The sequence below is a fragment of the Pseudophryne corroboree genome, chromosome 11 (assembly GCF_028390025.1).
Source record: "Pseudophryne corroboree isolate aPseCor3 chromosome 11, aPseCor3.hap2, whole genome shotgun sequence".
NCBI lineage: Eukaryota > Metazoa > Chordata > Amphibia > Anura > Myobatrachidae > Pseudophryne > Pseudophryne corroboree.
Genome location: NC_086454.1, coordinates 122,082,030 through 122,154,118, shown reverse-complemented (window position 1 = coordinate 122,154,118; position 72,089 = coordinate 122,082,030). Strand labels below are relative to the sequence as shown.

The following is a 72,089-nucleotide window of genomic DNA, read 5'->3' as shown; positions in this document are numbered from 1 at the left end:
CGCAGCACTTTCTGTGTCATCCTGACATGCTGTGCTGCGGCTCCATCACCTCCCTCAGCGGCGCTGCATACTCCCGCGGCCTGGTTCCCGGGTACTTGCAGCGGAGACGCACCGGTTTTTAGGCACACCGCTGCTGCCACTCTCCTGGATTGCGTGGCTGCATGACAGGGAGGAGGTAAGAGGGTCCCACAGGTGGGACCTGCCGGTATATCGCGGTCTAAGGAAACGGACCGCGACGCTGGCGTGGACACTGTGGCCGTGCAGGGACCCCACTATATCCACCAAGGCATGGGAACACAGGTCAGATACCTATATATCCATTTTAATAAGGCTCCATAGTACCAGGTGGTGAGGACCAGCATAGGGGAGAAGGCGCTTGACCTGTAGCCCCTCCCCCAGCTCCGGGCGCCATCTACTGCTGGTGTTCCCGCTCTGGAGCTGCCTCACACTCTTCCTCACTCTCTGACTGAGACGCTGGGCGCCATTTTCTAAAATAGATGTGCCTGGTCTCTGGGACTGCAGCGCAAGGTCTCCTTTCTAAACCCGCCTGTACATTAGCGTCGTAGTTTTACAAACACTTAAGTATTCTTCATGTCACTATTAAGACAGCGTTCGTTAAGAATAAGTGTACCTGTGCCAGAATATATTGTACGAGTATTCTGATATATACATCCGGTCTCAGCCCGCGCATTGTTTATATATATATATATATATATATATATATATATATATATATATATATATATATATATATACCAATACAACCCGGCACTCAAATGGACAGCGACACCTATAAATAACTTGCTGGGGTGCCCTCCATGAGAAAATGAATCCCAATATAACCAGAAGAGTGCCGCCTCTTTTTTCTGGATATATATATATATATATATATATATATATATATATATATATATATATATATATATATATATATATATATATATATATAGGACAAATAGATGCGGGGGCGCACAGGTAACGTTCGGTGAGCACTGGGGGTGCACGTGAATCTGTGATCTTTAAAAGAATAAATATATATATATATATAACGTAAAAATAATTATATAACACTATCCCAATTAATGGGTGGCAGCAACCTCAAACAATATGATATGTGCTTGGATGGCACATAAAGGGTATATAAAGCTAGTGAAGAAAAGGGCGCCTATTTTGTGTTTCTTTAAAAAAATTGATATAAAGTGAATTGGGTGATAATGTATGGACATCACTTATCTGATATATACACTTTCTTCGGTCTCATGACCAATGCACATATGTGAAAAGAAGATAAAACAGAAATAACATAGCGCGTACAGTTTTTTTTTTTTTTTTTTTTTAAAGAAATTTTTGTCTGTACAGTTTTTAAGACATATTTCACCATAAAAATAAAAGTAGTTGTATCTAAAAAACCTCCTAAGGATAAGCAAATCCTCAATGATAAAAATCCACCAGCAGGGATTATTGGGGTTTTTCACAAATTTTAATACAACATAAAACATAGAAGGTGTATAATAGTAAAAATGCAAGCGTACAGAATATAACAAGGTTCGAGCTTATCAATCTGTTTGTACAATCGGATACATCCTGTTTTTCATAAAAATCCAATATCGGTAAAAATGCAAACGTACAGGATATTAAAGTTAAAAAAGCTTATCTGTCCATATGGAGGTCTCAGGTACAGCAGTCCTGCTGTACGTTTGCATTTTTACCGATATTGGATTAGTTGTTGTCGGGGGAGAGGGTGCTCTGCCTGCAGGGTCTGAACGGAACCTGCGGGATCCTCTTTCTGCCAGTCCGTCTGTGCGGCTTACCGGTGATAGCGTATGTTAACCTATTCAGGTCTGATTATGAATTCTCTTCAGTCATCAGTCAGAATGCTGTTTCCCTTAGCAACCGGTTGGAGATCAGTGAATGAATAAGTGACACAGGATCATTGTGTAACCTAAGCAGTTCATAGTTGATCTGTTAGGGGGCCATCATGGCTTTATTTTTATAGCAGAAGAACAAAGGATTCATGTGTGCCAATACAATTAGCCAATCAGCATACACCATGTATGTCTTGAAAACTGAAACGCGTCATCTGTCAAACAATATTATAAATTGCAATTAAAACATATTTATTGCTTTGCGATTATCAGCTTTCCCGGAACATCCCTTCTGGAGGTCAGGACAGGTCAAAATCCTCCCCAATGTGTAGAACTTTTGGCGATATGTTTGACTGGCCTTGGAATACATCTGGCGTTATAACAATGAGTAATTCATACTTTGAAATACAATGTTGCTTATAATATATCTGTGAAGCTTCTTAAGGAAACACTAACCTAAAGAAGTGAGGAGCAGTAAATATCTTTGTTAAATGGGAAAAAGCTTGAATCAATATATATTTGCCATTTAAAGGAAGCTCATACACTATCATTTCCCCTCTTTTTGATTCCACTTTTTCTCCCTAATATCTACCTACACTATCTAGGCCTGAACTATTTTCTTTCAGTAAACCAGTCCCCTGGACTTATAGTCCAAACCTTGGGGATTACCCCTAACAACAATCAAAGGATAAGCAACTTCATTCTTCTGGCTGGAGAGTCACTGTCAACTTCTTCAAGTGGGATGCATGTAATCAAGTATCACGACCTTTCACCTTAATTTAAGGTAGACATGGTTAGCAGCACTTGATGTGGACCATCATATCTTGGTTTAAAGGTCTTTCTCACATGTCTCTTTAAATAGACCCAATCTCCTGGATTTAGCTTATGCGTAGCTGATCCTTCTGGGTCTGGAATGGAAGAAAACACTCGGCAATGGAGGTTAGTCAATGTTTTACAGACCTCCTGTACATAACCTGTAAAAATCATCATGATTATGTTGTAATTGTTGTGGATAATAACAACCTGTTCTTAGAGCTGACCCAAACACTATTTCATATGGAGTCAGTTTACTAGGTTTCATGGGTGTGGTCCTAATATTAAACAAGACTATAGGTAGGCATTCTGGACAAGTTCTTTTGGTTTCTGTCATTTTCTGTAGTTTTAGCTTAAGGTCAAAGTTCAGATGTCCCCCCTCCCACTCGCCTGGGGCTGGTAAGGCACATGGAAGGCCTGCTGTACCCCCAAATCTTTCATTATATGCTGCATGACTTCTCTTGTGAAATGTGTACCTCTATCTGATTCTATAACCTCAGGTATCCCAAATCTACATACTACTTCTGCTATCAGTTTCTTTGCAGTGGTTTTTGCTTACTGGCCAGGCTTCGGCCCAGTGACTAAACATGTCCGTTGCTACTAGTACATATTCATATGGACTGCTTCGTCGCCACTGTATATAGTCAATTTGTAGTCTTTCAAATGGGTAAGAGGCTTTGGGTATAGTTCCTAGAGGTGTCTTGGTTCTTTTTCCTGGATTGCTGATTCCACAGATCCAGCATCCTGCTACAAAGTTTGTTGCAGCTTTATTGAAGCCTGGAGCTATCCAATGCTCTTGTAATATAGGTGGAAATAGAGCTGCTGGTAGACAGTACTTCAATTCTCTTGACTTCCAAAGTCCATGTTCATCTTCTTCTGTCCCCAATCGTCTCCATTTCTCCTTTTCTCCTTGTGATGCTTGTTGTTGAATTTTGATCAGCTCCTGTTCACTAGGCATTTGCTTCACGTCTTGAGCTACTAAGACTTGCTCAAGTTCTTTTGATTGTAAGGCAATTCTCTTGGCTTCTGCATCTGCAAATGCATTTCCTTTAGCTTCCATGGTTTGGCTCCTAGTATGTGCTTGTACCTTGATTATTCCAATTCTTTTAGGTAGTTCCAATGCTCTGAAGAGTTCCATAATCAAACTGGCATGTTTGATGGGTTTTCCGTTTGCACTTTTGAAGTCCCTACTTTTCCATATAACAGCGTAGTCTTGGGACACCCCCCAAGCATAGCGTGAATCCGTATAGATGTTGGCTGTCATATTCTCAGCATGTATGCAGGCTTTGGTCATTGCTATGAGTTCTGCTTCTTGTGCTGACATACTTGGTAGCAATGCTCCAGAGTCTATGACTTCAGTTTCAGTTGTTACTGCATATCCTGTCTTTGGGGATCCATTATCATAATATCTTGATCCATCGACGAACAGGTTCATGTCTGGATTGTCCAATGGTGTATCTTGGACATTAGGGAGAGGTAAAGTCTCTAATTCCATGAGGGCTAGGCAATCATGTGGAGATGATTGTGTTGTATTTTCTGCGTCTGTAGCAGCAATTTCCTCCTCATCTGACGATTCACCTTCATTACCATCTTCTCCTCTTTTCCCCTCTTTTGAATCGTTGATGGGAAGGAGTGTAGCTGGGTTTAGTACAGTGCATCTTGTGATGGTGACATGGGAGGCACCTAACAGTGCTACTTCATATTTGGTAAGTCTGGCTGCAGAAATATGTTTAGTTTTTGCTTGACTTAGTATTTCTGTTACAGCGTGAGGTACTTGTATACACAGTGGATGATCAAACACAATGATGTCTGTCACCTTTTCCTTCATTATTGCTGCTGCTGCCACTGCTCGGACACAGGATGGTGCTCCTCTGATAATCGGATCCAGCTGGGCTGAATAGTATGCCACCGGTCTTTGTTTTGGTCCGTATTTCTGGGTGAGCACCCCTAAAGAATGCCCTCTGTTTTCATGGCAGAATAGGTTAAAAGGCTTTTTGTAATCAAGCAATCCCAATGCTGGGGCTGTGATTATGGCTTGCTTTAGTTGTCTTACTGCTTCTTCAATGGTGTCCCTGTTTTCTGCTGACGCCTCCTTTTTTATTAATTCATATAGGGGCTGCATCAGTAATGAGGCCGAGGGAATCCATTCTCTGCAATAACCAATAAGGCCCAGAAAAGCTCTGATTTCATTTAATGTTCTTGGGGTTTTTGCTTGAGTTATTGCCTTTGTTCTTTCATCAGTAAGATGCCTTGTTCCTTGAGATATGCAGTGTCCTAAGAAGACAACTTTTTTCTGTACTAGCTGAAGCTTGTCTTTTGACACTCTGCAATCTTCTTCTGCCAAAAAGATGAGTAGTGATACTGTTTCCTTTTTGCACTTCTCTTCTGTCTGTGCAGCAATAAGCATATCATCGACATATTGAACTAACTGGGTGTCTGTAAAGTGTGGTCTCCATTTCTGCAGGATTAATGCCATTGCCTCTGAGAAATCTGATAGACTAGTGGCTCCTGCCTTGGGGTAATTGTCCCTCCTTTTGAATCTTGAGATTCAACACCTTTATTGATTAATGTTGGAAAAGGGTTGCTGCGTTGAGGGTAATACATCTTCTGATGGTTACTTGTCGCATTTTTGGCAGTGCTACTTCATACATGGTCAGCCTTGCCACTGACAGGTGTTTGGTTCTTGCTTGTTGAAGCTTCTCTGTACCTGCATGTGGACCCTGGATGATAAGTTCATGATTCAGCACTATGCCTGTGCTCTTGTCCTCTTCTAGGACTTCTGATTCATCACTGTGTCCGTGCTCTTATACTCTTCTAGGGCTGTTGCTGCTATCACTGCTCTGATGCCGGTAGGTGCTCTTTGATTACCGCTGTCAAGTTTGCTTAAGTTGTAGGCCACTGGTCTTCACCTCAGTCCATGATTTTGCATAAGGACTTCTATGTATGGCCTCCTTCTTTAATAGTCAGGTAGTTCTAGGGCTTGAGATGAGGCAACTGCTGTTTCCAACTATTCAATAGCTTAATTCATCTGTTGCTGTATGTAGGATGCGGACCCTCCTCCCTTTCAGTGTTGTCATACAATGCTTGCATGTAGACTGGTGCTAGAGGTATCCGTGTTCTGTAGTGTCCTACTAGGCCCAGGAATGATCATCTGACTTGCTTGACACTAGTTGGCATCTTAGCTTGCAGTCTGAATCTTTTCCTTTTCACTTTTGTTAGATGTCTGGTACCTTGAGTGTCCTAGGAAGATTAACTCTTGCTTGACTAGCTGCAATTTCTCCTTCTGAGGCTCTGCAGTCTTGTTCTTCCAGAAACTTCACTAAGGACACTGCCCCTTCTTGGTGCTTCTTTTAGTAGTGGTGGCAATCAGCAGTTCATTCACATCCTGTATTTAGCTGTGTGTTTTGTGGATATATCACTTGGTGATATAGCCCCTCCACAGGGCTATTCTGGTCCAGTAGTATTGCTTCCTTTCTTCTACAACTGGTACTGCGGGAATGAGCCAATACTGAACTTCTGTTTTAACTTGCTTCTAAATGGCTTTTTTGTTCTTTCCTTTGATAAGTTGCTGGAAAGTTAAACTTCTGCTGGTGTGTACTGTATTCTCCTTAGATAAGCTTTAGTACATTGTGCTTCAGCAAAGTCACTGGACATGTACTCCAAGGTCAAGAATTGGGCTGGTATTGGTGACTGCATTTCTCTCATCTCCTGTCCCTTTAAGAATTTCTGATATCATCAGTTCTTGTGGTATCTCCCTCTGCTGTCTTCTGCGTGTGCTGGCTCCAGTATTCATTAGGCACAAACGTATTTCTCCAGTGGGCAAGGTGACTGTAATCATACCTTCTGCTGTTTCTTCTGGAGACATTCTGTTCACTGGGGAGTACCTGAAGAAGCTTGTACTTCATATTGGCAGAAGAAGCATCATTCATTTGTTTTCTGGAACTTTTTTCTGTCTTGTTCCTTATTATTTGCTTTAAACCCCGGAGCTTCTGTTGCTTTAAATCATGGCATTATCTCTGTAATCTTGCCAGGTAGTACTGACCACTTGTCAGATGTCTTTCTTTGTCCTTCTTAACTTGCATATTCTTTCTCACTGCTGCTGGCATGTCATTTTCTTAGTCCAAGTCCACCCAGGCTGATGTTTAACATAATGATGTTTATGCTGGGAGTTGTTGTTCCTCTTTGTCTTACTTTTCCAGTGAGAGATAGTCTTGTATAGCAGCTTGTATTTCAGGTTACATCTTTGCTTTCTTGCAGGGGTAGGGCTTAACCTCCCAATCCAGTCATTGCAATGGCTTGATCTGTACTTAAACGTAGAGGAATCTGGTTGTGCATAAAAACAGCTCTTGAAACCCTTGGGTCTCCTGTGGGTAAAAGTCACTTTTATCGAACTGCCAGTGGTGACTGAGTACACTGTTGTCGACACAGGAGTTGCACACCTTCATATTCTATCATCTTGTGTGTCGTATAGTGACTTTATCATAGTAAGTTCTGATGGACTCAGTCTTTTCCTGTTTCAAATCTGGGGCTGCTGGTGCCCTGAGTGTCTGTGCATGACACCATCTCTTAAGTCTTGTCATGTACATCTTTCCACTTTCAAACGTTGTTCTATTTTTCTCTGTCGGAACGTCCGTTATGGCTGGGCAATCATCGACTGCATCTGCTTTTAACATGGTGCTTACTGTTTGGGCAGTTGCTGGTCCTAGTATAGCCTCACACAACTGGTGGTAGTTGACCCATGCCGGTGTCCATATGGTTTGAATTCTTTCCATATAGGCATAAACTGCTATTGGGTTTTATCTAGGATCTGGGGACTCTGCAACTATATTTGCGAGGTCATTGCCATACCATGGTTTGTGGTGTTGGCTCTGTACGATGTATGGTTCGTTCGTCCTGGCTGCATTATCTGGGTTGCGTATTTTCTGTACTTGTGCTGGATACAGAGAAACAGGCAATGATGACCGTCTTTCCGTATTTCTAGTCGCATAGATATCTTGGCATGGTGGTTCATGGTGTGAAATCCAGTTTCCACAATTTGGGCAATGTTCATATCCTTCTGGAACGCAAAACTGACATACCGGACACAATCTTTCTGGAAAATATGTCAGTTTATTCTGTACATTATGCACCTGGGCATTAAAAGCTGTAGAGGCTGTGTCTTGATCCCTTGTTTCTCCTCTCTGCCTGAATTGCACCCTGCTGCCTATAGTCCCTGATTGTGGACAATTGTTTACTGGACTCAGCTTGATTGCAGGTGTCTACCACTCGTTTAAACATGAGGGAAGCATTAGGTAGAAAATTTCTTCGCTTTAACCTTGTTGGGGTTTCTTGTGATGAAGTATCAGGACACTGGGGCATACTCTGTACACATAGCTCAGGTAAATCATTCGGATTTTCAACCACAGATCCTTCTAAGATAGGGCTGATTATTCGTCACTCTTTTAACCTTGCTCGTATCTTTTTAATTTCACTGTTAGTGAGCTTGTAGGTAATTGCATTCTGTTCATACTAGGGGTACCTTGGTGTGCATGCATGTCTGGGTATAGGGGTGGGGTATAGTGTGCAGGTGCTGTTGCTGCAATTACAGGCAGTGAGTTTAACGCTGGTTGTGGTGCTATTGAGTACTCTGGTACAATGGGGAAATCATTTTCCTCATCTCTTCTTCTATTCTCTGCTCCTAATTCTTTTGCTACAGTGATCCAGATGGATGCTTGATCTCTACTATTATGCTTAATTATCCAACTCTTGTTACAGGAGGCAAATTTTTCCCATTTCTCTAGTTCAAGTGTCCCCTCTGACGGAAAACCTGCTCTTTTGAAAATTTTACTTATTCCTTTCAGAGCTTTTTTTGCCCTCCCTGTCACTAACAATATCCACGGGTTTGTCGGGCCCTGACATCTTTACAGACCGCGCTCCCATGCCTGGGTGAACGTGCACGGAACCCCTCCTGATGTGGTATTTTAGTAACTCCTTATGAGGGACTTAAAATCTCCTTTTAAAGCTTTTTCTTCCCTCCTTGTTATTAACAATATCCACGGGTTTGAACCCATCCTGATGTGGTATTTTAATAACTCCTTATGAGGGAATTAAAATCTCCTGTTAAAGAATCTCTAAAAGAGCTTCTTCAATCCGTCTGTGGACAAATGACTGGGGTTGTAGTGTTGCCTGTGTTGGTGGAGACTGCTCCCCAAGTGAGACCTGCATAATAGATTATTTCTTCTGGATCACTGAGATGCGTCCCTAATATTATTGTTAAGTTACTCCAAGGGTCTATCCCCCTGCCTATATGGACTCCTGCTTGTATCAGTATCCCTGTTGTAGTTTAATGCTTGTTTCTCTTCAGAAAGTAACAGCTAACACCGGGAATGCTTGGATGTGAGAAATACCTATCAGTGTGTGTAGGAGAATCTAGTTTCATTATTCAGCAGACAACCCGACTCCCCCCCACCTTTTCAAAAGCATATTGACAGAGTACATATAACAGTGCAAGGATACAAAAACAAAGATGACAGTAAATCCTATATCTGTTATCTGCGTGCACGGCAGCTGTTTGAGACTGCACGGCACATGGGTCTTAGACCTGGAATTATGTGGTTCCTAGGCCAATAGGTTATGATGTTAAATCAATCATTCTTAATGTAATGTTCCAACAATTCTCTTTTTAAAATGACACCCTTTTGTACAATAAAATTCATCATTTTCCACATAACCAAATGAGACTTCAGTGCTTGTAATTGCCAGCAATCTTGGTGCTACAGACCCTTCGTATTTTCTTAACACAACACAGGTACAAGATTTGCATATACCTCTTTGGTTATTTATCAATTCAAACTGGTTATCAGCATTAGAACATATCTTGGCCATGCGCCACTTTTATAAAACGGCTCTATTTTCTCAACAAACACACATCAGTACAATTTAAAAGTTTTCTGCATACTTGATTAATTCCCCCTGTGCACTTGTGACAAATTATCTGAAATTATTTACCCACAATTCAACAATATAACATAATTCAACTATATAACATACTTCAACAATATAACATACATGTATGGTACCTTAAAAAAAATTTCTTCTGACTGACGCTGGGCTCTTTAAGATATTCTCTGACCTTCCCGACTGGTCTTCCTCTTGATTTACACAGGAAGCGCTGAGTTCAAGTGAGCAGGTAGAAATCTACACAATAAATCTCACTTACCGGTTTTTTTTTGTTATCAGCGGTTCCTGAAAGATCAGAGGATTTATTGCCAGTGGAGGAGATGCTGGAATACCCCGGACGATGCCCCCAAAATGATAGCGTATGTTAACCTATTCAGGTCTGATTATGAATTCTCTTCAGTCATCAGTCAGAATGCTGTTTCCCTTAGCAACCGGTTGGAGATCAGTGAATGAATAAGTGACACAGGATCATTGTGTAACCTAAGCAGTTCATAGTTGATCTGTTAGGGGGCCATCATGGCTTTATTTTTATAGCAGAAGAACAAAGGATTCATGTGTGCCAATACAATTAGCCAATCAGCATACACCATGTATGTCTTGAAAACTGAAACACGTCATCTGTCAAACAATATTATAAATTGCAATTAAAACATATTTATTGCTTTGCGATTATCAGCTTTCCCGGAACATCCCTTCTGGAGGTCAGGACAGGTCAAAATCCTCCCCAATGTTCAGAACTTTTGGCGATATGCTTGACTGGCCTTGGAATACATCTGGCGTTATAACAATGAGTAATTCATGCTTTGAAATACAATGTTGCTTATAATATATCTGTGAAGCTTCTTAAGGAAACAATAACCTAAAGAAGTGAGGAGCAGTAAATATCTTTGTTAAATGGGAAAAAGCTTGAATCAATATATATTTGCCATTTAAAGGAAGCTCATACACTATCACCGGTGACTTGTCAGCGCCGTTGCTCTCGATCTTTTCTTGCACTTTGCCGCTGTCTGTTGATGTGGATTGGGTGTCCTATATTCTCCAACGCGTTTCAACCGATTTGGACCAGCTGAGAGTGTGGACCTATGTGAACATACTACATAGGTATGAACTAAGTACTTTTTTAAGGATTTTTGTATATGAATTTTACTGCTTTTTTTGGATTTATTTTTATGCTTTTGGGTCTTGCTGCTAGAACCTCTTTTTGGACTTTGTTTTTAAAGAATTGTTTCTGTCAGCTGTAAATATTTACCCTATTGTGTGGGTTTTTTTTTAACAATAAAAATCGTCTTTTTCATGTGGATCCATTGTGATTGGAAAATATATTTTTTCTGAGCAACCTGCCATCATGGTGGAGATATCACATACGGAGACAGGAACTTTCTTCTTTTTACCTCAGTCAGTCTCCTAAAGAAACCCAGATGAGCTTGCACATAACCATCTCTCCTGTGAGTAGGGTACGCCTGGTTTTCATCCACCAAATATAAAAAGAAACCTTTATGTGCTTTTATTAGGTTTACCTCACTCACACAAGACAATGCTATCTCCCTTTTGGCAAAGTGGGCTCACTACTGGATGGAAATTGTTTAAAACACAGTGGTGGATTAAAAAAGATACCTTTTAAGGGTGTTTCCCCTCCATATAAAGAGTGAGTTAAGGTACACCCCTTCTGGAGAGCGATTATTATCCCCTCATGTACGAATGTATATAGGAATGAGAGATAATAAGGTGTAATCAGAAAGAAACAGTACCACACATATATATATATATATATATATATATATATATATATATATATATATATATATATTTATTTATTTTTTCCCCATGGTGATACTTACACGAGAGGAAAAAGCACCCTGATTGAAGGAAATGGAGAAACTCCTGAAAAGAGACCGCTACATGTTTGAACCCACCTCCTTCTTTCTAAGTGAGGTAGGCATATGCTTTTTTGCTAGAAAGAGTTCATCAGATTGTGTGGTTGGATATAGTGGAGGATAAAAGATACCTTTATAGGTTTATACCGTTCATGTGAAAAGTGAGTCAGGGTACGCTTTCCCAGTGAAAGAGATATAATTGATGTAGGTGCGAATGTCCTAGTAATTAAGAAGAGTGGAAGAGTGATACGTGTTTTAAAACGATATTACACACATATATATATATATATATATATATATACATATATATATACATATTTCTCTTCCACGGTGAAACCCATACGAGAGGAAAAAACATCGGGTTAAAAGGAATAAGGAACCATCAGCGAAAGAAATCTTGATATGTTCGAGGCAGCCTCCCTTGATTGTGAGTGAGGTATGCTCATCTTTCCTGGTTAAAAGGGTTCACCACGAGAGTGATTTTGTCTAACACAGTGGTGGATAAAAGTTACCTTTATGAGCTTTACCTTTTCTTTGGAAAAGTGAGTTGGGGTACGCTTCTTCGGTGAAATAATCACCCTCTTCACCACTCGAAAGTGTTTAACAACAAGAGAAACTTATGTACTGTCAAAAAACTTTATTACACATCTATACAATCCTCTCTTTTCATGGTAACATCGATACGAGTGGAAAGAAGGCCTGTTTGAAGAAGATCAGAAGTCTGTCGATCCAGTAGAATGGAATGTATCTAAGGAACGTATTGTGAAGTATAAATTATGCTAATGTTATAGCGCCTGTATTTGTTTGAGTCCCACACATCCTTTGTGTTAAATCTGTATACATTTTTGAATCTTGGGTGAGATTCAATTGTGGTGAATGAGAGTACGGGCAGCTTCCAAGGCGCCATTTACAGGGGTTCACATATCTACATTTCTCTGACTACAGATGCTAGTTTGCGGGGTTGGGGTGCGGTGCTAGAGCAACACTCTCTCTCCAGGGCCGGTGGACCAAGGAGGAATCTCTCCTCCCAATAAACATTCTGGAATTGTGGGCAGTGTTCAATGCGTTGACACTGGCCCTGCCTCTAGTACAGAACAGGCCTGTACAAGTACAATCGGACAACGTTAGACACGTTTTCCGCCCAATGCGGATTAACCATACGGATGATTTGAGGCTGTAATGGTACAGGTGGATCCATAGGAGGCGTCATGCATTCCAATAGAGTACCCAGTAGGCTTGAGAACGCGAGGGGCTACAGGTAAAACGCCGACTCCCCTATGCTGGTCTTCCACCCCAGGTACTCGTGGCTCACAGGTCGGGTGTACTAATGCCCCATTTAATAAGGCTCTTATTAAATGGGGTGTTAGTACACCCGACCTGTGCTCTGGTGGTCTAGTGGGGTCCCTGCTCTGTGACAGTGTCCACGCCAGCGTTGCGGTCCGTCTCCCTAGACTGCAACAGGAACACGATTTAATGGTTGGTCCCGCCTGGGGGACCCTCTTACCTCCTCCCTGTAGCAGCCACCGAACCAGGAGAGCATCTGTGACGTGTGCCTAAAGCCGTAGCGTCTCTGCCGCAAGTACTCAGGAACAGGCCGCGGGAGTATGCGATGCCGCTTGGGAGGTGATGGAGACAGAGCGTTGAATGTCACCCTGACATGTAACATGCTGCGGCCCTTGAAGTCTTCTTAATAAGCTTTTTCAGGGCTGCCCAGTGCAGCCCCCCTGTTAGGTGACCTGCTACTACAGACACCAACTCGAAACTGTGCTCACAGTGCCTGGAGGCGGGGTTATAGAGGAGGCCCCAATGCATCCTGGAACAGTCTAAAGCTTTAGCTTGTTGGTGCCTCTGGATCAAGATGCACTCTACACCCCAATGTTTGCAAAATAAATAAAATCCAAATAGCCCGGCACTCGCTTACTTAGACTCACTTTACTTGCTCAGGGTGCCCTCTATGAGAAGATATCTCTAATATATATGGCGTGGTGGCGGCACTCCCAGACTTTCATTCTCGTAGTTAAAGTGCTTTATTCCAAATAAAGCACTTTAACTACATGAATGAAAGTCTGGGATTGCCGCCGCCACCACGTATGTGTGTGTGTGTATATATATATATATATATATATATATATATATATATATATAAAAGATGTCGCGCAATCTCACACAGAGTCTTTGAAATATATATCAGTCCAAATGTACTTTTGCAGCAGTCCTCCTCTAGGAGTAAACCCGTACTCCTCAGCACATGTGAAAAAAAGAAATAATGGAGGGCGCAATGGTGAGTATAGAATTACAAGTTTTTACTAGCATCAGTATCACTCACGTACATTTAAGATAAAAGTTAACCAGCGCGATGTAGATCATCAGTGGAGCCTCCGGAAAACCGCACCAACGAACCCCGTCGCTCACAGTATAACAGCAGCCGCTAAATCCTTCTAGCCGCACGGACTTGAATAACGGACCACACGCGCTGACACTTCAGACAATGGATCCTTGAACCTCGTCCTGCTGGCCACGCCCAACGCGTTTCGTCGTAAGACTTCGTCAGGGGGTGTGGCTAACATCAATGTCCCATACAATTTATAGCAGACCAGCATAATTGACTTTGAGCAGCATCAATAATTAAATTACATCATATAAAATGCAAATAACATCAACAAACATACAATATTCTTAAAACATATATGTTATCCATAGTAACAACACTGGCAGTTTTTATATAGTTTAAAATACATAAAAGATAAAATACACAATAATAATAAAAACAAAATAACACTAATTATGTCAATTAAACATTTAGTATCACCTGAAAAAGTAAAACCTCCGTTTCTATGTGGTTTTTAACTCCATCTATACTGATTAGACACTATTATAAACAGGAACACAATGGAGCCAATGGCCCTACTACTATGCGTAAGAGTTAATAGCGTCTAAACAGCAAGTTTATAGTGCAGAAAATAGGTATTTAATGTAGAAAAGGGGTAATGTCATAATTTTAATTGAGTGTATGTATCCAATACATTTCTCTCTTTCCCAATAATTTAGAGACATCACCTCCCCTATCATCTAATTCTACATGCTCAATAGCTTTAAAAGAAAAATTGCTGAGCGAACCCCCATTACAATTAAAAAAATGTCTAGGTACACTGTGATCTTTCAATTTATTAGTGATACTCCTAGTATGCTCAAGTATACGAATTTTTAAATGTCTTTTGGTTTTTCCCACGTATCTTCTTGCACCGCAAGAACACTCTAAAAGATAAATTACGGAAGTGGTCAGGCAATTCATAAAACTTTTTATTTCAAAAGATTTTGATTTGGCACTATTCCAAATTCTCTTCCTATCTTTATCCATCAAAGGACATACCTTGCAATGATTGCATGGGAAACATCCTGTAATTTTGGTTTTGCCTAACCATGTCTCACCTGGTGTATAACTTAAATTACTTGGAGCTAATGAGTTTTTTAAGGATCTCGCTTTTTTAAATACTACTTGTGGGTCTTTAGGTAACAGGTCTTTAAGAACAGGATCAAGTGCTAAAATACCCCAGTGTTTTTGCAGAATCTTTTTAATATCATTACTTCTGGTATTATAAGTGGTAATAAAAGGCATAAAAGAGGAATCTCGTATATCACTTTTCTCTTTATACACCAATAATTGTTTCCTATCTAGGCCATCAGCTTTTTCTTTACATTTAGTAACCAGTCCAGCTGGATATTGTTTCTCTAAAAACCTTTTTTCATAAAGTGCGGCTTGCTCATTAAATTTAACTTGCTCCCCACAATTCCTCTTTAACCTCAAGAATTGCGAGTAAGGTATATTCGTTACCCACTTTTTCAAGTGACAGCTCTTAAAGTGCACATAATTGTTGCTATCAACCTTTTTAACATATGTATAGGTATTGATGCTTTTCCCAGGGGTCCAGTCTGTTGAATCAATCACCAGATCTAAAAACTCAATTTTGTTTTTCTGATAGTTTGCTGTAAATTTCAAATTGTAACGATTAATATTAAGAAAAACCATAAATTTATTAAAATCATTCTCAGTCCCCTTCCAGATAATTAGTATATCATCTATATACCTATAAAAACTATGTATAAAATCTGAAAATGGATTATTATTAAAAATCACTTCTGACTCCCATTTTCCTAAATAAAGATTGGCGAAGCTCGGGGCGTAAGGGGTCCCCATCGCACAGCCGCACAGCTGGTTAAAAAAATGGCCCTGAAATTTAAAATAATTATTGTTAAGTACGAAACGTATGCATTCAATTAGAAAGAGTCTCTGATCTTCACTTAGGGTTTCATCATTGCTCAAATAAAAGTAGATAGCTTCCAGTCCCTCTTTATGAGGAATACACGTATAGAGGGATTCTACATCAATAGTACACCAGCTATACGTGGGGTCCCAAACAATTGAATCAAGATTTCTTAAAACATGAGTAGAATCTTTGATAAAGGATTTTAAACCAAGTACATAATTTTTGATGTAAACATCAATGAATTGAGATAATTTGGATGTTGCCGAGTCAATCCCAGCAATTATAGGTCGACCAGGGGGTTTCATCAGCCGTTTATGGATCTTTTGGCAAGTGGCAAAAAATCGCAAGTCTAGGATGTGGATTATATATATAATTAATCTCTTCTCTGCTTAAACAACCCTTCTTAAAACCATCTTCCAATAGTAGTCTAATATCTTCAACAATTCTCTGAGTAGGATCAGAGGTTAATTTAGCATAAGTAATCTCATCACCTAATAATCTAAAGGACTCTTCCAAATAATCAGTTCTATTCAAAATAACCACACCTCCACCCTTATCGGCCATCTTAATTATAATATTATTATTTTCCTCAAGTTCCATAATGGCTTTTCTTTCTTCTTTATCCAAATTATCTTTACACCTTTTATCACTCTGACATAATGTATCCAAATCTTTTAAAATGATCTTAGAGAAAGTCTCAATATAGCTACCACGAGATTCTAGTGGGTAATAGTTAGAGCCTCTTTTCAAACCTGTAAAATTCTGGATATCCTCATTATACACCTTCTTTTTATCCACACTGTAATTTTTAACAAAATGCCTCTTTAAGGTCAAAGTTCTAACGAATTTATTGGCATCTATAAACAGCTCAAAATTATTGGGACCTACATTAGGAGCAAATGATAAACCTTTCTGCAATAATCTAATTTCACTCTGTTTTAATTCATAATCTGACAGATTAAAAATCCCAGTTAATAATTCTGCTTTCTCTGTTTGTTTGTTTTGTTTGTTTGTTTGTTCTTTCCTCCTCTTTTTCCTCTCTTATTTCTTCTTGTATTTTTCGTTTTAGTCCTGATCTTGGGCTGAATGACCCTGCTGTCACATTGGTTTCTATCCGATTCCTCCAGTTTTGATCTCTCCTCACAAAATCCTTCTTAAACCCTTCCCTTCTATTAGGAGTACTCAAGGGAGCATATTTATTAGTTAAAGGGATATCCACTCTATCATCATAAATTGGCTTTCTATATTTCCTAGACGGAATCTGCTGCCAGCCATTATCTCTGTAATTATTCCTATTTTGTCCCCTGTTGCTATATGCAGAATCATTATGTATATATATATATATATATTTATTAATAAATGGGACAACATACTACATGAATGTTCAATTAGCTTAATGAAGCTGATTATTGACGAGAAAAAGAAAACCCTGATCAAAATAGAAGAGGAGCTTAAATTAAAAGAGCAGATCCTCGTACTACATAAAGACAAAGAAAGTTTTAAAGCTAATGATTTAACTCTTACCAAAAAACTGGAGAGAATTGAAGAAGAGGTGATAAAGGGTAAGGAGAAGAAATTTCTAAGAGACAAACAAGACTACCTCAACAATAAAGTTAAAAATTGGAGTAGAAACAACGTTAGACCAGTAGTGAAACCCACTAGATATGGGGAACAGAAAAGATGGATTCCAACACCACGTCAACATAAAGAAAAGTTTACATACGTGAGACCACAAAGAGACATTTATAATCCATCTCCAAAAAACAGGCTCTTGACAAGAAACAGGTTTTCCGCTCTACAAAGAGCAGATTCGAATAGCGACTCTGATTTTTTATCGCCGGACCCAGTGATCGAGACAGCAAAATCCCAGAGAACATCCTTCTTCAGGGAGAGATTCAAACAGACTTCACCTCAAAAAAGAAGCCACCCAGACGAAGAGGCACTCGAGGCAGTGGGAGGAGCAATCCCCAAAAAACGATTCCTGAACAATTAGAACTCACTCAATCTGGAATATTCAAGTTATCGAAGCAGCAGCTGACGGCGGCGGAGGCATCACTACTTAGAAAAGGTTTCAAATTTGCCCCTTCTAACAACACGAATAGGTTTGAGCTATTCATCGACCTAAATAAATTCATAAGATCCTAGACGCTAAAGAGACACTTCAATAAGAAAGAAAAGACGACTGAAGTTCACCAAGATCTACCATCAAAATCTGGCCTAAAAAAGAAATCCAGCTATTATCCATTAGAGTCAAAAGGCAACCACATTAATGTGTTTTATGACCTCGTAAAAAAAGACCTTTGCGACCATGAGTTGAACCATACTGGAAAAGCCAATCTAAAAAATGCTGAAAAGGAAGCCCTTAAAAATCTCCAACAGAATGTTGATATAGTATTCAAACAAGCTGACAAGGGAGGAGGAGTAGTGATTTTGGATCAAGAAGCGTATGAAGAAGAAGCCCATAGACTCCTGAGTGATGACACCTCCTACAAGAGAATGGCAAAGGACCCCACGAATCCATTCATTGATGAACTAAGGACGTTATTACTACATTATCTTCACAATAAGGTACTAAGTAAAGACGAATTCAATTCCTGATGGTGTCTACTCCAACTATCCCTGTGTTTTACTTTTTGCCTAAGATACACAAGTCCTTAACAAAACCTCCAGGACGACCCATTATAGCAGGGATTGGGTCGCTAACATCCAACTTGTCTGAGTACATCAACATTTTTTGAGCAGGTATGTGAGAAACTTACCCTCATACCTAATGGACACAAGCAGTATCTTAGCACTTGTGACACAGATTGAATGGAAGGGCACTTACTTATGGGTGACGATCGACGTCCAAAGCCTATACACCTGCATTGAACATGATAAAGGCATTGAAGCTTGTCGGAATTTTCTAGATAGAGATAATAAGATGTCGCTTTTACATAAAAATGGAATCTGATTTTATAAGATTTATTTTAAGTCACAACTATTTTAAATTTTTAGAGTCTTTTTTCTTACAAATATGCGGGACTGCTATGGGGACGATATTCGCCCCAAGTTTCGCAAACTTGCTGATGGGTAATTGGGAAGAGGATTGTATTTATGCCAACAATCCATTCTGGAAAAACCTGAAGTTGTACAAGAGAGATATATAGACGACATCATAATCACTTGGGAAGGTGACGAAGCATCTTTTCTGGAGTTTTTTAAATTGATTTCAAACAACAGTTTTAATTTAAAATTTACGTACAAGATTGACCGCGAGAAGGTGGAATATCTCGACTTGGTGTTGAGAGGAGAAGGAAACAAGATAACTACCTCAAATTATATCAAGACAGTAGACACTAATAGTTACTTGCACTTTAACAGTTGCCATGCCAAACATTGGAAAAGCAATATACCTTTTTCACAATTTTCAAGGATCAAAAGGAATTGCAGTATGAAAGAAGATGGAGACCAGCAAATACTAAGATATGCCGAGAGATTCAGGGAAAGGAATTACCCGGATAAGACTATCAGTGATGCCATCGCCAAAGTGGACGTGTGGGAAAAAGACAAAGAAGTAGATGCTACAAAGAAACACAATCCAGGAAATACATTTGTTCTTTTTGTCACCACCTTCAGTTGTCAGGAGAACATTATTAGAAATTCATTAAAGAGAAACTGGAATATTCTTTTAATGGATCCCATACTCAAGGATCTTCTTCCACCCCAACCAAAGATCGTATATAGGAAGACCAAAAGTCTGAAGGATATTTTAGCACCCAGCCTATTCAGAGAAAAACTAAACCCACAAACACAATTAAGTGTCAAGGATGCTATAAATGTGGTGGATGTAATATCTGCAAGTTCGTATATGCAAAAAGGAAACTATTTGATAACCACGACCATTCTAAAGAATATAAGATAAAAGACTTTATAAACTGCAACTCAAATATGGTCATATATATATATATATACTGGAATGCACATGTAGGATGAAATATGTGGGGAAGACCAAAAGGACCCTCAAATTGCGCATCCAGGAGCATGTGCGAAACATTAAAAATAAAATTACCACACATGCCATATATAGACACTTCATTGAAAGCCATAACTGCAACCTGGACGATTTTTCATTTAAAGCTATAGAGTTAGTAAAATTAGGAGAGAGGGGAGGAGACATCCTTAAGAAACTTTCTAAAAGAGAGAGGTTTTGGATTTTTCAGTTGGGTACCCTATCCCCCTTGGGCTTTAATTAATCTTTTGAGATTGCACCTTTTCTTATGAATTTCCTACAAAACTTTTTTATGAATTAGAATGGCCGTCTAAATGCATTTTATTTATCCTTGTTTACTTGTATTTTACTTTTTGCACTAATGTCACTTTATTCACACAGTCACTTTATATATTCCTATATATTTCTTATATATTTTACCTTTTTTATGATTGTCACATATGTATGAAATAATACTCATTGAGATTTCCATATTAGCACAGATCACGGAATCAATTGGAATCATCACTTCAGCTGCTTATATCACTTATATAGGACTACCTCAATTAATGGACCACCAAAGGATTTATAATATCAATGAATATTATTTAAGATTGGACCAGTACTTTTCTGACATCCTAACAGATGAACTTTGCATACAAAATAATACAAAATAATATTGAATTAATTTGCTACACATCCCGCAACAACGACTAACTCTTCGTGACTGGAAGTGCTCTTGCGCTCCACGGCCCCACTTCCGTGTTCCACGACCTACAGGAAGTGCATTCCATTGAGCTGACAGGAAGCACGGTGTGCGGGTCAGCAGTGTATAGCGCACAGGAGCGCTCGGAAATGTGATCCCTGGCTGACTTCCTTTTAGCTAAAGCCTGTTTATATGTTAAGACACTAGTAGCCATATACTTATATGTTACTCTATTGTTGCACTTATATTGGTTTTAACACATTCGCCGCTTCCGGGGCCGGAAGTGACGTCAACTACATATCACAAATGCGTTTTAAGAAAGTTGCTCTAGTTTTTAACATTAGATTGACATTTTGCAATTAAGCTATAACCCCCCTGTTTTCTATCTTTCTCTTCTCTCCATTACAAATTAAAGAGTTTTTGTATGTATTGCTAATCACTTTCTGTCAGCTGATGACAGGACGTGAGGTCATGTTGTTTTTTCCACATTACTAATCACTTCCTGTCAGCTGATGACAAGAAGTGAGGTCATGTTGTTCCACATTGCTAATCACTTCCTGTCAGCTGATGACAGGAGGTGAGGTCATGTTGTTTGTTTCATATTCCTAATCACTTCCTGTCAGCTGATGACAGGAAGTGAGGTCATGTTGTTTGTTCCACATGTCTCCACCATCTTAAGTGCCCGAGGTATAAATACATCTAAATGCCTCTGGGACATTATCCCCTTGATGAAGTCCTTTGCATTTGGACGAAACGCGTCGGAAGTTACCCTGGAACCTCTTTTGATGGACAGATAAGCTTTTATATCTATTGTTTCTTGTACGTGTGATACCTGCTCGTTTTAAACCGTGGTTTAATTTATGTACTAAAGTAAATGTGAAGGGAGATATCCTGGACCCTATTTTTATGGACAGATAAGCTTCTATATTTGTTTCTTGTACGTGCGATACCTGCTCGTTTTAAACCGTGGATATATTTTATGTACTTAATTAAATGTGAAAAATTATCTTTCTGCTATGCTATTGTGTAGTGTGATATTCTGGGAGCATTTCCAATTAACACTCACTAAGTAGAAAAATGCTATAAGTACATATAGGTTTAAACGGTACACACTATTGGTTGTTTCTTTTTCTCTTTTGCATATTACTGTGATGATATTGGTCTGAGGACCGAAGATTCCTATCTGAGATAAGTGCTTCTCCCATTTTTTTCACTAAATATCATTCTATGTCCCCACCGTCATTTTCTAGGCATTATTAGGCGCTGATTACTTCTATTTTTTACACATTCTAATCGCCATAATTTGTTATCAGCTACCACCCACGTTTGTGAGGAATGCATGTGAAAATATTTTAATTATAAGAAAATATTTTAATATTTTACTACAGATTATATTTGATCCACATGAGCACACACTTATACATTTTGACTATATATATATATATAATATTGGAGTAGGTGGGGCAATGACCAGGAAGTCTCACTGGGCGAGGTGGGAGTGTCACTGGCCGAGGTGCTTGTGTCACCTGCCTAGGTGAGGCATCACCATCCGAAGTGTGGGCATCAATGGCAATGGCAGGGGCCTCAATGGATGAGGTGTGGGCACAATTGCCTTGTTGGAGAGCACTAAAGCTCGAGTTGGGAGAGCCACAGCCAGAGTTGGACATGCCTCAGCCTTAGGATGGTTGCCATAGTCTGGGGTGGGGACACGACAGCCCAGGTTGGGTTTGTCACAGGCCAAGGTGTGGTCACAACAACAAGACTTGGGTATACCACAGCCAAAGTTGGGCATGCAACTGCCCAATGTAGGGTCATCACAGCTCAGGTGGAAGTGTCACAGCCTGGAGTTGGGGGTGTCAATGTGTAGTCATAGCAGGCCAAGTTGCGCATGACAGAGCCTTGGGTATGATCACAGCCCAGGGTTGGAGCAATAGTCCGAGTTGGGGGCACAGCAGCCTGGGGTTGACATGCCACTGGTTAAGGTGGGGATGCCACATTTTATTATTTTGCTGGTGACTCTATGACTCTGTGGGCTGTTTCAGCTCCTGTAGCACTGCGGGCAGATGTTAGCGCACTGCTAGATTCAGTGTTATATATAAAATGGAGTAGATGCAGCAGAGATGTGGAAATCTCACTGAGCGAGTTGAGGGTGTCACCTGCCGAGGTGGTGCATCACCAGGAGAGGTGTTGGCATCAATGGCCCTTGTGGTGGCCTCAACAGCAGATTTGTAGATGCGATAGCCCAAGTTGGGTGTACCAGAGCCTGGGTGTGGTCACTGCAACCGAGGTGGGGGTGTCACCAGCCGAGGCAGAAGCACCACAGCTCAAGTTGGGAGAACCACAGTATTGACTGGGTATGCCAGAGGTGGTCATGGGGGTGCCACAGGTTGATGTGGGGGCCCCAGAGGCCGAGGTCCATGTGACACAGGGCATGGTGGGGACTGTTTTCTAGGTGGCAGAGCCAAATTGAGGAGGGGGAGATAGTATGTGTGGAGACAACATAGTCTGTGGTGGAAAAACAATAAGCCTATGTGGGACAACAAAAACAATGATATTGTGGTGCCAGTATGTCATAAACGGGCACATATGGTGGCCAATGCAGTGGTGGCACTAGCAGTTGAGGTTGTAGCAGATTTAATTATCTGTATGTTCAGTCCTGTCTTTGTCACTGAAGATATTTTCAATATCCTGGGAGTTTGTATCAATAAAGGACAACTGATTTTTTTTGTTTGTTTTCTTTTTCAGGTGACTGCGACTCTGTGGGTTGTTTAAGCACCTGTGACACTAAGGATGGATACTAGCTCACTGTTGGATGCAGTGTAATACAGTATATAAAATAGAGTAGGTGGGGCGAAGACGTGAAAGTCTCACTGGGTGAATTGGGTTGTCAGCTGCCATTTTAAGGGCATCAACAGCTAATGTGTGGGCATGATAGTCCAAGGTGTGGGTGTGACCGGCCGAGGTGTGGTCACGACAGCATGAGTTGGGCATGCCACCATAGGCAAATGCATGGGGGGTTTCCGGTTGCCCAGAAACCCCTCCCCTTGGCAAGTGGTAAATTATAGCAATGGTATATAATACGATTACTAGAGCTGCCACGCATTATGCAGAGCTACTGCACATGCCCAGTGGTAACAGCTTTTTCTACCAAGTTAGCTGTGTGTGTGGTTCTGAGCCATCATTCAGTGCACTGGACCAAAGAGTAGCTACCAGAAAGAAGAGACAGGAGCCTTACCATGATTTGGGAGAATGTGTGCTTAGAAAGTGCAGTACTAGTTCCATAACACCTCAACCCTGACACACCAAATGCACCGAATATATACAAAAATGCTCACATACTGCTGAGCGACATCGGAGGAAATCACGCTCTAAGGCAGACTTCCTCCATTTCAACCGGTTGCTCTCATCCTTCAGTGCTGCCCTTTCTCTTGCTAAACAGTCATACTTCAAGAACCTCATCTCCTCCCAGTCTTCCAACCCCCGGTGCCTCTTTGCCACTCTCAACTCACTCCTCTGCCCACCTCCACCTCGTCTCCCTTCCTCACTCTCTGCTCTTGACTTTGCCACTTACTTCACATCCAAAATTGATTCCATATGTTAGGACATCGCATCACACCAGACCATCAACAACCAACCTCCTCCCATCCTGTCACGATCCGGGTATCTAGACGCCATTTCTTACCTATCAGATGCCTCCTAAGGCTGGCTCAGCGCTCCAGGACCGGATCCCATCTGTTATCCTGATGTGCACATTCCCGCATCCTCTCCTGTCTCTCTGGACGCAGTCACAGTAACGCCTTATACATCTGGCATGGCGTCTCCCGCGGCCTCCGCCGCCGTCCCTGAGCTTCTGCATTCAGAGTGGCGATTACGTCAGCCGCGGCCTCCGCTGTGTCCGCGTGGTCGGATGTGCATCTGTCAAGCCTGGCGTCTCCTGTCTCCGGTGGCCGGCGCCGCCATTATTGTTTTCCAGACCACATGGATTACAATCCAAACTTCCCTCCAAGTGTCTGCATGGGCGCAGCCATCTTGGATTTTGTCAGCTGATCATTCCTACCAATCCGTTGTCAGTATTATTAATTTGCATAATTGCCTAGCCAATGCCTTCCTTGCTGCAGGTATAAATAGGTTGTGCCTGAGCAAGGAAGGCGTCAGTGCTTTGGTTGTCAAACCTAGTTCCAGTTTGTCTCTCTTCTGTGAATGTCTTCCAGGTTCCAGCTCCTGTCTCCAGACTTCTGCTATAGAGACCCGCACCAGCATTCCATCTGCGGTGTAGCCTGACTCTCCGATCCATTCTGGACTCACCTGTTTCCAGCTACAACATCACCTGCTTCCAGCTCAGCTTCCAGCAGTGTACAGCTTCTCTTAAAGGGCCGGTGTCCTTTCTGCAGTTTACCACTCTCCACCGGTATTATTATTTCTCCGCTCTCAAATTCTACATTTCATCTACATTGCATCGCTCTCAAGCTTTATTTATTATTTAACTGGTTCCAGCCAGTATCCACTCCGTGCCAACACCTGTCTGGTTCTAACCAGTACCCACAGCAGCATTTTATCTACAGCAGTCCAGCTTTCCCTGGAACACCAGCTGGTACGACCCTGGGCTTTCCTCATTGCTACAGTTGAGCCTGGTAAGGACTTTCCAACTTGCAGATAATAAGAACTGTCTCATACCACCAGAGCTCTGTGGCCCCTGCCACCCTGTAGTACCCAGGAACTGTATTATTATTTCTCTGCTGATTTTTATGTTACTTTTTACTGCTTCTGTGATGCATGGAGTTTGTCATAAATAAATATCATTGACTTTTACTCAAGTTGTCGTGGTCACGCCTTCGGGCGGTTTCTCTTCATGTTACTTACATGTCCAGGGGTCTGATACAACCTCCCAGGTTCCGGTACATCTCAGCCCCTACAACTGAGGCTGCCTTCCGTCAGCTCAGGCCCTCAGTTGTGACAGTAAGCACTGACCAAATTAATCCAGCCGGAGACCAGGATCAAGCGGCCAGGCCGATGCAAGAACTGGCAGCCCGACTTGAACATCAGGAGGCTGCACAGGGCCTCATCATCCGCTGTCTCCAGGATTTCTCTACTCGGCTGGATGGAATTCAGACAACTCTCCGTGGATCAGGTGCATCTGGGGCGTCAACCACAGTGACTCCAACTATAACCCCACCCACCTTACCCGTTTCTGCTCCACGTCTTCATCTTCCAACGCCAGCAAAATTTGACGGATCTCCAAGATTCTGCACGGGATTTCTCAACCAGTGTGAGATTCAGTTTGAGCTACAACCTGGCAATTTTCCCAGTGACCGTACAAAAATTGCCTACATCATCTCACTTCTCAGTGGCTCAGCCCTTGACTGGGCATCACCGTTATGGGAGAGGTCCGACACCCTGCTATCTTCTTACACTGCATTCGTGTCAACATTCAGGCGCATCTTCGACGAGCCAGGCCGGGTAACTTCAGCTTCATCTGAGATTCTCCGTTTACGCCAGGGATCACATACTGTAGGACAATATCTTATACAGTTCCAGATCCTGGCATCTGAACTGGCATGGAACGACGAGGCCCTGTATGCTGCATTCTGGCATGGTTTATCCGAGCGTATTAAAGATGAGTTAGCTACCAGAGACTTACCCTCCAAGTTAGATGAGCTAATCTCACTTTGTACAAAAGTTGACTTACGTTTCAGAGAGAGAGCAACTGAGCGTGGAAGATCATCTGCTCCAAAATCTTCTGCTCCTCCTCCTCGCCAACTGTCACCAACTAAAGATGAACCCATGCAAATTGGCCGTTCCCGTTTAACTCCTGCTGAGCGCCGAAGACGTCTCTCTGAGTCTCTCTGTCTGTATTGTGCAGCCCCGTCTCACACTATTCATGCCTGTCCCAAACGTCCGGGAAACTTCAAATCCTAGCTCGCCAAGGAGAGGGCCGGCTAGGAGTAATGATCTCCTCTCCATCTCCTCAAGATTGTAATCTCCCAGTCTCGCTTCAAGTTGCTCAACGTTATCAGAACGTCATTGCCCTCCTGGATTCCGGAGCAGCTGGGAACTTTATTACCGAAGCCTATGTTAAACGGTGGTCCCTACCCACCGAAATACTTCCTTCCTCCTTTTCCTTAACTGCCGTGGATGGCAGTAAAATTTTTGATACAGTTATTGCTCTAAGGACTCTACCAGTTCGTCTGAGAGTGGGAGTTCTTCATTCCGAAATTATTTCACTTTTAGTGATTCCAAGAGCCACACATCCTGTGGTCCTGGGCCTTCCATGGCTCCGTCTTCACAATCCTACAATTGATTGGACGACTACGCAAATCCTGGCATGGGGTCCCTCCTGTGCTGAGACATGTTTGTTTAAAGTGTTGCCTGTCTGTCCTTCCTCCCCCAGGTCGTCTGATGTTCCACCTCCTCCATATCAAGATTTCACGGATGTGTTCAGTAAAGCTTCTGCTGATATCCTTCCTCCTCATAGAGAATGGGACTGCCCGATTGATCTCGTTCCAGGGAAGGTTCCACCTCGAGGCCGAACTTATCCGTTGTCTCTGCCCGAGACGCATTCTATGGAGGAATACATTAAAGAGAACCTAGCAAAGGGGTTCATTCGACCTTCTTCTTCTCCTGCCGGCGCAGGCTTCTTTTTTGTAAAAAAGAAAGATGGTGGTCTGCGGTCGTGCATCGACTACAGAGGTTTGAACGACATTACCATCAAGAACCGCTATCCTTTACCCCTGATTACTGAGCTCTTTGACAGAGTTAGCGGAGCTACCATCTTTACAAAGCTGGACTTGAGAGGTGCATACAATCTCATCCGGATCTGTGAGGGTGACGAGTGGAAGACCGCATTTAACACCCGTGACGGACATTATGAGTACCTCGTTATGCCCTTCGGATTGAGCAATGCTCCAGCTGTCTTCCAGCATTTCGTCAATGAGATCTTCAGAGACATTCTATACCGTCATGTCGTGGTCTATCTAGATGATATCCTCATTTTTGCCAACAATTTAGAGGAACATCGTTTTTGGGTAAAGGAGGTTCTGTCCCGTCTCCGTGTCAATCATCTCTATTGCAAATTATAGAAATGCGTCTTTGAAGTCAAGTCCATTCCGTTTCTAGGGTACATTGTGTCCGGTTCCGGACTAGAGATGGATCCTGAGAAACTACAAGCAATCCAGAATTGGCCGGTACCCTTAACCCTCAAAGGGGTCCAGAGGTTCTTAGGGTTCGCCAATTATTACCGAAAGTTTATACGAGACTTTTCCACCATTGTGGCGCCTATTACTGCTTTCACCAAGAAGGGTGCTAACCCGTCCAAGTGGTCTGAAGAAGCCATGCAAGCTTTTCATCTTTTAAAACAGAGGTTCATCTCTGCGCCTGTCCTGAAACAGCCTGACATCGACTCTCCTTTCATCCTAGAGGTGGATGCCTCCTCCGTTGGAGTAGGAGCGGTGTTATCTCAGAGGGCTAAAGATGGCCATTTACATCCTTGCAGTTTCTTCTCACGGAAGTTCTCCCCAGCGGAGCGCAACTATGCCATTGGCGACCAGGAGTTGCTAGCCATCAAGCTCGCTCTAGAGGAGTGGAGATATCTGTTGGAGGGAGCTTCTCATTCAATCACCATCCTTACAGACCACAAGAACCTTCTATATCTGAAAGGCGCACAATGTCTCAACCCTCGTCAGGCCAGATGGGCACTTTTCTTTTCCAGGTTCGACTTTAAACTCCAGTTCTGTCCGGGCTCTCAGAATCACAAGGCCGATGCCCTTTCCCGCTCATGGGAGCAAGAAAATGAGTCAGAGTCTTCAGACAAGCATCCTATTATAAGTCCGTTGGCATTCTCCACGGTAGGGATGGACTCTACGCCCCCATCAGGGAAAAGTTTTGTGAAGCCGACACTAAGGAAGAAGCTCATGCATTGGGCCCATGCTTCCCGCTTTGCCGGACATACAGGTATCCAAAAAACCCTGGAGTTTATCTCTAGGTCCTATTGGTGGCCAACTCTGAAAGGACGTTTTGGAGTTTATTGCATCTTGCCCAAAGTGTGCTCAACATAAAGTATCCCGCCAGTCGCCTGCGGGGCAACTGGTTCCACTATCTGTTCCCCGTCGACCATGGACCCATTTGTCGATGGATTTTATTACAGATTTGCCCATGTGCAACAAGTTTAATACCATCTGGGTGGTAGTTGACCGGTTCACCAAGATGGCACACTTCATTCCTCTCACCGGTCTTCCGTCAGCTTCCAAGTTGGCTCAAGTATTCATACAAGAGATCTTTCGACTCCACGGTCTTCCAGAAGAAATTATCTCAGATCGAGGAGTTCAATTCACAGCCAAATTCTGGCGAAGTTTATGTCAAGCCCTCCAAGTCAAGCTAAAGTTTTCCACGGCTTACCATCCTCAGACCAATGGTCAAACTGAGAGGGTGAATCAGGACTTGGAGTCCTTCCTCCGCATCTATGTGTCCTCCTCTCAAGATGACTGGGTTCAATTACTTTCCTGGGCCGAGTTCTGTCATAACAACCAGTATCATTCTTCATCTTCTTCAACACCATTCTTCACCAACTTTGGATTCCACCCTAAAGTCCCTGAGTTCCAACCGCTTCCAGCAACTTCTGTTCCCGCAGTGGATATCACCTTGCATCAGTTTGCCAATATCTGGAAGAGCGTACGATCAGCTCTGCTCAAGGCATCGTTCAGGTACAAGAAGTTTGCGGATAAGAAGCGTCGAGCAGTTCCTGCTCTCAAGGTGGGTGATCGGGTATGGTTATCCACGAAGAATTTGAGGTTAAGAGTTCCCAGTATGAAGTTTGCACCTCGCTACATCGGTCCTTTTAAAATTGATCAAGTCATCAATCCTGTTGCTTACAGACTCCAGTTGCCTCCCTTCTTAAAGATACCCAGGACATTCCATGTTTCCCTGTTGAAACCGCTAATCTTGAATCGGTTTCATTCCTCACTTCCTCCAACTCCGAAAGTCCAAACTCAACGAGGCGTTGAGTATGAAGTAGCCAAGATCCTGGACTCACGTCACCGTTACGGTCAACTTCAGTATCTTATTGACTGGAAGGGTTATGGCCCTGAGGAACGTTCATGGACCAATGCTTCTGATGTCCATGCTCCTGCCTTGGTCCGGAGATTCCATTCCAAGTTTCCTCAAAAGCCAAAGAAGTGTCCTGGGGCCACTCCTAAAGGGGGGGGGGGGTGCTGTCACGATCCGGGTATCTAGACGCCATTTCTTACCTATCAGATGCCTCCTAAGGCTGGCTCAGCGCTCCAGGACCGGATCCCATCTGTTATCCTGATGTGCACATTCCCGCATCCTCTCCTGTCTCTCTGGACGCAGTCACAGTAACGCCTTATACATCTGGCATGGCGTCTCCCGCGGCCTCCGCCGCCGTCCCTGAGCTTCTGCATTCAGAGTGGCGATTACGTCAGCCGCGGCCTCCGCTGTGTCCGCGTGGTCGGATGTGCATCTGTCAAGCCTGGCGTCTCCTGTCTCCGGTGGCCGGCGCCGCCATTACTGTTTTCCAGACCACATGGATTACAATCCAAACTTCCCTCCAAGTGTCTGCATGGGCGCAGCCATCTTGGATTTTGTCAGCTGATCATTCCTACCAATCCGTTGTCAGTATTATTAATTTGCATAATTGCCTAGCCAATGCCTTCCTTGCTGCAGGTATAAATAGGTTGTGCCTGAGCAAGGAAGGCGTCAGTGCTTTGGTTGTCAAACCTAGTTCCAGTTTGTCTCTCTTCTGTGAATGTCTTCCAGGTTCCAGCTCCTGTCTCCAGACTTCTGCTATAGAGACCCGCACCAGCATTCCATCTGCGGTGTAGCCTGACTCTCCGATCCATTCTGGACTCACCTGTTTCCAGCTACAACATCACCTGCTTCCAGCTCAGCTTCCAGCAGTGTACAGCTTCTCTTAAAGGGCCGGTGTCCTTTCTGCAGTTTACCACTCTCCTCCGGTATTATTATTTCTCCGCTCTCAAATTCTACATTGCATCGCTCTCAAGCTTTATTTATTATTTAACTGGTTCCAGCCAGTATCCACTCCGTGCCAACACCTGTCTGGTTCTAACCAGTACCCACAGCAGCATTTTATCTACAGCAGTCCAGCTTTCCCTGGAACACCAGCTGGTACGACCCTGGGCTTTCCTCATTGCTACAGTTGAGCCTGGTAAGGACTTTCCAACTTGCAGATAATAAGAACTGTCTCATACCACCAGAGCTCTGTGGCCCCTGCCACCCTGTAGTACCCAGGAACTGTATTATTATTTCTCTGCTGATTTTTATGTTACTTTTTACTGCTTCTGTGATGCATGGAGTTTGTCATAAATAAATATCATTGACTTTTACTCAAGTTGTCGTGGTCACGCCTTCGGGCGGTTTCTCTTCATGTTACTTACATGTCCAGGGGTCTGATACAACCTCCCAGGTTCCGGTACATCTCAGCCCCTACAACTGAGGCTGCCTTCCGTCAGCTCAGGCCCTCAGTTGTGACACATCCTTTACCACCCCTCCCCATCCCTATCACCAACTCTGACATCTTTCTCCCATGCATCGGGTGAGGAAGTCATGGTCCTCATTCGTTCCTGTCCCCTCACCACCTCCCCACTTGACCCTATCCCGTCCTGCCTCCTCCGCTACCTTTTTTCCTTCTGCCTGTTCCCATCTTTCCCACCTTCTTAATCTCTCCCTCTCATCAGGCACTGTCCCCTCTGCCTTTAAGCATGCACTCGTCTCTCCTATTCATAAAAAAACCTACCCTTGATCCAAACACTCTCTCCAACTACCGACCCATCTCTCTCCTCCCTTTTGCCTCCAAACTCCTTGAGCATATTGTCTACAACCGCCTTACTTCCTTTCTTTCCTGACACTCACTGCTTGACCCATTCTAGTCTGGCTTCCGTCCTCTCCACTCCACTGAAACTGCCCTTACAAAAGTATGCAATGACCTCCATGCTGCTAAATCTAAGGGACACAACTCTTTACTTATTCTTCTTGATCTCTCTGCTGCTTTTGATACTGTGGACCACCCCCTCCTACTGCAAATCCTTCACTCCATTGGTCTGTGTGATGCTGCCCTCTCTTGGCTGTCTTCCTACCTCTCTGACCGTTCATTCTCTGTCTCCTCTCATGACTCCACCTCCCCCTCACTTACACTAACTGTAGGTGTACCCCAAGGTTCTGTCCTTGGTTCTCTTCTTTTCTCTTTCTATACGTCCTCAATAGGTAAGCTCATTAGTTCTTTTGGTTTCCAATATCATCTCTATGCTGATGACACTCAAATCTATCTTTCCTCTCCAGACCTCTCCTCACTCGTATCTCCAACTGTCTCTCTGTTTGGATGTCCCAGCGCTTTCTTAAACTTAACATGTCTTAGGACCGAGCTGATCATCTTCCCTCCCGCATAACCTCACCTCCTACAATATCATTATCTATTGATAGCACTACTATCTCCTCTAGCCCCCAAGTGCGCTGTCTTGGAGTAATCCTTGACTCCTCCCTCTCCTTCAAACCACACATTCAGCACCTCTCACAAACCTGCCATTTTCATCTAAAAAATATTTCCAGTATCAGATCCTTTCTGAGCCAGGATGCTACTAAGACTCTTATCCACTCACTGGTCCTCTCCAGACTGGACTACTGTAATCTCCTCCTGACTGGCATTCCTGACAATTACCTCTCTCCACTCCAATCTATCCTCAATGCTGCTGCCCGGCTCATTTTCCTCACCAAATGCACTACGTCCATCTCTCCTCTCTTACAAGACCTTCACTGGCTCCCCTTCCCTTTCAGAATTCATTTCAAGCTTCTCACACTCGCTTACAAAGCCCTCACCCACTCCTCTCCCATCTACATTTCTGACCTTATCTCCCTTTACACTCCCACCCATCCTCTTCGCTCTACTAATGCACGCCGACTCTCCTACCTACGGATTACTTCCTCCCTCTCCTACCTCCAAGATTTTTCACGTGCTGCACCACTTCTCTGGAATTCCCTACCTCTCCCCCTTGGACTCTCCATAAAACTTCAAATGGGCTCTCAAGACCCACTTCTTCACCAAACCCAGCAAATCTCATCCTAACCCTCTGTTCTACGCTCTCTATGTACCCCATCTGTGTCACCCCTGTCTGTCTACCCCTCCCCTTTAGAATGTAAGCTCTCACGAGTAGGGCCCTCTTCCCTCATGTGCTTATCCTTTTTCTTACTTTAATAATTTTCAACTGCACCAAATCCAGCAGTCTTCTGCCATCTGATACTTATTCCAGTGTCATCTGCTGATGTAGCTATGTTTATTTACCCTGTACTTGTTCTATATTGCGTCAACTGTAAGTTGCTGTTTTCCTGTTTTGATTATGTGCATATGTACTCTGTAATTGGGCGCTGCGGAACCCTTGTGGTGCCATATAAATAAAGGATGATGATGATGATAATAATAATAATAATAATAATAATAATGTTTGTGTCTTTTATTATAGTTTGTTTAACCTTTTCCTGACCAATTACATTATTTATATAATTTAAATGTTTGATACAGCTTATACTATAGATCATCTACAATGTTCCGCAGAGAGTGATATTTGCAGATTGCATTTGGAAACCCCCCTCTAGAAATCCTGCATTTGCCACTGGCCACAGCTGAGTTGGGTGTTCCACAGCCTGGGGTCACTACAGGCAAGGTGAGTGGTGGCACAGCTCAAGTTGGTGGCACAAAAACCTGAGATTGACATGACACAGGTTGAGGTGGGAGCCCCAGATACCGAGGTGGGTGCACCACAGGGCATGGTGAGACCATTTTTTAGGTGTCAGAGCCCAACATGAGGACTACAGCCCAATGTGGAGACAACACAGGCTGTGGTGGGGGAACTATAATCTAATGTAGGGAGACAAAAAAATGATATTTTGGTGCCAGTAGGTCATAATGGGGCACAAAAGGCCAATATAGTAGCCAATGTGGTGGCACTGGCCGAAGCAGGGATGCCACAGGAGCAGTTGAGGATGAAGCACATTTAATTATCTCTATGGTCTGTCTTTTTTTGTCACTGAAGATATGACTGTAAACTACCTGGAGGTTAAATTATTTAATCACAGAGGGCCAACTGACATCACAGCGGGTAGTGATGACAGGCAAGAATATGAGGTCATTGGTCTCTATGTTATAAATGATCATAAATGGGCATATGCTGACCTGAGGGACCCTCTGACATCATCTTGACACGTACAGGTTGAGGCTGAGCTGGTGAACCCTTACTTATCATATAATTAGTTGCCAGTACTAATTTTATTATGTTTTGAGTCTGACCATTTATGGGGTATAGTTGCAAAGCAATGATTACTCCTTTTTCTGTGGAAAAATGGGTTATCCCTTTTTTTTTATTTTTTTAACCAATTTAGTAAATCACGGTAGGAAGTAATGGAGTCCGAGATCGCTGGAGGTGCGATAAGCCGGCCAATCTCGGATGGTTTTTTTAAAGAGGCAAACACTAGCTAGAAATGCTAGACGATCTTGGACGGTTTTAAAGGGACAAACACAAGGCAAAACAAAGCCTTGTAAGTGATTGCCACTTTAAAAAACATCAAAGACTGGCCGGCATCCCGCACCTCTGGCGATCTCAGACTCCATTGAATCCCGCCATCAGTTTTTGTTTTCAAAATCATATATTTCTCTTGTAAACCTGTCAGTACCGCGGTTTACCTAGAATCCATAGGAAGATAAGGGGATTGCAGTCTTAAGTTAATTGAGGAGCTCAGTGGAAAAGAGACACATGCCACAAAATAATATAATTAAATATAATACCAGGGATTTGTATTTTGCTGGTAAGAAATAAGCACATGACACTATAGGCCTAATTCAGCATGGAACAGAGATGTGCGAAAAATCGTACATCTACGATCCATTACAGTGACACGCGGAGGGACGCCCAGCACAGGGCTAGTCTGCCCCGCATTCCTGATCCAGCTAACCAGCAAACAACCCAAAAGCATCGCACGACGTCGATGCTTTCACATGTTTAGGGTAGCCCTCTGCATATGCAGCCTAGATAAGAAGGCAGGCAGCTACCTGCCATGTTTCAGGTCGCAGCGGCTGCGTGACATCACGCAGCCGCAACAGCCAGCCCCGCAAGGGGTCTGGGCACGCCTGCATGTCCTGACCACGCTTCCCCCAACGCCGAGTTGACACCTTTAACTCCGCTGTGCCACCCCCTTCCGCCCTACGAACGCCTCTACCTGTCAATCAGGCAGAAGTGTACACACTTCACAGGGCAGCAGCGTTCTATGCTGAATTAGGCCCTATGTTAAAAGTTAGTGGAGTAGACGCTAGATGGCAGAAACTACTTGATGTAGCAAAAATGTAAAATCCATGTAGATATGGCATGTGCCTCTTTTCCACTTTACAATTGTAACAAATCCAAATATTTATATCAGTGTGTATTACTGAGCTCCATTAAGGGCATGGTCATACCTATAATAGGTGTAGGGTATGTGATGCATACGGGCCCCTGGGGGGCCCACACCACACCCTCTGCACTCATACATTATTACCTCTCCGGAGTCTAGTGTTGGCGCTGCAACAATCATCCGGAAAATGCAATTTTCTCTAAATAGCATAACATGGGTTAAATGCTGTGGGGCATGTACGTTGTGTGTTGTATTGATGGGAAAAGGCCTTCTGAATTTGCAGATGGGAGTTACCAACTTTTTACCAACTTGCGGGTCAACTTAATACATTTATCCGAAGTAATCGTACATTGCAATGCAATCCTGTGCGCAATTATTGTACTGGATTGCATTACATATGCAATTAATGATAAATGGGCCCCTAAGGACAGAAAAAGTTTTGCGGTTATTATAAGGTTAATAAAGGGGCAGACTAGATGGGCCAAGTGGTTCTTATCTGACGTCAAATTCTATGTTTCTATATATACCAGTTTACTCAATTTACGGGGTCTTTCATTTTTAGTATTAGAGCCCCAAGTGCTGCAATCTATGTAAAACAAATGTGAGGACTAGAATCAGAACCTACAGAATGTAAGCTTAAGCAGAGCTTTGCAGATAATATTAGTGGACACTGCACCTTTATCTGATTCTGTGACATATTCTTTTCTTCTATTCTCCTCATTTCATGACACTAGCCATGTCCTCACACAGTCACATAGCTGGACAGGTCACAGCTTCCCACACAATTAGCACATTTATCTTCTGCTGTGAATACTCTGCTGAGCTCATTTGCTACTGGTTCTTCAAGTTGCAGATTCCATCATTTGATTCCCATAATGCTGGTTACCTGGGCAGGATGGGATATGTTCAATTTGCCGGCTGTCGGGATCCCGTCGGTCAGGATACTGACGAAGGAATCCCAACAGCCGACAATGCCGACAGCCATAATGACAGCATACCAGGACTATTCCCACTCGTGGGTGTCCATGCCTGCAGCGTGGCCAGTGCAGTGACCCCGCAAGGGGAGTCTTTGCGCTCGCTCCGCTGCCAGAATTCTGGCGGGTGGGATGCCGCTGTCGAATACGGACAGCCGGCATCCCGGCCACGGGTAAATCATACTGAATCCAGCAGGATAACCTTGCTCAATTTTAATTGCACCTCATGGTGCTGGGCAAAAACAAGCAAGTTTTCCCTCCCATAATTACCTGCATCGTGCACCATTGGAACCCTGCACCTAAGTTAATATTTTCCCAAGATGGGGTGAACATGGAACGGGATGTAGTCAAGATCCCGCCGGACGGAATCCCGGCGGTCGGAATACCGACACCGGAATTCCTACCGGCACAATCCTGACACATTCTCACTCTTTGGGTGTCCACGACACCCATAGAGGGAGAATATATTAGTGTGCCGAGCGTAGCGAGGCACTGTGCCTGCATCGTGGCGAGCGCAGCGAGCTTGCCAGGGGCTGCATTGCGCTCGCCACCCTGTCGGGATTGTGCCAGTTGGGATTTCGGTGTCTGTATTCCGACTGCCGGGATCCCGTCCGGCGGGATTTCGTACTGATCCCCATGGAACAGGATATGAATATTACTAACAAAGAACATGCTTGTACTCTAGTCAAATGGACCTCAAGCTATACTCAGTACTCCAAAGTAGCCATGAATGCAGAGACACACAAGTGTTCAAGATTTTATTCATTTGCTATATGATCATACATTCCTGCTAAAAGTCAGATGTTTGGATATCTGTTTCACGCATCACAGCCACACCGTTTCCCGCTGGGAAAAGACATGTACTGTATTAGAGACAAAATCCAACAACGAGGAGACTAAACAGATGTTGGCAACAATTCATTTAGATAGAACTAATACAATCTCTTTTGTATCTCTATAACATGTATTCGTACCAGCTGCAGACTTGTATAAAGTGTATTCATCACCAACACAAAGCAGAGATGACCTCCATGTCTTTACCTTCATTTAGTGACAGCTAAGGACATTACCGTTCCGCTTAAAAAGACCTGGAGGATGGTGGCCACATTAAGTAATTACATTTTCAGAATTTACAAATTGTACAAATACAGGTTGAGTATCCCTTATCCAAAATGCTTAGGACCAGCAGTATTTTGGATATCGGATTTTTCCGTATTTTGGAATAATTGCATCCCATAATGAGATATCATGGTGATGGGACCTAAATCTAAGCACAGAATGCATATATGTTACATATACACCTTATACACACAGCCTGAAGGTAATTTTAGCCAATATTTTTTTATAACTTTGTGCATTAAACAAAGTGTGTGTACATTCACACAATTCATTAATGTTTCATATACACCTTATACACACAGCCTGAAGGTCATTTAATATAATATTTTTAATACCTTTGTGTATTAAACAAAGTGTGTGTACTTTGAGCCATCAGAAAACAAATGTTTCACTATCTCAGTCTCACTCAAAAAATTCCGTACATTACGTATTTCGGAATATTTGGATATGGGATACTCAACCTGTACTAAAGAACCTGATGTAACTGACAAAGCATATCATTATAAAGTATGGTATGGGCTCAATGTGGATTTGCTTTATTTGGTTTGAATTCATGGTCTGCAATGCACCTATTCACCGAACTCCCATTTCAACTAAATGTGTTTCTTTTTGTTATGTGGTGGTAGTAGTAGCTTAAATCTCTAATATGGCTCATTTCTAATTATTCCATCACTATTCATAATTTTATAGTAATGTAAGTACCACTTAACACAAACCTCATAAGTGACAATTTTAACAATAAGTACAGCAATTTTACTAATATGCGATCTTGAAATCCACTTTGATATACTGTAGTCTTTGCTTTTATAGCAATTGATGGGCGGCGATTGATTATATGACAACAGCTTCCTGTTTTAATATCAATTCCCATAAGACACTGCTTTCTTAGACGTTCGGCAAAACAGATAAAATTATGTAGATTTGTTCAGCCTGCATAATAACCACTGTTTCCAATGGCTCACCCCATGTGTCTGTGTATTTCCTATTCAGGTCATGCCCATAAACATGACATGCATTTGAAATATACAGTAAAGCACAGTTGGGTCTGCAAAAAGAATGTGTTGGAAAGAAGTCATGTGTACACATTAGGAGGGGGGCATGGCATCTGGAAGGTAGTGACTTATATTACCAAAGAGGTTAACCTCTGCATTACAATCATTAGTATGGGAATATATAACAGCCACTGTGGTGCGATGCTCCAAGTTAAGAGTTACTGAAGCAGCCATATACAGTATAACCTGAGATTTGTAGAATACCCAGAGCTATATTTATCAAGCATTAACATTGTTGTTTTTTTCCAAAGGGTTAACACCAGATAAAGCAAAAATTTCTCCAGCCTTATACCCTACTTTGTGCAATTTAACGCCACCCCCATAGAATTTATGGTGACGGCTGCATGACTGCTTATCAAGCTTTTTCATCACTAGATAACACAATTGTGAGGTGGCGTTACCTTTACCCAACAGTGGGGACCAGATGCACATTTTGTATTACCAGATGGAATACAACCAATGAGGAGGATAATAATGCAGATACCCAGGATAATAAGTCTTGATACATACCAAAAATATCCACATTTGTATCAACTAAAGATTTTGCCAGTTGCAGAAGCTCAAGATACTGTAAATAGCACCCTGTCTTCATGACTGCATAGAAACCAGGCCCATAATCCTTTAGAACTGAGCCATGCAACATGTATTTGTTCTAATACCAAAGCAGCCATGCAGTATCTAAGGTGTAATGTATATTTTATATTTGCCTTAAGCCATTTTTGTGAAGACCATAGCCATCTAATAATCATCCCAGCTTACTTGGTTTATACCACTGCTCTTCCCAGTCACAACATTTTATATTTAATGTAATGGTAATGCCTCAATGTTTATGCACAACATGTGTCAAGGCTGCATAGGAAACACTGAATTATTGCTAAATATATTTTTAATATGCATCTTGCATTATAGGGGAATTCTGCCGCCTGTAGTTTGTGACACAGTCATAAGCCACACATTAACTGTGACATTACATGCAATGACAGTGAGCGTTACCTAATACAACAATTACGATTTGGAGTGCTTCACTGACAATGTGAGAAAATGGTTTGACTAAAATATCACAGATTTTGTATTTGCGCTGGATGGTTATCTGCGCTGCTCCATGCTACAAGCATCTATTTGTATAGTACATAGCCATCCTGATAATGTACACCACAAGACAGTATGTCACCCACATACAGTGCAGGCAATTTTTAATAAGTAAAGTAAAAGTTATATTAATACTGAACTGAAATTTTGGTTGATATTAGTTCAGTTATATCTCTAAAAATGTAAAGTGCCACATAGGGGGTGTGGTAGGTCCCCCAAGGTGTGTATGGCACCTTGGGAGCACTAGGCTGCCCACTTCCCAATCTCTTCCCTTGGAATTACCCCTTCATTATCGTGTGCACTGTGCACTAGAGCTAGCAGTGGGCAACAGCAGAGCTACTGTAGGAAAGAGAGAAAATATCCCAAAATTCCCAGCAGTCTGGAAAAAAGTTATAACTGTCAATATGATAGGACAATCCCTCATAATCAGAACAGTTGGCAAGCATAGAACAAAATGGCTGCCAGCACTGTGTGATGGTCATGGGTGCACTTTAATGCCAAGAACCTTCTAGGATTTTCAGGGTACTATGTTCCTACATGGTTTCAAAAATACACCTCTGTGATAATTTAACCCTCTTGCAAACCGTATTATGAAACAAACACTTGATGGCAGCAATCAGCAAGGAAGTATCTAAAATGAGTGATGGTTTGCAATCATCAGTGAAGGCTTTGTGTCTCCATTCTGCTTTTGACGTGATAAGCTAATAACATCAAGAAAAAGGCCCATCAGTCCTTGCCTCAAACCACCACACGTGTGAGGATTTGTTTTCTAGCAAAGACTGCATTCGGAATTATGAGCCTTAATCTGTATTTTTGTACTCTAACTGCTTTATTGCATATATACGCTTTAATTGTATATAAAAAAAAAGAAAATAGGGGCAGTATCGTTTTTTTTGAGGAGGTCAGGAGCTCAATCTATGAACATTCATTATGTCATTGATATTTGAAATATTTAATCAAAGTGTACCTGTGGCCTACTATAGTAGCCTGAAACACCACTCATGAGAATTCAACCAATCAACTTGCTAAAAACTAGTGATATAACTATGACTCAAAAGTGATGTCACTAGTTCCTAGTTATTGACGGCTTGCACTCTTATGAGTATTCGCACAGCTCACAAAATGGCTTTACTAATGCTCATTTACAAATGACGAAAAATGCAGACTTGCTCTGTTCCTTTATTTGCGCAATTCCACCTATTTACCTGCCATGTGCATTCTGTCATGTGCATTTTAAGGCACATATCTACTTTTTTGCACTAGGAAAGATCATTGTAAGGATGGTACACCTAAATTTGGTGGTCTGTGCTCTAGAAAATATGCGTTGAATGAAAAGCAAGTATCACTATAAGTTCCAACTACCATTTTTGTACCACGCTCTTCATTCATTTCAACATTTACCTTATTCTCCTAAATGAATGCTCAGCCTAATTTATACAGAAATTAATGTAAATGAGAGAATATTGGAACTGTTTTATGTGTCCCTTTTGTGTTTAAAACTTTTCATTGAAGGGAACCTAGAAATGTAGTTTTTGCCAATTTGCAATTGGCAGGAGTAAAATACATCCCATATTTATTAAAGGTCGGGTTGTCAAAGCTGGCGATGACTGTTGGCTTTGATTGATAGTTTAAAATTGGTAATAGAAAACAATGCTAAACAAGCCTGATAAAGAACAGATCCTTGTCGCTGTTTTTAAACTATCTTTCAAAGATGCTGATCATTGGTGGCTTTAACAATGCAACATTTCAAAAATCTACTTCCAGGGACACAATCCCATACACAACTAGTAGGGGAAGATGTACTAAACAGTGATAAAATTGGATAAGTGAGCCAGTGGAGAAGTTGCCCCTGGCAACCAATCAGCTGCTCTGTATACTTTTATAGTATGCAAATAGACAACTCCACTGGCTCACTTCCCCACTCTTTTCACTGCTTAGTACATCTCCCCCTAGGTGTAATTGTGAAGCTAATCTGAACTAGTTAGGCATAGCCAGATCCACCCAAGACCTCCCATCGACAAATGCAGATATTGGCACCACTGTACAAGCTGACATTTTGGCTCACATGTCCACGTGTGTTTCTATAAAATCAGTTGCATTTAGCAAAAAGTTACAAAACAGGATTTGTTTGGCAGATTTGCAAGGTGGTACGTTGTAAGTGAGCTGATTGTGTGCTGGTGGCTGGGTGGCACTTGATATGCCGTCTGTCGGGATCCCGGCGCTCAGCATACTGGCGCCGTAATCCCGACACCTGGCATACCGACAACTATTTTCCCTCTTGGGGTGTCCACAACACCCCTGGAGGCAGAATACCGTGCCCGTAGCGTGCATATCGACGGTCGGGATCCCGGCGCCGGTATGCTGGGGGCCGGGATCCTGAGCACCGGTATGCCGTAGTAGACCCCTGGTGGCTGATGCCCTTTTAAGTGTTCAACGTTTTACTAGTTTCATGATTCCTCTATAATGTATTTTGTGCTGGGCAAAACATATATCAATGAGACATGCTATGAACATGTAAGTGACAAAGTAATGAGGATGCAAATTTTTGTATTCTGCAATGAAATAAGAACACTATTTATAGCAAGCACAGACCGTGACATTCAGTTCATCCTTGGAATTGCAATTCAGCAACAGATTGCTAGCTGGACTTTGTAATATCTTGTAATATAGTGTATTAGCCGTTGGAAAGTTGCCCCGGGAAAAAAAAGTTGGAAAGTTGGCCCTGTGTGCAGCAGTATTAATGCAGATACTGGGATGCTTGCATCGCGTGGCCCCAAAACAAGCACAGAATAGAAAGATGTGAGCGGAAGATGACAGCAGCATCAGGCAACAATGTAGCCAGACATAACCTGGCAACATGGCCTGCTAGCCTAAAGGTTAGTTAATCCTGCAGCCTGGCCATCCAGTTGTGGCCAAGTTGAAGGATAATCTGGTTGCTTGACTCTTGCAGGTTTAGCCTGTATATGACTCACTTATTAAATAGCAACCAATCAGAAACTGTATTTAATATTCTAACTGCTAAAAAAAAGTAATCTGATTGGCTGCTACATGCACCATTCTTTATATATGTCTCCCATTGTATTTTGATTCATTTTGATAATATGAATATCTGTGTAACTGCAAACAAAACACTGGGTTCTGGAACAGGCAGCAGCCTTTGCTCATGAATTAATAATGCAGTCAAGTACAAGGCGAACTAACATGTAATAGGAAGGGATACTAAAAATAGCTAAAGCACAAATCCATCTTGAGGCCTCAAACACTTAAATGAATAATCATACAATCCTCATCCACCGTTCATTCTCATGTTACCTCATATAACTTTCCGCTTCTTCAGAATCAATCTGATTTCTAGAACCGCAACCTAGTCTGCTGTAATTGGGAAGAATATTCTAGTCTAAACTTTATCATTGATTCCAAAGTCGGTACATATTTAAAACTGCAAATTAAAATTGCTGAACACTGAAGCATTACAGAAGACATGTGAGCGGAAGTCCAAGATGGCAGAAAGATGTCAAAAGACAGAAAGACAATATCAATGGATGACTGAGGATTGTGGAGATGTAGTTTAATTAAAGCTGGATACCAACAGTTACCTATTGTTAAGGCCTGCGGGAAAACAATGCTTATAGATATAACAAAATCATAAATAAAGCCGGAACAGCAAAGTGTAATAGCAATGTGCAATATAGGCATAATATACAGTATACCCCAAAAAAACATACTGAGAGAAAATGGAGGAGGGGGTATTTCTTCAAGACTGTGGAGAATATAAAACCCTGAATAAGATAAGGAAGTGTTGGTGTAAGAAACGATGCACTCCAGAACAGAATCATATCCATAGAGAGCATTGTTTGCTTAGTTATTTAAGACAGGTAGCCATTTTGAAACCTCTAAAATAAATGAGTGTATCCCCTATCTTCTTGATATCTGTGTGACAGCAAGTGATGGACACGGGACAAATCTGCAGCATGCAATATTCTCTGAAGAAACTGTACATATCAGCCCCTGCTTGGATTGCTCTGTATATCTTCCCCTACATACAATGGACAGTTCATTTTTTCCGGGCCAAGAGCACAACACCAACAATAATAGCAATGGCAGCCACAGCCACTCCTGCAGCCACTAATAGTGGTTTTAGGCCCTCGCATCCTGAACCCTCCGCGGCTCCACTGGAAATATCCTGCTCCTCCTCACTGGTTTTGTTCTCAGCTGTGGGCGGCGGCCCCTGTGACTCAGGTACAGTAGGTTTGGGAACCTCGTGGTTGACCGGTGCAGTGTCCCCTGTCATTGTCTTCTTAGATGTGGGATTAGATTGCTCTTTTACGGACCCTTCTTTCTTATCCCCAACTGTAGCTGGGCCTCCCTTGTCAGTCTTCTTAATGCTGGTAGATCTCGGCTTGGCCTCCATTTTGAACACCTTCTACCGTGGCAGAGATAGTAATTATCTTTAGTCTTTGACAGTAGAAAATGTAAGATTGATATAGCTGATTGTGTGCGTTATTTCATTCAGATCACTCTGTTCTACGAAGTCTAAAAAGAAGGAGAAAATTATATATATTTGTACATATACCAACAGGAGGCTGCAGATACAGAAATATATATACAGGATGAAGCTTAAGGCACAGTGTAGTTGAAAGTAAAGGTACCCTTGGGGTTGGTGCAAGCCCATGCACTATGCTTATGTCTGAGCTACTGTAGGCACTGGCAGAGTTATGCCTCTACACTGCCAGAGCTCTCTGTTCCATGTAAGCCAGTAGGGTGATGTAGAAGAGGGGTAGTGGTAGAGGCACAGCTTCCCAAGTTCATTGCAGTGTGATAAAGGCTTCTAGTTTCATGACGATTACCTGTCCCAATGCACTGCTGAGTATGAAGGCTTGTGAAAGAGAGACTGAGCACTACCAACCTCCGGTAGTAATACTTCTGCTAGGATACATGGGGGTTTATTCATGAAGCAGTGAAAAGAGTGGAGAAGTGAGCCTGTGGAGAAGTTGCTCATGGAAACCAATCAGCTGCTCCATACAATTGTATACTATGCAAATTATAAATGTTACTTCAATGCTGATTGGTCGCAATGGGCAACTTCTCCACTGGCTCACTTCATTACACTTTTCACTGCTTCATGAATAAGGAGTGGCCAGTTGGCTTGTGGCCAGCTACAGATTTAAAATACCGCTGGTGCTATCCCTCTATGGCTGCATGCTCTGGACTAATTCCCTTTGGTACTGCTGCTCTGGTCCCGGCCCGCAATGGTCGTGCCTAGGGGACTGCTTCCTTGATCGGCAACCTGCGTCTGGAATGGTAAGCTGTGGGGGCTGCAGGAGGAGCAGAAGGTGAGGGGTGGTGGTGGAGGGGACCCTCCCTATTGTAGCAGTCCTGGGTCCAACTATTTCTGATGGTAGCCCTGCAGACACCCACATACTCTGTGCGCCCAAACACTACCAGTTACCTCAGACCTGGTCCCTACTCTCGATGCCGCTCTTCTGCCCTGTCCATCACTGCATGCACCATGCATATTAAGATGACCGGGAACGTTGGAGGGTAAGTATTAGAAATCGTACGGTAAAAGAGTGGACAGAAGGGGAAGAGTGTGGGCTGGCAAGAGTCGGCTGGGATGACTGGTGAAGTTGACCATATATATTGTGGCAGGAGAGGTACTTTGCCACCTGTAAGCTACACACAGGGTCCTAGGGGTGGATGGGAAGTGTGGATGGACCAGGTTCCCATCCATTTGGCGCAGACCAGGTCTTATAGGCTTCTTAGCCCAAGAAGCTGCTTCATCAGCCAGCACCTGGGTGCTGGGTTTAAAGCAGAGTCTCTCCCATGAGTCAGGGCTCCTGAAGGCAGTTAGATGTCTAGGTGATAGGCCTGCTAGGGACAGTGGGATCCGGAGGGCTGGGCACTAGTGTCAGGATGCCGGGACTTGGAGGGTTCCTTATTAAGTAGTGGGAGTGAGGCAGGGCCTAACCTTCCTGGTAGTTTATACTAAAGACAGTGATCTTTGTTTTATGTATATCTTTGTTTTTTAGCTACCTGAATAAAAGGTATTTGTTGTTTTTGCACAAGCCTGGAGTCAGTCGTTGGTGGATTTTTGTAGCAAAGCACATTCTAGCAAGTCTCCTGTTACAATATGTACACATACTGTATATACATACTGTGTATATATATATACAATATGTACACATACTGTATATACATACTGTGTATATATATATATCTCCTATATAATAGCCCAGATCTGTGATCTTGTGATTCATTTGCTAACGCTGGGCGGAGTCACAACAGTGGGCGGAGTTAGTCAAATGAGTCACAGATCTGGCCAAATCTATAGGACACTAGGAGCAGCTGCAGAAGCAGATAGTATGGACATGGCACAGGCAGGGGTGCATACCTCCCAGCTTTCACACACACACACACACACACACACACACACACAGCGAAAAGGGGGCGTGGCTTCACGGGAGGGTCCCCGTTTTCGTCAGTGAGGGGGCTTGCCCAGCGCTCTGTGAGCTGCTGGCATGCCCCCAGGGGCTGATTATGAGTCCGGGGGGCACAGGCTACTTGAGACAGGGGAGCCCTATCTCATTGCTGTGCATGCTGTGTGTTGGGGGCGTGGCCTAATCGCGGGACGCGAGGCCACGCCCCATTATGCAAATTCCGGGATTTTTTTTTTTTTTTTTTATGGAATTTTGGCCCCTCAGCTAGAGGTAAATCCAGAGGAGGTGGTCGCTCCCCCCTACACCCCCGCACAGGCAGAAGAAAGCATGGAGACTGCTGCTTCCCTGTAACACCACAGACCTGCCAATACGCAGCAGCGTGTGCTGACTGTAGCACAATGCTGCCGCTGTTGCTGGCAGGACGGGGGAGCTTCTGAGCTTGGACAGAGCTACTCGAGCCGGGGGGGCTCCTAAAACTGTGGGGCCAATGGTACGTACCGCCTGCCCCCCCCCCCTTAATCCGGCTCTGCTGCTGGAACCCCCCCTTAATCCGTGCCCCCTCTCCCTCTGTCTCCACCATTCACCGCTGCTCCGCTAAGCAGAACAGCGAGTACAGGAGCTTTCCAACTGCTCCCCCCCCCCCCACCGCAGGACACTGCGACCCGCGGGTGGGACAGCGGGACAGACCCCAAAAAATGGGACTGTCCCGCGAAAATTGGGACATTTGGGAGGTATGGGGGTGTGTGAGGGGGTATGCCATACTTGACCCCCACATCAGCATACTCAGCAGGGTCTCTCTGGCAGGGAGGAGCGTCACATTCTGGCACACTCCACGCTTCTTAGCTGTAGTTTTGTGGGTCACCAGCCGCTGTGCACTTTCCGTACTGCCTCTGTTATCTCCAGCCCCTGCGACCCCACCGCTAGCTGCAGCGCTGCCACCCGCAGTGAGTTGCGCCCAGCTCCTTCACACACTTTAGCCGGCGGGTAGCGCTGCAGAAGTCCGCGCTGCTTGCAGGCTCTGACCCCCTCCTCCCTCCAGCATCAGCGTCTCCTGGGAGCTAACCAGTCACTCCCAGTCTCCCCTTACCATAGTGCCCAGCAGCCGTGAGGTCCGCGCCACGTGCATGCTATGACCCCCTCCTCCCTCCAGCCGCAGCATCTCCTGGGGGCTAACCAGTCACTCCCAGTCTCACCTTACCACAGTGCCCGGCAGCTGCGCGAGGTCTGCGGTGTGTGACTGAGGAGGGGGGGAGTGATGCGGACGGGCAGAGGAAGCAGGAATACAGCCTAAGAGAGTCAGCCATGCCAAGTCTCCACCAGCAGCAGATGCCAACAGGTTGGAGTGGAACAGCAGCAGCCAGCAGCAGTGACTCCGGTAAGACACATCTGTCTGTCACCACTGTTCTGTCCCTAATACCAATCTCTCCCGTGCCCTGTGTTCTGTCATGTCCCTGTCACCCCTGGCCTTGACCTGCCACCCTTATCCTGGTCCTTTCACCCTTATCCTGGCCCTTTCACCCTTATCCTGGCCCTACACTGACCCTGTCACCCCTATCCTGTCCCTGTCATTTCTGTCCTGGCCCCGTCGCCCATGTCCTGGCCCCGTCACCCCTGTCCTGGCCCCGTCACCCCTGTTCTGACCCTGTCACCCCTGTTCTGACCCTGTCACCCCTGTCCTGGTCCAGTCAACCCTGTTCTGACCCTGTCACCCCTGTCCTGGCCCTGTTACTGCATACCCTCCAACTACCTTTTTGGCAGGTACAGTACCCGCAGCACCTCCAGACCTCTCCCCAATGCACCACACCTCCGCACCTTCCCCTCCACCACATGCGGCACTCCACCCCTCCCCCACATGCTGTGCCTCCAGACCCCCTACACCACCTGCGGCTCCCACTCCTCCGCCCCTTCACCACCCCCAGCAATCTCCAGGCCCCGTCCACCATTCACCCCCCTTATATGTCTCCCCCACACCTGCCCCCCTCCACCCGCAGCATCTGCAGACACCCTCCTCCATCCGCGGTCCCCCCCTCACCCACCCCTCCCCCACCAATGGCACCCCCGCACCTGCCCCACCACCACCTGCAGCACCTCCGGACCTCCTTCCCCATCTGCCGCAACACCCGTACCTGCCCCTCCCCTACCCATGGCGCCTGCGGACCCCTACCCCACCAGTGGCACTCCCGCCCCTTCCCATCCCACAGCACCTCCGGAACCCTTCACCCATCTGCAACATCCCCACACCTGCCCCTCCCCCACCCATGGCACCCCTGCCCCTCCCCCACCTGCAGTGCCTCCGGACCCCTCCCCCATCTGCATCCCCCACTCCTCTGCCCCTCCCCCACCCGCAGCACCTCCCAACCCTTCCCCATCCGGGCCCCACCCCCACTTCCGCCCCCCCCTCCATCCGCAGCATCTACAGACACCATCCGCAGTACCCCCCCACACCCGCTACATTCTGTACATTGTGGCCTGCAGGTGCTGTTCACGCCGTCGCAAGGGGCTGCGCCTTCTTCACCATCGCACACCCTTTCATTGTGCAATATTTAACCACTAACAAAGGAATGCAGGTGATACTCCATATAACACAAATATTGAACCCCAGAAAGGCATGCAAGGGTTAAGGGGGCGTAGCCCCTTGCGACGGTGTGAAGAGCGCCCGTAGGGCGCGATGAAGCACCTAGTATATATATATATATATATATAAGAAAATAATCAAATTGCGCTAAAAATTTGCCTTAAACACAATACTCCTCAAGGAGGATCAGCTGCTAATCTCCAAAACAGTCCTCCTGCCAGTTGAGAACCAGTGGTTGAAAAGTGTTGATAGTTGTTTGGAGAGCGCTCAAGTATGCATTAAAGTCTCTTTGCAATCTTTCTATAGTATCTCAAAGAATAGTCACGGATAGTGGGATGATCCTGAAAAATACCCTCGCACCAGATTCACCAGACAGTAAAATCACTCGTTAGTCCTTCGCCAAAATTAATAAAAATTATTATTATTTTTTTTAAAGTTTATAACTCTTACATTGATCTTTAGACAATCATGGGATATGATCTTATAAGGACTAGCTGTCCAACCCCAGGAGCTCAATGACAGCTTGTCCACCCACTATGTCTCATCACCCAACGCGTTTCGTCTATACATAGACTTCCTCAGGGGTGTTTTTATATGTAAGAGCGATGTCCTAATTGTAGAACCGTAATGCTTGGGAAAGTATCCCTAAACACGCACCACTAAAAATCCTAATGCTAATATCCTAAATTTAGAGGAATATCCAATGTAGGGTACTGCAAACTTCTTAAACCAGCGTACATGAACAATTCAGACTCTCTAATACAGCTTTTATTTTTTGTTAGCTGCAATCTGGAGCTGCTGTCCTCAATGCTGTCCTTACACTGAATATATATATATAGTGACAGAGACAGCATAAATCGGACATGGGTACAAAACTGCAGGGTTGTGGCTGGAGAGTATCCAGGCCAGGTTTTTCTTGAGGACAGTGTTGAGAAGCAGCTGTTTGTTGCTGGTAAAAGGGCTTCAGACACAAGATCATTGCTCTTGATGGTGGACAAGCAGCCCAGGCGATAGCCAGGTGGTGGATACTGTTAGGGGTCCTGGACCTTTGGGTGAGTCTACTGAAGAATTGTTTACAGCATTTGAATACTCTGTAAACATTATTTGGCTGTAAAGTACTAACCTGTCCTGTGAATCCTGCAAATTCCTGTAACCTGCCTGTGGTGAGATTAAAATTTATCTTGGATGTTACTGCGGTGTATGTGATTCCTGTCACAATAAATATATTACATGAAGAGACAGAAGGATTTCATCAAGTCTACATACTGTAAATTGAAGATCTGTGGTTAATTCTCCAAGATGTTTCTAACAACCTCCTTGCCGCCTTCCTTCTAAAACTGTGTGCCAGTGTACCTAGAAGAATTGATGCTGTTTTGAAGGCAAAGGGCGGTCACATATATACATATATGATCACAGTATAGGGAGCTTGCAACAGGGCCCCCTGACACCCAAAGTAGCACACAATAGTGGTCAGCACATCCAATCTCCCCTTCCCCATCCAACACACATACACACATAAGTGCATGGCACCACCCTACCCCTCCAACACATAGAGCAGCCGCCAGCAAGGCACATGCTTCCCCAACTTGACATTTTTTTATTTTTTTATTATTCAAGTGCAGCAACACAGTGTGCAAAGATACACGCCGCTACGGTGGAGGTGGGGAGGGGATGGCAGTCAGTGTCGTGGGCATACCTCCCAACTGTCCCGATTTACGCGGGACTGTCCCGCTGTCCCACCCGCGGGCCGCAGTGTCCCCTGGTGGGGGGGGGAGCAGTTGGGAGGCTCTGTCTCTCACTGCCCTGCTTAGCAGAGCAGCAGTGAATAGACACTGTGCGCATGCGCACAGCGTCTATTCACTGGAGTCAGAGGGAGAGGGGGCATGCCAGTAGCTCACAGAGCGCTGGGTATGCCCCCTCAGTGACTAAAATGGGGGCGTGGCTAGTGATTGTGGGTCCTCCCGTGAAGTCACGCCCCCTTTTCACAGGCCACGCCCATTTCGGAAGCACGCGTGGCTTCGCTGCGCGTGTGTCCCTCTTTAGAACATAAGAAAGTTGGGAGGTATGGTCGTGGGTTACAGTGCGCTGAGGGAACTAATACTGTTTCACCATTGCCTGCATGTCCCTGACTGTAGTGCTGCCGACTCGTGTGTGCGGCGGCCATCTTGCGGCTTCTGGCTGACTGTTCAGGGTTCTGACAGGCTCCAAACATGCAGGCAACAGGCAAATGGTATTAGTTCCTTAGCGCACTGCATCCCACACTGACTGGCACCCCTTTGCCCCTTCCCCATACCGGCATGCGCCTTTGCATAGGGTGCAGTAGGTTATGCCGGGCTCCCGGCGACCAGCATACCGGCGCCGGAAGCCCGACCGCCGGCATACCGACAGTGTGGCGAGCGCAAAGGAGCCCCTTGCGGGCTCGCTGCGCTCGCCACGCTGCGGGCACGGTGGCGCGCCACGCTATTTTATTCTCCCTCCAGGGGGGTCGTGGACCCCCACGAGGGAGAATAGCTGTTGGTATGCCGGGTGTCGGGATCCCGGCGCCGGTATACTGTGCGCCGGGATCCCGACATTCGGCATACTGAAGACCACCCCTTTGCACACTGTGTTGCTGCACTTGAATAATCTAAATGTAACATTTTCCTAAATCAATGGGGGATGCCCCATTATTATTATGTGCCCCATTACCCATGTGTGTCTGTGCCTCCCCCCCTTCACCCATGTGTTCTTCTGACCCCCGCATTACACGATGTGTGGCCTGACAACAGAATGATTTGATGCATTAATGATTTTGTTTGATAGTTGTCCAATTAACATGATAGCAAGATGATTCATTGCTTAAGTTATCTCAAGGAACATTTCAGTGAGAATCCGATCAAAATCGGATCAGTAGTTCTCTAGTTTATCGCGAACATACATACATACATACAATTGTATTAATAGTTATATATATATATATATATATACACAAGTATACTATATATACAGTGCATCCGGAAAGTATTCACAGCGCTTCACTTTTTCCACATTTTGTTATGTTACAGCCTTATTCCAAAATGGAATAAAAAAAATTCCCCTCAAAATTCTACACACAATACCCCATAATGACAACATGAAGAAAGTTTTTTGATATTTTTGCAAATGTATTAAAAAAAAAAATCACATGTATATAAGTATTCACAGCCTTTGCCATGAAGCTCAAAATTGAGCTCAGGTGTATCCTATTTCTACTGATCACCCTTGCGATGGTCCTACAGCTTAATTGGGAGTCCACCTGTGGTAAATTCAGTTGACTGGACATGATTTGGAAAGGCACACACCTGTCTATATAAGGTCCCACACTTGACAGTGCATGTCTAAGCACAAACCAAGCGTGAAGTCAAAGGAATTGTCTGTAGACCTCCGAGACAGGATTGTCTCGAGGCACAAATCTGGGAAAGGGTATAGAAAAATATCTGCTGCTTTGAAGGTCCCAATGAGCACAGTGGCCTCCATCATCCATAAATGGAAGAAGTTCGGGACCACCAGGATTCTTCCTAGACCTGACCAGCCATCTAAACTGAGCGATCGGGGGAAAAGGGCCCTAGTCAGGGAGGTGACCAAGAACCCAATGGACAACCATCTCTGTAGCAATCCACCAATCAGGCCTGTATGATAGAGTGGCCAGACGGAAGCCACTCCTTAGTAAAAAGCACATGGCAGCCCGCCTGGAGTTTGCCAAAATGCACCTGAAGGACTCTCAGACCATGAGAAACAAACAAAATTTTCTGGTCTGATGAGACAAAGATTGAACTCTTTGGCATGAATGCCAGGCGTCATGTTTGGAGGAACCCAGGCACCGTACATCACCAGGCCAATACCATCCCTACAGTGAAGCATGGTGGTGGCAGCTGCACCCCTGGCAGTTTAGGGTGGGGGCAGGGGAGGGGTAAATTAATTATCCCGTCCCCTGTCTGCATTCTAAAAGTCGGGAATACCGCGGTTGGTCATGTGGCCACCGGCATCCCGACCGTCGACAAAACATATCACACCCGTGTGCGGTGTGTGTATATGTATGGTGCGGGTGTATTTTTTGTGTGTCTATGTGTGCAGTGTGTGTGTGTGTGTGTGTGTGTGTGTGTGTGTGTGTGTGTGTAGCCAATTAACATGAAAGCAAGATGATTCATAGCCTATGAACCTCCATAATTGCTCAGTCTCCAATTTGTAGCCTAATAGCATTTTTAAAATGTCCTCACACCATTTTTTTTTTATTTTGTTTGCCAATCCGCCAAGTAACATGCCATAGCGAGATGATTCATAGCCTATGTTACTTGGAGGATCTCAAGGAATATATCAGTGGAAACCCCAATTAAAATTGGTTCAATAGGACAGGTGGTATAGACGAGTACTGAGTATTCCAATCTCCTATCATACTATTACTCTATGATATGTTATTTGATGAACATGAATAATTCGACTTTGCTATTCTGGAAAATTATATATGAATGTAAATGTTCTAAACAACTGTGTGTATACCTCATATTGTAGTGTACTACTGTTTTGATTGTATTGTGAAGTGACGCATGAATAAATAAATGTTTAAAAAAAAATTGGTTCAATAGTTGTCAAGTTTATCCCACACATACAAATGAACAATTATAGATGTTGCATGAGGTAAAACTGCATTAGGCAAATGGACTTACACCCAACTATAAGTCCACTAATCAACTTCAGGTCACTAGAGAGCTTCCCATAATTTATATAATACATTCTGTTTACATAGTATTTGTTACACAAAGTGGGGTTTGTATGTTCTCCCTATGTCATGTGGGTTTCCTCCTGGTGGTCTGATTTCCTCTTAGAGCCCCAAAACATATTGGTAGAATAACTGAATTTGAAATTTGAACTAGCGTGTGGATACGTCCAAATGTGAAAATAATAAGAATTTACTTACCGATAATTCTATTTCTCATAGTCCGTAGTGGATGCTGGGGACTCCGAAAGGACCATGGGGAATAGCGGCTCCGCAGGAGACTGGGCACAAAGTAAAAGCTTTAGGACTACCTGGTGTGCACTGGCTCCTCCCCCCATGACCCTCCTCTAAGCCTCAGTTAGGATACTGTGCCCGGACGAGCGTACACAATAAGGAAGGATTTTGAATCCCGGGTAAGACTCATACCAGCCACACCAATCACACCGTATAACTTGTGATATGAAACCCAGTTAACAGCATGATAACAGAAGGAGCCTCTGAAAAGATGGCTCACAACAACAATAACCCGATTTTTGTAACAATAACTATGTACAAGTAATGCAGACAATCCGCACTTGGGATGGGCGCCCAGCATCCACTACGGACTATGAGAAATAGAATTATCGGTAAGTAAATTCTTATTTTCTCTAACGTCCTAGTGGATGCTGGGGACTCCGAAAGGACCATGGGGATTATACCAAAGCTCCCAAACGGGCGGGAGAGTGCGGATGACTCTGCAGCACCGAATGAGAGAACTCCAGGTCCTCCTCAGCCAGGGTATCAAATTTGTAGAATTTAGCAAACGTGTTTGCCCCTGACCAAGTAGCTGCTCGGCAAAGTTGTAAAGCCGAGACCCCTCGGGCAGCCGCCCAAGATGAGCCCACTTTCCGTGTGGAATGGGCTTTTACAGATTTTGGCTGTGGCAGGCCTGCCACAGAATGTGCAAGCTGAATTGTACTACAAATCCAACGAGCAATAGTCTGCTTAGAAGCAGGAGCACCCAGCTTGTTGGGTGCATACAGGATAAACAGCGAATCAGATTTTCTGACTCCAGCCGTCCTGGAAACATATATTTTCAGGGCCCTGACTACGTCCAGCAACTTGGAATCCTCCAAGTCCCTAGTAGCCGCAGGCACCACAATAGGCTGGTTTAAGTGAAATGCTGAAACCACCTTAGGAAGAAATTGAGGACGAGTCCTCAATTCTGCCCTGTCCGTATGAAAAATTAGGTAAGGGCTTTTATTGGATAAAGCCGCCAATTCTGAGACACGCCTGGCTGAAGCCAGGGCTAACAGCATTACCACTTTCCATGTGAGATATTTTAAGTCCACAGTGGTGAGTGGTTCAAACCAATGTGATTTTAGGAATCCCAAAACTACATTGAGATCCCAAGGTGCCACTGGAGGCACAAAAGGAGGCTGTATATGCAGTACTCCCTTGACAAACGTCTGAACTTCAGGAACAGAAGCCAGTTCTTTTTGGAAGAATATTGACAGGGCCGAAATTTGAACCTTAATGGACCCTAATTTGAGGCCCATAGACAGTCCTGTTTGCAGGAAATGCAGGAAACGACCCAGTTGAAATTCCTCTGTAGGGGCCTTCCTGGCCTCGCACCACGCAACATATTTACGCCAAATACGGTGATAATGTTGTATGGTTACATCCTTCCTGGCTTTGATCAGGGTAGGGATGACTTCCTCCGGAATGCCTTTTTCCTTCAGGATCCGGCGTTCAACCGCCATGCCGTCAAACGCAGCCGCGGTAAGTCTTGGAACAGACATGGTCCCTGCTGGAGCAGGTCCTTTCTTAGAGGTAGAGGCCACGGGTCTTTCGTGAGCATCTCTTGAATTTCCGGGTACCAAGTCCTTCTTGGCCAATCCGGAGCCACGAGTATAGTCTTTACTCCTCTCCTTCTTATGATTCTCAGTACTTTTGGTATGAGAGGAAGAGGAGGGAACACATACACTGACTGGTATACCCACGGTGTTACCAGAGCGTCCACAGCTATTGCCTGAGGGTCCCTTGACCTGGCGCAATATCTGTCCAGTTTTTTGTTGAGGCGGGACGCCATCATGTCCACCTTTGGTTTTTCCCAACGGTTCACAATCATGTGAAAGACTTCTGGGTGAAGTCCCCACTCCCCCGGGTGAAGATCGTGTCTGCTGAGGAAGTCTGCTTCCCAGTTGTCCACTCCCGGAATGAACACTGCTGACAGTGCTATCACATGATTCTCCGCCCAGCGAAGAATCCTTGCCACTTCCATCATTGCCCTCCTGCTTCTTGTGCCGCCCTGTCTGTTTACGTGGGCGACTGCCGTGATGTTGTCCGACTGGATCAACACCGGCTGACCCTGAAGCAGAGGTCTTGCCTGACTTAGGGCATTGTAAATGGCCCTTAGTTCCAGGATATTTATGTGAAGTGACGTTTCCATGCTTGACCACAAGCCCTGGAAATTTCTTCCCTGTGTGACTGCTCCCCAGCCTCTCAGGCTGGCATCCGTGGTCACCAGGACCCAATCCTGAATGCCGAATCTGCGGCCCTCTAGGAGATGAGCACTCTGTAACCACCACAGGAGAGACACCCTTGTCCTTGGAGACAGGGTTATCCGCTGATGCATTTGAAGATGCGATCCGGACCATTTGTCCAGCAGATCCCACTGAAAAGTTCTTGCGTGGAATCTGCCGAATGGAATCGCTTCGTAAGAAGCCACCATCTTTCCCAGGACCCTTGTGTATTGATGTACTGACACTTGGCCTGGTCTTAGGAGGTTCCTGACTAGGTCGGATAACTCCTTGGCTTTCTCCTCCGGGAGAAACACCTTTTTCTGTACTGTGTCCAGAATCATCCCTAGGAACAGCAGACGTGTCGTCGGAATCAGCTGCGATTTTGGAATATTTAGAATCCATCCGTGCTGTCGTAGTACTACTTGAGATAGTGCTACTCCGACCTCTAACTGTTCTCTGGACCTTGCCCTTATCAGGAGATCGTCCAAGTAAGGGATAATTAAGACGCCTTTTCTTCGAAGAAGAATCATCATTTCGGCCATTACCTTGGTAAAGACCCGGGGTGCCGTGGACAATCCAAACGGCAGCGTCTGAAACTGATAGTGACAGTTCTGTACCACAAACCTGAGGTACCCTTGGTGAGAAGGGCAAATTGGGACATGGAGGTAAGCATCCTTGATGTCCAGAGACACCATATAGTCCCCTTCTTCCAGGTTCGCTATCACTGCTCTGAGCGACTCCATCTTGAACTTGAACCTTTTTATGTAAGTGTTCAAGGATTTCAGATTTAAAATGGGTCTCACCGAGCCGTCCGGCTTCGGTACCACAAACAGCGTGGAATAATACCCCTTTCCCTGTTGTAGGAGGGGTACCTTGATTATCACCTGCTGGGAATACAGCTTGTGAATGGCTTCCAATACCGCCTCCCTGTCGGGGGGAGACGTTGGTAAAGCAGACTTCAGGAACCGGCGAGGGGGAGACGTCTCGAATTCCAATTTGTACCCCTGAGATACTACCTGCAGGATCCAGGGGTCCACTTGCGAGTGAGCCCACTGCGCGCTGAAATTCTTGAGACGGGCCCCCACCGTGCCTGAGTCCGCTTGTAAGGCCCCAGCGTCATGCTGAGGACTTGGCAGAAGCGGGGGAGAGCTTCTGTTTGTGGGAAGAGGCTGTTTGCGCAAGTCTTTTTCCCCTTCCTCTGCCCCGGGGCAGATATGAGTGGCCTTTTGCCCGCTTGCCCTTATGGGGACGAAAGGACTGAGCCTGAAAAGACGGTATCTTTTTCTGCTGCGAGGTGACTTGGGGTAAAAACTTGGATTTTCCAGCCGTTGCCGTGGCCACCAGGTCCGATAGACCGACCCCAAATAACTCCTCCCCTTTATACGGCAATACTTCCATATGCCGTTTGGAATCCGCATCCCCTGACCACTGTCGCGTCCATAATCCTCTTCTGGCAGAAATGGACATCGCACTTACTCTTGATGCCAGAGTGCAAATATCCCTCTGTGCATCTCGCATATATAGAAATGCATCCTTTAAATGCTCTATAGTCAATAATATATTGTCCCTGTCCAGGGTATCAATATTTTCAGTCAGGGAATCCGACCAAGCCACCCCAGCACTGCACATCCAGGCTGAGGCGATTGCTGGTCGCAGTATAATACCAGTATGTGTGTATATACTTTTAAGGATATTTTCCAGCTTCCTATCAGCTGGTTCCTTGAGGGCGGCCGTATCAGGAGACGGTAACGCCACTTGTTTTGATAAGCGTGTGAGCGCCTTATCTACGCTAGGGGGTGTTTCCCAACGCGCCCTAACCTCTGGCGGGAAAGGGTATAATGCCAATAATTTTTTAGAAATTAGCAGTTTTTTATCGGGGGAAACCCACGCTTCATCACACACCTCATTTAATTCATCTGATTCAGGAAAAACTACGGGTAGTTTTTTCACACCCCACATAATACCCTTTTTTGTGGTACTTGTAGTATCAGAAATGTTCAAAACCTCCTTCATTGCCGTGATCATGTAACGTGTGGCCCTACTGGAAAATACGTTTGTTTCCTCACCGTCGACACTGGAGTCAGTGTCCGTGTCAGTGTCTGTATCGACCTGAGGTAACGGGCGTTTTATAGCCCCTGACGGTGTTTGAGACGCCTGTACAGGTATTAACTGATTTGCCGGCTGTCTCATGTCGTCAACAGTCTTTTGTAAAGTGCCGACACTATCACGTAATTCTTTCCATAAGACCATCCAGTCAGGTGTCGACTCCCTAGGGGGTGACATCACTAACACAGGCAATTGCTCCGCCTCCACACCATTTTCCTCCTCATACATGTCGACACAGCGTACCGACACACAGCACACACACAGGGAATGCTCTGATAGAGGACAGGACCCCACTAGCCCTTTGGGGAGACAGAGGGAGAGTTTGCCAGCACACACCAGAGCGCTATATATATACAGGGATAACCTTATATAAGTGTTTTTCCCTAATATAGCTGCTGTATATATTAATATGCCAATTTAGTGCCCCCCCCTCTCTTGTTTTACCCTGTTTCTGTAGTGCAGGACTGCAGGGGAGAGTCAGGGAGCCTTCCTCCAACGGAGCTGTGAGGAAAAAATGGCGCTTGTGTGCTGAGGAGATAGGCTCCGCCCCTTTTTCGGCGACCTTTCTCCCGCTTTTTTGTGGAAAACTGGCAGGGGTTAAATACATCCATATAGCCCAGGAGCTATATGTGATGTATTTTTAGCCATTTAAGGTATTTTCATTGCGTCCCAGGGCGCCCCCCCCCCAGCGCCCTGCACCCTCAGTGACCGGAGTGTGAAGTGTGCTGAGAGCAATGGCGCACAGCTGCAGTGCTGTGCGCTACCTTATTGAAGAAAGGACGTCTTCTGCCGCCGATTTTCCGGACCTCTTCACTCTTCTGGCTCTGTAAGGGGGCCGGCGGCGCGGCTCCGGGACCCATCCATGGCTGGGCCTGTGATCGTCCCTCTGGAGCTAATGTCCAGTAGCCTAAGAAGCCCAATCCACTCTGCACGCAGGTGAGTTCGCTTCTTCTCCCCTTAGTCCCTCGATGCAGTGAGCCTGTTGCCAGCAGGTCTCACTGAAAATAAAAAAACCTATTTAAACTTTTACTCTAAGCATCTCAGTAGAGCCACCTAGATTGCACCCTTCTCGTTCGGGCACAAAATCTTAACTGAGGCTTGGAGGAGGGTCATAGGGGGAGGAGCCAGTGCACACCAGCTAGTCCTAAAGCTTTTACTTTGTGCCCAGTCTCCTGCGGAGCCGCTATTCCCCATGGTCCTTTCGGAGTCCCCAGCATCCACTAGGACGTTAGAGAAAGTGTATGTATGTCTGTGATAGATAAATTTGGGGCTAACATAGGAAAGTCATATGGCCCCCATACATCACTGGATGTGATTCCCCGACGGTCGGGATTTTTATATGTTTAGTATTCCCAATCCCTCATCCTGGCTGTTAGGGAATGAAGGCACTGATGTATAGTCAAGCTAAATTAGAATACCTCAGTGCCCATAATTCTCAATGTGGACGTGATCTGGACCAATTTATCAAGTACCAAAAGGCTGGCTTTCTGTGCTTGACTGTGATAGCTACAGTGTAGCGCCACCTGAATATGACATAGCATGTCTGGTCTTTGGGATATCATTATCAAAGAGGCGTCTTCTGTTCCCTCCTCAGCAGGCGCAATGCTCCTCCACTCCCTCCCGTCAGCAGGTCAGGACCCGGAAGTAAACTACTATGACTTTCCTAGGCTCTTATACTTTAGTAGCTGTCCTGCATGAGTATATTGTCAAATTGATACGGTAACTTTTCTGTTATTGATATGAATAGTGGCAATAATAGATTATACTTAATGGGTCATAAGTACACACCTTAGAATGAAAGTTCCACTTGAGCTAGAGCTGATGTAGATACATATTTAGTTTAAAGTGTTCTTGACTTGACACTGCTATATAAATATAGAGGAAAATTAACAAGTATTATGATAATTTTTATGTTATTATTAGCTGTCTTATGGTGAGGCTATATTTTCTGTATATGTTTGTATCTATATTACTTTGTTTTAAGAATTTGTTGTGTGGCATTTGATTTTTTTTTAATCTAATGAATAATAGTGCAAATAAATTCTGTTCAGTACTGGTTTTACCATATCCTAATCATAATTATCTAATTCTCTTAGCCAGTGGTTTTCAAACTGTGTGCCGTGGCACCCTGGGGTGCTTCAGGACACTTGCAGGGGTGCCTTGGATTGGTGGTCCAGGAACAATTCAAATTATTTATGGTCATTTTAATAGGCAAAACCAGTTCTGGTGGATGCCAATCATAAAATTTGCGGACAGGCAGAAGTGAATTCTGCCCCTCACCACATAACTGAACCTAAAGATGTCATATAAACACAATTTACCCAATTTTATATTTGTTCTGAATTTCTCAATAAGAAGCTTTTGGCCTAGGTGTGCCCTGCAAAAATTCTGATACTCTAGGGCGCCGTGATTCAAAAAAGTTTAAGAACCACTGTTCTAAGCATTAAATATAGACTACTATATGACAATTTAAATAAGAATTTACTCACCGGTAATTCTATTTCTCGTAGTCCGTAGTGGATGCTGGGACTCCGTAAGGACCATGGGGAATAGCGGCTCCGCAGGAGACTGGGCACAACTAAAAGAAAGCTTTAGACTAACTGGTGTGCACTGGCTCCTCCCACTATGACCCTCCTCCAGACTTCAGTTAGGATACTGTGCCCGGAAGAGCTGACACAATAAGGAAGGATTTTGAATCCCGGGTAAGACTCATACCAGCCACACCAATCACACCGTATAACTCGTGATACAATACCCAGTTAACAGTATGATAACAACTGAGCCTCTCAACAGATGGCTCAACAATAACCCTTTAGTTAAACAATAACTATATACAAGTATTGCAGACAATCCGCACTTGGGATGGGCGCCCAGCATCCACTACGGACTACGAGAAATAGAATTACCGGTGAGTAAATTCTTATTTTCTCTGACGTCCTAAGTGGATGCTGGGACTCCGTAAAGACCATGGGGATTATACCAAAGCTCCCAAACGGGCGGGAGAGTGCGGATGACTCTGCAGCACCGAATGGGCAAACTCTAGGTCCTCCTCAGCCAGGGTGTCAAACTTGTAGAATTTAGCAAATGTGTTTGACCCCGACCAAGTAGCTGCTCGGCAAAGTTGTAGAGCCGAGACCCCTCGGGCAGCCGCCCAAGAAGAGCCCACCTTCCTCGTGGAATGGGCTTTCACTGATTTAGGATGTGGCAGTCCAGCCGCAGAATGTGTAAGCTGAATCGTACTACAGATCCAGCGAGCAATAGTCTGCTTTGAAGCAGGTGCACCCAACTTGTTGGGCGCATACAGGATAAATAGCGAGTCAGTCTTTCTGACTCCAGCTGTCCTGGAAACATAAATTTTCAGGGCCCTGACTACGTCCAACAACTTGGAAGCCTCCAAGTCTTTAGTAGCCGCAGGCACCACGATAGGTTGGTTCAGATGAAAGGCTGATACCACCTTAGGGAGAAATTGGGGACGAGTCCTCAATTCTGCCCTATCCATATGGAAAATCAGATAAGGGCTTTTACATGACAAAGCCGTCAATTCTGATACACGCCTGGCCGAAGCCAAGGCCAACAACATGACCACTTTCCACGTGAGATACTTAAATTCCACGGTTTTAAGTGGCTCAAACCAATGTGACTTTAGGAAATCCAACACCACGTTGAGATCCCAAGGTGCCACTGGAGGCACAAAAGGGGGCTGAATATGCAGCACTCCCTTAACAAAAGTCTGAACTTCAGGTAGTGAAGCCAGTTCTCTCTGGAAGAAAATCGATAGAGCCGAAATCTGGACCTTAATGGAACCCAATTTTAGGCCCATAGTCACCCCTGACTGTAGGAAGTGCAGGAAACGGCCCAGCTGAAATTCCTCCGTTGGGGCCTTCCTGGCCTCACACCACGCAACATATTTTCGCCATATGCGGTGATAATGGTTTGCGGTTACTTCTTTCCTAGCTTTAATCAGCGTAGGAATGACTTCCTCCGGAATGCCCTTTTCCTTCAGGATCCGGTGTTCAACCGCCATGCCGTCAAACGCAGCCGCGGTAAGTCTTGGAACAGACAGGGCCCCTGCTGCAGCAGGTCCTGTCTGAGCGGCAGAGGCCATGGGTCCTCTGAGATCATTTCTTGAAGTTCCGGGTACCAAGCTCTTCTTGGCCAATCCGGAACAATGAGTATAGTTCTTACTCCTCTTCTCCTTATTATCCTCAGTACCTTTGGTATGAGAGGAAGAGGAGGGAACATATAAACCGACCGGTACACCCACGGTGTCACTAGAGCGTCCACAGCTATCGCCTGCGGGTCTCTTGACCTGGCGCAATATCTTTCTAGCTTTTTGTTTAGGCGGGACGCCATCATGTCCACCTGTGGCCTTTCCCAACGGTTTACAATCAGTTGGAAGACTTCTGGATGAAGTCCCCACTCTCCCGGGTGGAGGTCGTGCCTGCTGAGGAAGTCTGCTTCCCAGTTGTCCACTCCCGGAATGAACACTGCTGACAGTGCTAACACGTGATTTTCCGCCCATCGGAGAATCCTTGTGGCTTCTGCCATCGCCGTCCTGCTTCTCGTGCCGCCCTGTCGGTTTACATGGGCGACCGCCGTGATGTTGTCTGACTGGATCAGTACCGGCTGGTTTTGAAGCAGGGGTTTTGCCTAACTTAGGGCATTGTAAATGGCCCTCAGTTCCAGAATATTTATGTGTAGGGAAGTCTCCTGACTTGACCATAGTCCTTGGAAGTTTCTTCCCTGTGTGACTGCCCCTCAGCCTCGAAGGCTGGCATCCGTGGTCACCAGGACCCAGTCCTGTATGCCGAATCTGCGGCCCTCTTGAAGATGAGCACTTTGCAGCCACCACAGCAGAGACACCCTGGTCCATCTGAAGATGCGATCCGGACCACTTGTCCAACAGGTCCCACTGAAAGGTTCTTGCATGGAACCTGCCGAATGGAATTGCTTCGTAGGAAGCTACCATCTTACCCAGGATCCGCGTGCAGTGATGCACCGACACCTGTTTTGTTTTGGTTTTAGGAGGCCTCTGACTAGAGATGACAGCTCCTTGGCCTTCTCCTCCGGGAGAAACACTTTTTTCTGTTCTGTGTCCAGAACCATCCCCAGGAACAGTAGACGTGTCGTAGGGACCAGCTGTGACTTTGGAATATTTAGAATCCAGCCGTGCTGTTGTAGCACCTCCCGAGATAGTGCTACCCCGACTAACAACTGCTCCCTGGACCTCGCCTTTATCAGGAGATCGTCCAAGTACGGGATAATTAAAACTCCCTTCTTTCGAAGGAGTATCATCATATCGGCCATTACCTTGGTAAAGACCCTCGGAACCGTGGATAGACCGAACGGCAACGTCTGGAATTGGTAATGACAATCCTGTACCACAAATCTGAGGTACTCCTGGTGAGGATGGTAAATGGGGACATGCAGGTAAGCATCCTTGATGTCCAGTGATACCATGTAATCCCCCTCGTCCAGGCTTGCAATAACCGCCCTGAGCGATTCCATCTTGAACTTGAATTTTTTTATATATGTGTTCAAGGATATAAAATTTAAAATGGGTCTCACCGAACCGTCCGGTTTCGGTACCACAAACATTGTGGAATAGTAACCCCGTCCTTGTTGAAGTAGGGGCACCTTGACTATCACCTGCTGGGAATACAGCTTGTGAATTGCCTCTAGCACTGCCTCCCTGCCTGAGGGAGTTGTTGGCAAGGCAGATTTGAGGAAACGGCGGGGGGGAGACGTCTCAAATTCCAGCTTGTACCCTTGAGATACTACTTGAAAGATCCAGGGATCCACCCGTGAGCGAGCCCACTGATTGCTGAAATTTTTGAGACGGGCCCCCACCGTACCTGGCTCCACCTGTGGAGCCCCAGCGTCATGCGGTGGACTTAGAGGAAGCGTAGGAGGACTTTTGCTCCTGGGAACTGGCTGTATGCTGCAGCTTTTTCCCTCTACCTCTGCCTCTGGGCAGAAAGGACGCGCCTTTAACCCGCTTGCCCTTATGGGGCCGAAAGGACTGTACCTGATAATACGGTGCTTTCTTTGGCTGTGAGGGAACATGGGGTAAAAATGCAGACTTCCCAGCAGTTGCTGTGGAAACTAGGTCCGAGAGACCATCCCCGAACAACTCCTCACCTTTATAAGGCAAAACTTCCATGTGCCTTTTTGAGTCTGCATCACCTGTCCACTGCCGAGTCCATAACCCTCTCCTGGCAGAAATGGACATTGCACTTATTTTAGATGCCAGCCGGCAAATATCCCTCTGTGCATCTCTCATGTATAAGACTGCGTCTTTAATATGCTCTACGGTTAGCAATATAGTGTCCCTGTCTAGGGTATCAATATTTTCCGACAGGGAATCTGACCACGTAGCTGCAGCACTGCACATCCATGCTGAAGCAATAGCTGGTCTCAGTATAATACCTGTGTGTGTATATACAGACATCAGGATAGCCTCCTGCTTTCTATCAGCAGGTTCCTTTAGGGCGGCCGTATCCGGAGACGGTAGTGCCACCTTCTTTGACAAGCGTGTAAGCGCTTTATCCACCCTAGGGGATGTTTCCCAACGTGACCTATCCTCTGGCGGGAAAGGGTACGTCATTAGTAACCTTTTAGAAATTACTAGTTTCTTATCGAAGGAAGCCCACGCTTCTTCACACACTTCATTTAACTCCTCAGATGGAGGAAAAACTACTGGTAGTTCTTTTCTCTCCAAACATAATACCCTTTTTTGTGGTACCGGGGGTAACATCAGAAATGTGCAACACATTTTTCATTGCCTCAATCATGTAGCGTGTGGCCCTATTGGAAGTTACATTAGTCTCATCGTCGTCGACACTGGAGTCAGTATCCGTGTTGACATCTGTGTCTGCCATCTGAGGTAGCGGGTGTTTTAGAGCCCCTGATGGCTTTTGAGATGCCTGGGCAGGCACAGGCTGAGAAGCCGGCTGTCCCATATTTGGTATGTCGTCAAACCTTTTATGTAAGGAGTCGACACTGTCACGTAGTTCCTTCCACATAACCATCCACTCAGGTGTCGGCCCCGCAGGGGGTGACATCACATTTATAGGCATCTACTCCGCCTCCACATAAGCCTCCTCATCAAACATGTCGACACAGCCATACCGACACACCGCACACACACAGGGAATGCTCTGACAGAGGACAGGACCCCACAAAGCCCTTTGGGAAGACAGAGAGAGAGTATGCCAGCACACACCAGAGCGCTATAATAATACAGGGATTAACTGAATTATTTCCCCTTAAAGCTGCTATAGAAGTTATACTGCGCCTAAATTTAGTGCCCCCCCTCTCTTTTTTACCCTTTGTAGCTTTATACTGCAGGGGAGAGCCTGGGAGCGATCCTTCCAGCGGAGCTGTGAGGGAGAAATGGCGCCAGTGTGCTGAGGGAGTTAGCCCCGCCCCTTTTCCGGCGGACTTCTCCCGCTTTTTTCAGGAATTCTGGCAGGGGTAATTTATCACATATATAGCCTCTGGGACTATATATTGTGATGATTTGCCAGCCAAGGTGTTTATATTGCTGCTCAGGGAGCCCCCCCCCCCCAGCGCCCTGCACCCATCAGTGACCAAAGTGTGAGGTGTGCATGAGGAGCAATGGCGCACAGCTGCAGTGCTGTGCGCTACCTTGTTGAAGACCGAGGTCTTCTGCCGCCGATTTTCCGGACCACTTCTTGCTTCTGGCTCTGTAAGGGGGACGGCGGCGCGGCTCCGGGACCGAACGATCGAGGTCTGGTCCTGTGTTCGATCCCTCTGGAGCTAATGGTGTCCAGTAGCCTAAGAAGCCCAAACTATCTCCAGTCAGGTAGGTTCGCTTCTTCTCCCCTTAGTCCCTCGTAGCAGTGAGTCTGTTGCCAGCAGATCTCACTGAAAATAAAAAAACCTAAATATACTTTCTCTTCTAGGAGCTCAGGAGAGCCCCTAGTGTGCATCCAGCTCAGCCGGGCACAAGATTCTAACTGAGGTCTGGAGGAGGGTCATAGTGGGAGGAGCCAGTGCACACCAGTTAGTCTAAAGCTTTCTTTTAGTTGTGCCCAGTCTCCTGCGGAGCCGCTATTCCCCATGGTCCTTACGGAGTCCCAGCATCCACTTAGGACGTCAGAGAAAAGTAATTTGACAAATTGCATCATCCCAATATTCCGTAGACATCCGAATGCGACTGTAATTCAATCAATGTTTTATGTGGCACTTTAACCAGAGTCCCATTACTCTGTAACTTGGTGCTCGCCCAGGGATCATCAAGTGCTTTTACTGTATCTATTAATATATAACTGTGCATGATGGTACTAATAGGAATTAATTCACTTGGTGGAGCTTACTTGGAAGACATTGTTGGCAATACTGTAGCTAAATGTCTTCTATCTGCCTCTGTTATGTGCAGAAAGCAATACAAAGCTGCCATGACATATACATGTTTAGCTAAAACTGCATTCAATAATCTGGTATAATAAGAAAGTCATACAATATACAGTACGTGACTAAGAGGTCTATTTACTAAGCCTTGGATGGAGATAAAGTGAACGGAGATAAAGTACCAGCCAATCAGCTCCTGTCATTTTTCAAACCAAACCTGTGACATGACAGTTAGGTGCTGATTGGCTGATACTTTATCTCTGTTCACTTTATCGCCATCCAAGGCTTAGTAAATAGGCCCCATAGTTAGAAAACAATAAAACAGACTGAAGGGTAGCTGTCTCAAGCCTTGGAAAGAGATAAAGTGATGAAAGAAGCGGATATACCTCCACAGAGCCGGCCCTAACCAATATGATGGCTTAGGCAAGATTTTGGCTGGTGCCCCCTTTATGCCAACCTTTATTAATGCCCTTATACACATAATGTCCCTTACACATATGCCGCACATTATTAATGCATTCATACACATGACACACATAATGCCCCTTACACATATGCCGAACACTACTGCACAACCAACCACCCGCACACAGAAATCACATGGCCGCCAACACTGTGACCTTTGCCTCGTTTGGATACATACTGTGTCCTCAAGCAGCTTCTGCTGATTAAAATAATATTTGTTGTGCCTGTATTGTGTTTGCGACTGTGGCTGTATCTGCATACGAAATGCTACATTACAGTAATTTCCAGGAATACACTGTAATGTAGCATTTCAAATGCAGATTCAGCCGCAGTCACACACAGAATATAGGCATGCTGCATGTAATTTTAATCAGCAGAAGCTGCTTGTGCCCCATGGCATATCAAATGCCCTAGGCATTTGCCTAGTTTGCCTATGCCGGCTCTGTATCTCCACTTGACAATTATAGAATGGAAATGTAACAACAGTGGCATACAATGTTTATGAATACTACACTACACATTACTGAGGGCAGCAGATATTCTGGAGGCCTCCAACATTTTTCATTAAATTATTAGTCATATATAAAATGTCATCACTGAAAAAAAAAAAATATCCCAGTTATAGGAAACAGTTGAAAATCTGGTCCATGAACCTTCTATACCGATTACCTTATCATCTATACTCTTGCTTAGGGTCCAGTAAACACAAACAGGGCAACTCATTTGGCAACTCAGCTGTGATGCAAAGTTCTGGAACAGGACATCATGGGCACCAGCAATATTACTCAATAGATGTTTAGCTATTATAATAAGCAGAAATGTGTGTGACCAAACATTGCAGTGATGTTCAGAGGCGCACTGCCTAAGACTGAATTGCCCCTGAGTTTCCCACAATACCCTAACCCATTTTTATGTTTTGTCTTTTTGAAAAATGTAGAGGTGCCCCAAACTAGTAAGTTGCCTAGGAATCCAGTAGGTCTCTAAAACGTGGGCCCAGTAAGTTGCCTAGGAAACCATGGGGTTTCTAAAACTTGGGACTAGAGGAAAAGCATCTCTGCCCTGCCCACACACTGGTCTAAACCAGGGGCATAGCCAGAAATTTGTGGGCCCCATAGCAATATTTTGAAGGGGCCCCTGTCTAAATGCTTCTAGAGGTGCACCTATCTGCAGCAGTTGTAAATTGTATGCCCCGTGATAGTACGCTAGTTGATTTTCTGAGCCATAGTAGAGCCTTAATTAATGTTATGCCCCATAGTAGTGCACTAGTTTATTTTATGAATCATATGCCCCATAGTAATGCCCTGTTTAACATTATGTCACACTGTAGAGCTGCCAGTACACATTATGTATCACAGTATCCCCAATTCTCATTATGACATACAGTGCCCCAGTTCATATTATGCCCCATTACAGTGCCTCCACTTGATATTGTGCCACATTACAGTGCCCACAGTTCATATTATGTAACAGTATAATGCCCTTCAGTTCATTTTATACCACATCACAATGATCAAGGCCATGGGCATAACTAGATATATTGTAGGCACAAAGGCAAAAGTTTGTAAGGGCCCTTATGTATCTACTGATGTAAAATGTATATAGCACATGTAACTGTGACAGAGAAGGTGAAGGTGGACCCCTTTCAGCTCTGGGCCCCTTAGTAGCTGCACTCCCTGCACCTATGGTAGCTACTCCCATCTACATAACACATGTAACTGTGGTAGGGAAGGTGAAGGTGGACCCCTTTCAGCTCTGGGCCCCTTAGTAGCTGCACTCCCTGCACCTATGGTAGCTACTCCCATCTACATAACACATGTAACTGTGGTAGGGAAGGTGAAGGTGGACCCCTCTCAGCTCTGGGCCCCTCAGTAGCTGCACTCCCTGCACCTATGGTAGCTACTCCCATCTACATAACACATGTAACTGTGGTAGGGAAGGTGAAGGTGGACCCCTTTCAGCTCTGGGCCCCTTAGTAGCTGCACTCCCTGCACCTATGGTAGCTACTCCCATCTACATAACACATGTAACTGTGGTAGGGAAGGTGAAGGTGGACCCCTCTCAGCTCTGGGCCCCTCAGTAGCTGCACTCCCTGCACCTATGGTAGCTACTCCCATCTACATAACACATGTAACTGTGGTAGGGAAGGTGAAGGTGGACCCCTCTCAGCTCTGGGCCCCTCAGTAGCTGCACTCCCTGCACCTATGGTAGCTACTCCCATCTACATAACACATGTAACTGTGGTAGGGAAGGTGAAGGTGGACCCCTCTCAGCTCTGGGCCCCTCAGTAGCTGCACTCCCTGCACCTATGGTAGCTACTCCCATCTACATAACACATGTAACTGTGACAGGGAAGGTGAAGGTGGACCCATCTCAGCTCTGGGCCCCTCAGTAGCTGCACTCCCTGCACCTATGGTAGCTACTCCTGTCTACATAACACATGTAACTGTGACAGGGAAGGTGGGCCACTTTCAATTCTGGGCATCGTAGCAGCTGCACTGCCTGCACCTGTGGTGGCTACACCCTTGGTCTAAACTCATGGATACATTTTAACTAATGCAACCACTACAAGAAACCATGATTTCATAACCAAGTTAATACAAAGAGCTATAAAACATGTACTTAGATAACAATACTGCAGTAAAAAGAAACATACATTCATGTTTAGACTCAGATAAGTGAGACATTACAAGCGATGCTTTTTCCTAGTGTCTAGATTATCATTTAGAGGACACCTCCCAGAGGCTGTAATTTCACAGCTGCAGTATAAAAGCAGCCTCATTTAGTGTGCAGTCACAATATGATGGCCAAGCATACTGAAATCCAGCTCACCTCACATTACTTTGTCTGAGAATACTAATAAGAAGCCATTACCCACGGATGTGTCAGAAGGACCTGCATGTCAAACACTAGGTGCTGCAAATCATCCAGCACATGCAGGGTTTGTGTTGTTATGCAGCCGTCTGTAAACCGCAGCTACCGCAAAGTCACCTCTGCCAGTGCCCTTCCCCCTACCAGGGATGCTTCATAACTTAGCTAACACTGCCAGGGCTAGGCAGTCCTTGATGATTAGTATGTGGCACTGGTTTGGAAAGCTATAGGAAGGGAAGCTTAATCAGTCTTGTTTATAGAGTTTTTACTATTTTGTTTTGTACACTAACTGGTCACTGTTCAATCATATGTTTGATCTAAACTGACAGTAAAATCAACATTGCAGTGAAGGCTCTTGAAGACTACTTAAAGTAATAGCTTGCATGTCAGTATTCCTAGTTTAAAAAAAAATAGACTCCAGCTTACTAATATTTGCAGTTATTTATAGAATACTAAACATTAATCCTTCTTATATTATCATAAAAGATAAAACATCTAAGTTTGCTTTTTCTCTTGCATTAACATTTTCAGCATATTCTACCCATGGTAGGTGATAATGTTATTCATATTTTGCACTTTGCAATCTTTATAAAATGTTCCCCATGTTTGGACAGACGTAGGAAACACTTTGCAACAGTGGATGATGAGCAAGAATAATCAGGCAATCTGTGGACTATTGGAACAGCATTGTGTTGCTCAAGCCTAGTAAATATGATATAGTTACTAATCTTAGCATAATAATATGATGAAATCATTAAATAAAATGTCAAACTATGTTCTAATAATATAATGTGTATGTGTGTGAAATGCTATTAATGCATATAATAATATTACTAATGTAACTAAGGGTACTATATGCTATCAGTAAATCAGATATAAATAAATGCAGTACCTTTCTGCAGCTCAAAGGATGCTCTGCAGGGACCAGCCTGGGAGTTTCCCACAATGCCTCACTCTCCACTGCAGGGAAGAGTGGGGGCAGAGAGGACGGATTATCCAATCACGTACTAGGAAGAAAGGCCGTTTGGAACGTACCATTACAGAGAGGCCGTGGGGGAGAGATATCACATTTCTTTTGTTCAGATGAAACCGAGAGAAAAGCAAGAATCATTATCGGGTGGAAATACATTAAACAGTTTCTAAAGCACGATAAACCCACTAGTCGGCAGTTACATTAAGGTGATAAAGTCACCCTTTTTCCTCAAAATGGACGTGACCTTGTCAGTGTACAAGGGGAAAGAAAGCATGACTCAGGATTAGTGATGTCAGCCTACGTCACGGCCTCCATGGCAACCGTTGCTAAGTGATAGAATTTACTAGGCCCAGACTCAGTGCGTGCGACCACACCGGTAACGTCACGTACGGCAGCAGCGTGACAGCCTGACATAGAAAATACATGTTGCAGGGCGGCTTTAATAATTCTGCATCCCGGCACAAAGATTGGGGAAAAAATTAAAATCATACAGTTTGCATAAAAGTGCAAACATGGAACTGGCTTGCAGTGTATTGTGCTGAAGCACCAAAATAATTAAACTATTAAAAATTAATTCTACAAAATGATTATATTCTATTGTATGGTGTCCTTATATCCACTTAAGCATACATCCCAGCTTTTTGAAAGTCCAAAGAGGAACAATGGCATGCACGTCCAAAAAGGGCGTGGTCTATGTGAATGGGGGCGTGGCCTTGCGGCAGAGCCTCGGTCGCGAGTCATGACCCCTTTTGCCGTCACTCTCCCTCTGTCACCTGTGAATAAACGCTGTGCTCGGTGTCCCTGGCACCCTAGAGAAAAAATAAAAAAATTATTTGATAGCTCTTTACCATCGATGGCATGAAACCATCTGGTACTTCCCCATCGATGGTAAATAGACTATCGATTATGAATCATCGATGGTCGATGGCCGTCCTTACGCTGCTCGCAGAGCAGCAGTGACAGGAGCCTCCCAACTGCCCTACCCCCCCCACCCCCACCGCGGGACACTGGGACAGTCCCAAAAAAAACGGGACTGTCCTGTGAAAATCGGGACATTTGGGAGGTATGATTTAAATGTACCAGTCACCTGCCTTATATAATATAATAATTAGTGATGAGCGGGTTCGGTTCCTCGGAATCCGAACCCCCCCGAACTTCACCCATTTTACACGGTTCCGAGGCAGATTCAAATCTTCCCGCCTTGCTCGGTTAACCCGAGCGCGCCCGAACATCATCCCGCTGTCGTATTCTCGCGAGATTCGTATTCTATATAAGGAGCCGCGCGTCGCCGCCATTTTCACTCGTGCATTGGAGATGATAGGCAGAGCCGGCCTTAGGCATAGGCAAACTAGGCAAATGCCTAGGGCATTTCGTATGCTTAGGGGCACCAGCAGCTTCTGCTGATTAAAATGATATGTGGCATGCCTATATTCTGTGTGTGACTGCGGCTGTATCTGCATACGAAATGTGTATTCCTGGAAATTACTGTAATGTAGCATTTCGTATGCAGATACAGCAGCAGTTGCACAAAGAATATAGGCATGCTGCATATCATTTTAATCAGCAGAAGCTGCTTGTGCATCCTAACCACATAGTACTGCAAATAAGATGCATTTTCATAACCAAAAGGCGCTCCGACGTTAGCAGAGCTGCCAGCTGACTCATGCCAGGCATCTCCTGCAGAACTAGCGGCGGTGCTAGGGGGCACCAGCCAAAATCTTGCCTAGGGCATCATATTGGTTATGACCGGCTATGATGATAGGGAGAGGACGTGCAGCGTTCTCTCAGTTGTGTTCAGTGTGCTGCAAATATCTGTGCTCAGTGTGCTGCAAATATCTGTGCTCAGTGTGCTTGCAAATATCTGTGCTCAGTGTGCTGAAAATATCTACGTTCTCTGCCTGAAAAACGCTCCATATCTGTGCTCAGTGTGCTGCAAATATCTGTGCTCAGTGTGCTTTATTGTGGGGACTGGGGACCACCAGTA

The 72,089-nt window shown here is 44.6% G+C and overlaps 1 long non-coding RNA gene across 1 annotated transcript; it reads right to left on the bottom strand.

The window, feature by feature from the left end:
* Nucleotides 1-36,553: 36,553 nt before the first annotated feature.
* LOC134969075 (uncharacterized) lies at nucleotides 36,554-70,604 on the bottom strand. Its single transcript, XR_010189399.1, has 2 exons — nucleotides 70,025-70,604; nucleotides 36,554-43,602 (listed from the first exon to the last, which is right to left on the bottom strand). It is a non-coding gene; the product is annotated as an uncharacterized LOC134969075 (long non-coding RNA).
* Nucleotides 70,605-72,089: the final 1,485 nt, after the last annotated feature.